Source organism: Durio zibethinus, chromosome 9 (genome assembly GCF_047325235.1).
Source record: "Durio zibethinus cultivar Kanyao isolate XHJ-2024 chromosome 9, ASM4732523v1, whole genome shotgun sequence".
Classification (NCBI taxonomy): Eukaryota; Viridiplantae; Streptophyta; class Magnoliopsida; order Malvales; family Malvaceae; genus Durio; species Durio zibethinus.
The window spans coordinates 7,205,197-7,277,285 of NC_143170.1; the positions used below are offsets into that span (position 1 = coordinate 7,205,197).

Sequence of the window (72,089 nt, forward strand, 5' to 3'; positions counted from 1 at the left end):
TTATGTACCTTAAAAAGTTTAATTTGATCAAATATAAATACTCGAATTGGAGAATAATAAATTAAACTAAGGCATGTTTGTGATTAGATTGTTTGAGATTTTGATTGAAATATCACTGATGGATTAAAGGGAAAGGGAAAGGGAAATGAGAAGAAAAAGATATGGAAAAAAGGAAAAAAAAAGAGGAAAAGACTTAAACTAAAAATCTGAAAGGGCAATTTCATTAAAAATAGAGATTTGGAAAAATAGCTTCATTTAAGGATCCCATGGATAATGTTTGGTTCAAAGGTCAAGAATATCAATAAAATGTGTTTTTGAGAAAGAATTCAAAGTTAGAATTCAAAATTGTTTGAACAGTCATTATTTTAGATATTGATATTCCATTTAAACAGTCATAATATTTTGTTTTTGTTCTTCTTTGATTTGTTCGACCAGATTTTCTTTTGATAATGAATATTCATTTTTCTTGTTCTTTACCAAGTATGCATCCCCTAAATGAATTGAAAAAATGTATCATATTTGTCATGAATTAGAATCATGATAAAAAAGTGAATGATAATGTCCATAAAAGATTTTTTCATTCCTTTGAAAGAAATTTAAGAGGATAGAAGTGAAAGAAGCTTAAAAAGATGATTTCGAAAGGGAAAATTAGGAGGTCCAGTGATGAATACAGTGATAGATTGGTCAATATAATATGAGTTATGACTAGATGAGAAAAATAACACGGATCAACTAACATAATTTGTTTTGAGATTGTTAGTATTAAAAAGCTAAAATAGAATATATGAGATGGTGGAGCCTTGAGAACTTTATTACCATAATTAAAATTTCATGGCATTGATTTAGTGACATTTACCTTACATAAATTTTGTCTACATTATTGTTTAAATAAGTACATGTACATAATTTAGTGAATATTTGAATCTTTGTTTTGACAATTGCATTTGCATCATGGTTGGGGCACACTTTTGCATCATATACTGAACATTTAACTCATGGTACATCATTTGCAATATTTTTTAAAATATGCATTTACATTTAGATTGCTTCATTTACATCATTTAAAAGGCATTTGCATTATTATCATGATATTTATCGCATACAAGATTTTGACTTTTGTAGGAGAAAATGTTTAACTTTTGAATCCTTGAATGAGAAAGATCTTTCATGATGAGATTTTTGGATCAAGAAAACATTCCATACTTTTTAAAGTTATAAAGCCTTTGTTTGAAGGAGTTTTTTTTCAAAAATAGTTAGGATTTATAAGACTCCTAGGCATAATCTTTAAAATTTTTCAAATAAGAATCTTTGAAATTTTGGATGTGAAACCCTAACATTTTTCAAATGAAAATTTTTAAAATTTTAGGTGTGAAGCCATAAAGTTTTTTGAATGAAAACTTTTAAATTTTTGGATGTAAAACACTAAAGTTTTTTTAATGTGAATATTTAAAATTTTGGATATGAATCCCTAAGTTTTTAATTTTTGGGTGGTGTGAGTCTTTAAAGTTTTCGAGTGAGAATATTTGAATTCTAGATGTAAGCTTTGAAATCTTTGAAGTGAATCCATTAATTTTTCAAATACAAAACTTTAAATTTTGGATATGAATCACTAAAAAAAAATCTTTTGAATGTGAATCTTTGAATCTAGTATATGAATTTAAAAATTTTGGAAATGGATTCCTAAAAATTACAATTATGAATCTTTTTCAATGATGAAGTTAAAATTCTTGCGAATCTAAGTTTTTATGAATATAAAATTCTTACGATTTTGAAATTCTTGTAAATCTGAAAATCTTGCAAATATGAATTCCTACAAATTTGAATTACTACGAATCTGAAATTCTTATGAATCTGAGTTCTTGTGAATCTAAGTTTTTGTGAATACAAAATTTCTACGAATCTGAATTTTTATGAAAATAAAATTCTTACAAATATGAAATTTTTGTGAATCTAAATTCTTATGAATTTGAAATTCTTGCAAATCTAAGTTCTTACGAATCTAAAATTCTTACAAATTTGAAATTCTTGTGAATCTGAATCTTGCAAACCTGAAATTCTTATGAATCTAAAATTCTTGTGAATATGAACTCTAGTGAACCTGAAAATCTTACGAATCTAAATTTTTACAAACTTAAAATTCTTGTGAAATTGAAACTTTTATGAATATGAAATTTTTGCAATTTTTAAATTCTTATGGATCTAAATTTTTTATGAACATGTAAGTTTTGCAAATTTGAATTCTTGTAAATATGGAGTTTTTGTGAATTTGGAATCTTTGTGAATATTGGAGTTTTTACGAATCTTGGAACTTTTGAGAATCTTAAATCATTTGGCAAATTTTTGAATTTTTTGCAAATCTTAGAGTCTTGTAATCTTTCAATGGAACTTCAAAAATATTTGAAATTTTGTGAACCTTTGAATTTAATGATGAACCCTTGAATTTTCAAATTGGGAATCTTTGGATTTCAAGATAAAATTTTGAATTTTCTGGACCTGAACAAAATGGATGTCTTTGGATTTTTATATAGTTCTTGTTTCACTGAAAATGTACAAAGAAAGGCAACTGTAGATATTCCATTTTGTCTAAGAATTTATCAAAATTAAAATAGACTTCAATTGTCAATTGGGCCTAAATGCAAAAATTTTGGACCCATTAATTAAAAGCCCAAACAAAAATTTTGAGTTTTGGTCTTAGTTGATTTTAACCTTGATTTTAATTTTAATTTTAATTTTAATTCTATTATTTTTAGTATAGGTCAAAATTACAAAGGTCAAAAAGTCAAAAAAGTTAACAAAACACAAAAAGGGAAACTCAAAAGAAAAAATTAACATAGGATTATTATGGAAAAGGAAACCCATAGATTCAGTCTTGGATTCGATTTTGGGAATAATCAAATCAAATCACAGAAATTAATTCACAAGCATGAAACCAAATTGCAATCAAAATACAGTTTCAGTTAAATCCTTATAAAAAGGTACACATAAATGTAATTGAGGGGGAAGCAATACAAAAAACAATAAGCCACTTTAGAAGCAAATTCCAACAATTTAATGTTCAAATTTTTTTTAGGTTTGGGATTCTTAGTTTTTGGAAATTTGGTTTAGATTTCTTGGAGTTCAAGCTTTAGGTTAGTTTTGAATTAGGTTTGATTTTTGAAAGATTTTGGTGTTTATGAGAATTTGAGTTTTGGTTTTTGGTTTGTGGTTTGAATTTTGGATTCTAGATGATTCTGGGGTTATTCTAAAATTGAGCTTGAATTTTTGGTTTTTTTGGAATTTTTTGGGTTTTTTTGGTTATAATTTGATTTTTTGAACAAAGATTTGAATTTTTTTGATGAGTTTCACAATAATCGAAAGATTTTGGCTATAGTTTTTAGGTTTGCTTTGAACCTTTCGGTACCATTTGAATTTTTCGATGTTGATTTTTGAGATTTTGGCTAAAATTTTGGGTTTGTTGTGTTTAGTGGTTGAATGTTCTCGAAAGAAGAAAGATGATCTACAAGCTAGAGAGAGAAGCACCATGATGGATTTGAGAAAAAATGAGAATTTTTTATTTTTATATGCAATCCAATATGACGTCATTTGGGACTTAAGATCTGTGTCCCAACCCGAGTAGATTCGCATGCTGACACGCTTGGTGATCTGACCCGATCGTAAGTTATTTTTTTTTATTATTTTTTTTTGATTTTTTGATTTTGTATTGTTTATTTATTTCCATTTCCTAATTTTTTTACTATGCTTATTATTATTATTGTTGTTGTTGTTGTTAATTAAATTTAAAAAGAAAGAAAAAATAGTCTATTTTTCCATGATACTTTTATGAATTTAGTTTTTTTCTTAAAAAATATTTTCAAAAGTAAATTTATGAGTCTTACCACATTATTAGAAAATTTTCATGGATTTAAATTTTTTAAATTGTGAATTCTACTAAATTATTAGAGAATTTCATGACCAAATTTTTTGTGAAAAAGATAATTTTTTTCAGTCCTACCAACATATTGGAAGATAATCTTTGACAAAAAATCTTATCAAGATATTGAAAAATATTTTTGAAAATAACTTATTTTATAAAAATTAGATTTTGAATCTCTGATGATGGAATTACTAAAAGTGTTTTAAATAATAATCTTTATGTAACTTTTTAGGTGAGAAAATCTTTTCTAAATTTTGCTAACATATTGAAGAGTTTAGATAAGAACTTTTTATACCAAGCTTCTAAATCTCATTATCACAAATAAAAATTTTTACAAAAATTAAATGAATCCGATGATGGGACATTTTAGAGTGGGATACTAGTCTCTGTGAATACTCCTAAGGTGAAGAAATTATCTTAAATTATGACCAAATTATTGGAGTAATTTTAAAATCAATTTCCAATATTTAAATTATTTGGTAAAATTATAAAAATGTTTTAAGGCTTGGATAACTTGAAATGAAACTGGTATTATCCTTAAAATGGGTATTATAAAGTTGTTATAATATAGTTTTGTAGACTAGAATCTATCACTTAAAAATACCTTAGTCAAACTTTAGAATTCTCTTTAAAATAAGACAGATTCAGTTAAGTGACCGATTGCACTTAAATAAAAAAGATTAGTGATTACTCTTAAAATTTATATCTAGCGATGATCCACGGATCTATATGTTATGACACATCTTTTACATTGTCTAACAAATCCCTAATGAAGCACGAGCTCTCACCCTACTTGAGATAATTATGTTATGCAAGTGCATGTCTTATCTTAAAACAAGCTCATTTGATGTAGAGCCAACCTTGAATTTTAGCCTACTAAGTTTGTTTACCTAAGAGCCCCAGCCATTAAACAAAATTATCTCCATCAGCCCAATGCACCAAAATAAAACATGCTCAATAAGAATATGCCCATCAGCCCAAGTCAACAATTAATGCAACAACCAAATCCAATCTCTATAAGGTCGATTTTAAAAAAGTGCACAACACATTGGAAGGAATAAATGACCAAGGCTCTATCCGCACCATTAAGCATGGGATATCCCTTGGATGCTCTTTTTGTTGCTAGAATTTTAGCTCTAAAAGAGAATTTGAGTTCTTGATAATTCTTAGCATTATAATTGTCTTTGTTTTGATTGTGCTTGTCACAATGATTTTTCATCTGGAGACTCGATCGCTAGACGTACAGATCAATGAGTCGCCACCAATCTTTTTTATTGAGGTGTGATTGACCACCGATCCTATTTTTGGTTTATGAATTTGAGGTTCGGTTCAGGAGGATGGTTATGTGTGGAGAAGGTTATAGCACTCTCACAACGTCTGTTCGAAGATGATACTAATTAGTTTTATATGATCTTAGAATGATCCTATATGATCATTTCTTTTCTCTTATTTTCTTATTATCAAAATTTTTTTAAGTTATTTTTGACACTTTCGGTATAACTTAAAAATTTTTTTACCTCAAGAGTATTCAAAGAAATCACTTATTTCTTTGAAAACACTTTGTGGTTGGATTTATTTTAATATATCTTTTAAGTAAATCATAATCTTCTTATACTAACACTTTTGGCATGTTTAAAAAATATTAGAGCAAAATCATCACTTATAATTCCTTCTTAATTTTATTATCGACAAAAATTTTAATTTACTTAGTATATTTATTAATTGTTTATTTTATTATTGAAGTAAAATTCCCAAAATATTCTAGACACTTTCAGACTATTTTGAGAAAATCTTTTGTGAATAAATTTTGATAAAGTCATCACTGTAACTTTTATTCTTTTAAAATTTTATTTATTTTGACAATTTAAATTTTATTATTATTCTTGAAAAGGTTTTCAAAAATCTTACCAACACTTTTGGAAAAATTTTTAAAAATATTTGTTAAAGAATCACCATATGTGATCTTATGAATATTGTTATTATTATTTTTTTATTTTTTTATTTATCTGATGTGAATATTATATTATTATTATTATTACTATGAAAAATTCTAAAATATTTTCAACATTTTTGGAATATTTTAGAGATTTTTTGTGTGTGAAAAATCATCACTTGTGATTTTATATTTTTATTAATAATACTTTTTTTTTATGCTTAAAGAATTCTAAAATCTTTTTAACGTTTTTAGAATATTTTAGAAAATTCTTTTGTTCAAATATTTTTAGTAAAATCATCACTTGTGATTTTATTTCTATTTATTATATTTTATTTATTTTTCATTTTTATTTTTTTATTTTTGTATTCTTGTTCATTAAAATTTTAATTTTCATTATGTTATTGTATTATTTAAAAAATATTAAAAAAATTAAGATTTTAAATTTTTTCTAAATTTATTTTGAGCCATTTTTTTTTAAATCTTATACTTTTTATCATTTATTTTATTTTTCTAACAAAAGTTTATAAAAAATAAAATAAAAATAACAAAAAAAATCATAAATCAAATAATAGAAATATATAAAAAATTTGAGCGAAAAAAAAAAGATAAAAAGTTATGACAAAAATACAAAAAATGCCTTTGGTCAACACTTGGTCAAAGAATGGTTTAACGGTTCAATTGATCGGTTCAGCAGCTCCTTGGCAGTTCGACGGTCCAAATTTGGTTCAACTGGACTGATTAAAGGCTAAGGGGTGTCGGCTCATCGGGTTGAGTGCATAAATCTTAGGTCGGATCAGGGCTGACCACGAATCTATTTGGGTTCAAAATGACGTTATTTTGGTCTTTATTGAAATAACGTCGTTTTGGCTTTTAACAGTTTATATAAAAGCCTAAAATTTTTTTCACTTTATTTTTCCCCCCTCTTTAAAAAAAAAAAAACCTAAAATCCTCTCACCAAAAAAAAAAACCTTAGGCCAGTCAGTTTCAAAAATCGATCATTGCTTCGTCGTGTTGGCTGTCTTGCCACTCGCTGGTCATCGGTGGTCGAAAAAAATTAAATTCACTAAAAGCCTTCCCCTCAACCCACTAAACTCAAATATAGCCTCTGTTTTGCGAGAAATGACCTTAAACGGCGTAGATTAAAGCCTAAAGTTTTAGTCAAAAATTTTTTTGGTATTTTTTGACACTGAGATCCTCGTTATCAGGGGTTGCGATTTTTGTGTTTGATTTTTATTTTTTTTTTTTACAGAGCTTTTTTTTAATATGGTAGAACCTCTTTTTTTTTTAATCAGATTTTTCTTTGACTTTCAACAAGGTTTCTTTTTTTTTTTGTAGGGTTCTTTTTCGATGGCTTCTTCTTGCTTTCTTACAAGAAATAAGCTATATTCATAAACCTTTATGGGATTCAAATCTCAGATTTTTTGAGATTCAAATCCTAGATTTTCAATCGATCTGTGAACTTTTCGTAGCCAAAATCCACACTGCCAAGTTAAACAAAGGTTTTAAACGATTGCCGACAGCTGGTGGTCGCTGAGATTTTAGATTTTTGATGAGGGTGCATTTAATGTAGTAAGATTTGTTAAATGGATAAAAAAAAGAAGAATATAAAAAGAAAAAAGAAAGGAAAAATATAATAATAATAATAATAATAATTAATACTGGATAAAATGGATACAATAGCTGCCCCTCTTTATCTATTTTTAAGAATCAAGAATAAGGCAAAGACAAACAGACAACCATTTTGATCAAAAAAAAGAAACATTAGGCATAATAAAATAAAATAAAATAAAAAGCTCATTTAAGTAAAGGTTCAACGACGTTTTTAAAAAATTAAAAGGCTTCTCTAAGTAGAAGCTTGAAAACTTTTGAAAATTTAAAAAGGCTCATTTAAGTATAAGCTTAATGACTTTTAAAATTTTATCTTGGAAAGCTCTTCTAAGCAGAGAGTTAACAACTTAAAAATTTAAAAACTCCATATTGGAAAACCTCCTCTAAGTAAAGGCTTAATGACTTTAAAAATTAATCTTAAAAAAGCTCATTTTATCAAAAACTCAACAACTTTAAAATTCATCTTGAAAAAGCTTCTCTAAGCAGAGGCTCTATAACTTTAAACTTTATCTTAGAAAAGCTTCTCTAAGTAAAGGCTCAACAACTTTAAAAATTTCATCTTGGAAAAGCTCCTATAAGCAAAGGCTTTACAATTTTAAACTTCATCTAGGAAAAGCTTCTTTAAGTAGAGGCTCTACAACTTAAAACTTCATCTTGGAAAAGCTCTTCTAAGAAGAGGCTTAACAATTTTAAACTTCATCTTGGAAAAACTCCTCTAAGCAAAAACTCTACAACTTAAAACTTCATCTTAAAAAAGCCATTCTAAGCAAAGGCTTAACAACTTTAAAATTTAAAAATTTCATCTCAAAAAAGCTCTTTTACATAGATGCTTAATGACTTTAAAAATTTCATCTTGAAAAAGCAACTCTAAATAGAAGCTCTATAACTTTAAACTTCATATTAAAAAAGCTCCTTTAAGTAGAAGCTCTATAACTATAAACTTTAAAAATTTTATTTCAGAAAAGCTCCTCTAAACATAAGCTCAACGACTTTAAAAACTTAAAAATTCTATCTTGGAAAAGCTCCTCTAAGAATAAGCTCAATGACTTTAAAAATTTCATCTTAAAAAAGTTCCTCTAAATAGAGGCTCTACAACTTTAAACTTCATTTTTTTTTTGAAATTGAGTTCTCATCTTTGAACAAGTAAATTTCTCTTTTTTAAAATTTCTTATTTAATTATTATCTTTACCTGAAAATTAAAATCTTATTTTTTATTGGCGAATGAAAAGTCCTTATCCTTATTATAACTTTTTATGGATGTATGTATTGAGTGCTCTAAATGCAATGCATGTAATGCAATCAAAATAATTAGTTTCCAATTATGCTAAAAGGCTCTTGAAATCCTTCACCTTTTTACTTCTTTTATCAGAATTCTCAACAATTGCCATAGGATCAATTTGTTCTTAGTGTCTAACCATTGTATTCTTTCTCAACAATATTTTTCTTTTTTAGAAGTCGTAACATCAATGTCTTGTCACATTTTTCTCATCATTTTCATTTGCCTTTATTGTCTTTTAAAAAGTAATGTTGAGATATTCCATATTATTGTTTTTATCATTTTAATTTCTAGATAAACAAAATGTAATCACACATTTTTTCTATTTATTTGTAAGGTGAACAAAGATAACGAATTGAGATAAAAGAATGGATAGGCATTATTCCTAAAGGAAAGAAAACATATTTCATTGAACTGATAATAAGTGCATGGCAATAAAAGTGTTTGGGTAGGAACCAAGGTACCCAAGTAACGATTACAAGATAATCATGAACAAAACATTCTCAGTTTCTTTCTCTAAAACTCATCCAGATGACTTTTTTAATACTTCAAAGCTTGTGAAACTACATTTGCCCCTGTGTTGTGAGGTTCTTTCATGATGCTACATTTTCTTTATATCCAACCTACTTTTTTAGGTTTTCAACTTAGATATTTCTCACATTTATTTCTTTTTATTTCTTTTTTTAAGCAAAGTACTTTTTTTACAACATCTGAGTTGATTGGATTAGGTAAATCATTTTCATCCATCTCTACCAAAATCAATGCCCTACCAAAAAAAGCTTTCTTCACCACATACGGACCTTCCCAATTTGGTGTCTATTTTTTTAATTATCATGTTGATTTGGAAAGATCTTTTGCAACACTAAGTTCCCTTTTTGAAAGTAATAAGGATGAATTTTCTTATCATATGCTCTCATTATCTTTTTTTAATATAATTAACCATGACAAAGTATTGTAAGCTTTTTCTTTTTAATGCGGTTTAACTACTTGTAGCAATTTCAAACCCTTTTTACTTCTTCTAGCTCAACTTCTATTAGAATTTTCAATGAAAGGATTTTCACTTCAATTGGTAGCATAGCTTTCATCTCATAAATCAAAGAGAATGAAGTAACTCTAGTAGATGTTCAAACTGATGTTCTATAAGCATGTAAGGCAAAAGGTAACTTTTCAAGTCAATTTTTATAAGTATCAGTCATTTTCTCCAAGATCCTTTTGATATTCTTGTTTGTGGCTTTTACTGCCCCATTTATCTTCAGATGATACGGTGTTAAATTACAATAATAGATCTTGAACTAAGTGTACACTTCATTCATCATTTTGTTGTTTAAGTTTTTAGCATTATTAAAAGTAATCGTCTCTAAAAGCTTGTATCTACATATTATCTTATTTTTTATGAACTTATATACCACAGATCGGGTCACACTAGAATACAATGCCACTTCATGAAATAATCGATCATCACAAAGATAAATCGATGTTCTATTTGAAGCTTTTGAAGTAATAGGACCGATAACATCCATGCCCTACATAAAAAATGGCCATGGATGAGCCAAAACATAGAAAGCTGATGGAGGAACATGAATCTTGTCAACATAAATCTGACACTTATGACATCTCTTAACATAATCAATACAATTACCCTCTATTGTCAACCAATAATAGCCAGCTCTCATGATTTGTCTAGAAATCATATAACCATTTGTATGTGCCCCACATACTATGTCATGTACTTCTTCAATAATCTTTTTTAATTCAATTGTACTCACATATCTTAAGAGCACTTGATCTCAATATTTTTTATAGAGGACATCTCTATCAAGGAAGAAACTCATAGCCAACCTTCTGATATCCCTTTTATCATTTTCTGTTGCATGTTTTGGGTATTACTAATTTTTGATGTACTACATAATATCATGATACCATGTCTTCCCATCAATTTCTTTTTCGACACCTAAGCAATACGTTAGTACATCTTTCACATCCAGCTTGATGGGTTAGATCTCGGTATTTATATTTATTTTATCATTGTAGCTAGAATAACCAATGCATCAACAATTTGGTTCTTCTCTCTAGGCAGATGCTTAAATTAAATTTCTTTAAATTGTTTGACCAACTCAAAGATGTATTTATGATACCAAATCAACTTAAAATCTCTTATTTCCCATTCATCTCGTAACTGATAAATGACTAAGGCTGAATCTCCAAACACATCAACATTTTGATCTTTCTTTCAATTGCTACTTACAAACTCATAACATAAGCCTCATATTCAGTCACATTAATTGTGTGATTAAAATTCAATCTGGCCATGATAAGATAATGGTGTCTATCGAAAGATATCAAAATTATCTCAATACCATGACCCAAAACGTTAGTAGCTCCATCAAAATATATCCTTAAAGACTTACCAATAGGTTTATTCTTTTCAATGACTATCACATCTTCATAAAAAAAATCAAGTTTCATTGGCTCATAATTTTTGACTATATAATCGATAAGAAACTCAGCTATTGCACTCCCTTTAATAGTTTTTTTAGTCACATAAACAATATCATATTCTAAAAGTATAACTTGCCATCACACTATTCTTCTTGCCAATGAAGGTTTCTTGAAGATATATTTAATAAGATTTAACTTTGCTATAAGCCAAGTAATATGATAAAGCATGTATTATCTGAGCTTTCGAGCTGTCCAGGCCAATGCACAATATATCTTCTCTAATGGTGAATACTTGAACTCATAATCATTGAACTTCTTGTTCAAGTAGTAAACTGCTCGTTCTCTCTTGTTAGTTTCATCTTTTTGCCACAGTACACATCTCATTAAATTTTTATATACTATTAAGTACAAAATTAAAAGCTTTTCAAGGACTGGTGGCACCAACACAAATGAATTTGACAAGTATTCTTTGATCTTATCAAAAGCTTCTTGGCATTCATCATTTCATTTTTCTGGATCATATTTACTAAGAAGCTTGAAAATGAGATCGCACTTGTAAGTGAGTTGAGAGATAAAATAAGAAATATAATTCAATCTTTTCATAAAGTCTTGTACATCTTTCAGAGTATGAAAAAGAGATAAGTTTTAAATAGCACATATTTTGTCTGGATCTATTTTTATTCCCTTTTCACTAACCATAAAACCTAATAGTTTTTCTGATTTAGCATCGAATGTGCATTTAGCAGGGTTTAACTTAAGTAGGAATTTTGTTAACCTATCAAACAACTTTCTGAAGTTAACTACATGATCTTCTTTTTTATGAGATTTTATGATCATATCATCCATATAAACTTCTATCTTTTTATATATTATATCATGAAAGAGAGTTACCATCACTCTTTGATAAGTAGCATTAGTATTTTTTAACCCAAAAGGTATGACTTTGTAATAAAATGTCCCTCATATGAACACAAATGTTGCTTTCTCCATATCATTTATAGCCATTTTAATATGATTATAGCCTGAGAAGCTATCCATAAAAGAAAATATGAAATGCCTAGCAGTATTATCCACTAGGGTACCAATAAAGGGTAGAGAAAAATTATCTTTAGGAGTCGTCCTATTCAGATCTTGATAATTGACACACATTCTCATATTTTCATTTTTCTTAGTCACATATATTATATTGGCTACCCATTCAGGATATTTTATCACCTTTAAAATTTTATTATTAAATTACTTTTTTACTTTCTCTTTAATTTTCAATAGCATCTATGGCTTCATGTGCCTTAGCTTTTGCTATACTAGCTTGCAATCCAATTTCAAAGGTAATTTATGTTTTACAATATCAGTACTGAACACTTGTATATCTTGGTAAGACCATGCGAACACGTTTACGTATTCTTAAAGTAGTTTTTCTAACCTTTGCTTATCAGCTGGTGAAAGAGACATACCAATTTTAATCTCTCTTTTATTTTCATTATCTCTCAAATTTACTATTTCGATAATTTTTTTGTATGGCTCAATTGGCTTATCTTCGTGTTCTATTAATTTCAATAAATTAAGAGGTAATGTGTAATTATCTAAATTTTTTTCATTATTAAGTTTGTTAACATGAATTAGGTTTTCAAAATCAAATCCAAGATTATTATTATGATTATCTTCATGTTCATTATTTGAGACCTTGCAAGTGGGTGAGAAGAAGAGAATATTGGCACATAATAGTGGAATGGTAAGAAAATGATAAAGAAAAAATGAAAAAAAATAAAAATGAAAACAACAAAAGAAATGCGGATACATCTTCTAAGTCTTTTATTAAAATGACAAACTTGAAACATAACATAAAAAAATCTCTTAATGCTTATGGAATAAGCAATTAAAGTTTCATAATATATTACTTTTCAAAAGTCAACAAGATAACAAGTAGCTCTATGACTTTTTAATTATTCAACTCAAAATCTAAAGGACATGGTTACATAAACAGTTTTCATCTTGGCTCTTTTTTTCTTCTTCATTCACCATATGAATGGCCAGCTCAAAAAAAGCTTCCATCAATTTTGCACTTGGGGCTTCAAGCAAATCTAGGTAAATATATTCTCTTGAATGAAATAAGTCATAAAGGTATGAAATAACCATTGGCTTTGACTATAGCTCATATATTTCAAGATTAGCCATTCTCTTTTTTTTTTCTTGTTAACCGTTTTCATTCTTTCCTTTTGTGTTGGCTTATATCCCAAGCCGATCTATCTTTTTTATCATATAATACTGGTGGCTCTATGATTCTTTGCAAGTTCTTCCGTAATCTTATTCTAGGTTGTCATTCCATTTCAGTGAGTTGCTTAATAACCATTTTAGTAGTCGTAGATAAGTGTGGTGAATATAATTTAGATCCTTCAACTACATATATTACGTTGATAATCTTGAAAAATCTATAAGAGCATTCTAGGGCTTTATCTACTACATTTACATAAGAAGTATTTACTTGTCGAGTTACTAATAAATCTTATTATCTTACCATACATGTAAGCTTTCTATCAACAATGAATTTGACTTTTTGATGCAATAAGGATGGAACGACACCTACCGTATGAATCCATAGCCTACCTAATAAGCAACTATATAGGAAAGAGATATCCATAACTTGAAATTTCACATTAAAAGTGTAAGGACCAATTTGTAATGACATTTTTATATTTTTCAGCACCTCTCTTCTGGTCCCATTGAAGGCTTAAACTACTATATGACTTAGTTTCATGTAAGATCCATCAATAGGTAGTTTTGCCAAAGTAGTTATAGGCATAACATTATTGATGAACCATTATTAATCAAAACTTTAACGATTATATGATACTTGCATTTTACATTAATGTGAAGAGCTTTAGTACTTCTTCGCCCCTCAAGAAAAATCTCTTTATCATTGAAAGAGATATAGTTCAAACTTACAAGATTATCGATAAACTGTTCTACGTATTCAATAGATACATTGTGAGAACATATGCTTAATTGGCACTTTCAATAGAATATTATGGTGCAACTTTAAGCTTAGCAATAATGATAATAGCAAAATTCTAGCTAGCATCTTGTTCAACAGTTTTACTATGTTGTACTTGCTATGTTTTATTAGCTTTAAAAATTCACAAGCTTCATTCTCAAAAATCAACTTCTGACTTTCTTTATCAAAAACTGTTATAGGATTGCTCTGACTTTTTTATTCTTCCCTGACCTTTACTTTTTTTTTAGGCTTTTTATAGTGGTTTTGGAGTGTAACATTTCTCACTCTGAGTCATACTTTTTATGCCTATTATGTTTATAATATCTAAATTGACCATGATATCACAATCATACTTTTATGGTACTGCTTTGTCATTTTAGTATGAAAAAAAGGCTAAAGATTCTAATTGTCACTACTAATAAGGAGATGGGCTTTTCTGGCCTTATGGTTGGGTTCTCATCATAATAGCTTATTACTGGTTTATGTATAAACTTATTAATGGTAGACACTTCAGCTTTCATCAAATATTCTCTTTCTTCATAAAACTCTATTTAACTCATATCCATAAACTTTTATACTTTTTAATGAAATTAGTCAAAATTGTTGATAGAATGCCCAAAAACACTTTTGTGATAGTCATAGCTATCAGTTGAGTTATTGTTCTAGAGCATTTGTGAAGCTCTATTGATTTTAATAAATAAGCTTTAACCAAAGCTTCAAACATTTTAATCATCGGAATCTTAACTTCATCTATTTTTTTCATGTAGCTTGCTTACCTAACAAGTAAAGCATTTATTGATGGTCTAGTATAATTTGGTAGTGGGTTCTCATTAACATTTGGAGTCTCTCGTTGGCTGGTATCAAAGTTTAACACCCATTCATTGATTAACCCTTACACTTGATGTTTTAAAACAATGTAGTTTTTTGTAAAATGACCCGAGTTTTCATAATAATAATCACAATGCGCATTGGGATCATATCATTTAAAAAATGAATGATTCAAAGGTTCAATAATAACAGAGGCTAGTAAATGTTTTTCAATAAGTTGAGGGGATAAATCTGTGTATGTCATATGGATAGGGTCAAAAGTAGTTTTTATTAGATATTTCTTGGTGTTTTGAGACCACTACTTGGATTAGGTCTCCATTTTGGTCTTGTAGGTATAGGAGGACAGTTGTATGAATAGGTGGGTGTCTGAAAGGATGATTAAAAATATGGTGGATAAGCTGGTTATTATAATGGTTGATACGACTGATAAGATAAGGGATGGATGTAACATTATTTATAGGAAGGTAATGGGTTTGGTAGACTAGTGTGGGGTATGGCATGAAATCTCTAAATTGTTGTCCCACATAATTCATTGCTTAGGCTTTATTTTCTTTTTTTTTTTTTATGTTGCACATCTCTTTATGCCACTTGTTTCTCTTATATCGAGCTTACCATTTTTATAATATTTTTAATAATCTCTCATAATATCACCATATCTACAAAGTTCTTGGTTGTATTGCCTATCAGTCTTTCATAGTAAAGTACTTTTAAGGTGTTCACAAATAGAAAGTTATCTCTTTTTCGATAAAAAGAGATTATACCTGTGCAGTCATATCTTTTCATTTTTTTGCATACTCTTTAAAGTTTTTTATTGTTTTTTTTTTCATGCTCTGTAGTGATAAAAAATCTAGAGCTAAATCCATGACATGCTGGTATTGTGTAAAGAATGCCACTATGAGCTCTTGCTAGGAATAAATACAAGTTTTATCTAGTGAAACATACCATCTAGTTGTAGAACTCGTAAGGTTATCCTAAAGTAAAAGCATCAATAGCTTCTCATCACTAGCATGTGTAGCCATCTTATAACAATACATGGTGACATAAGTCATTACACATTTTGTGTCATCATATTTTTCAAATTCAAGGACCATAAATTTAGATGGAATAACCACATCTGAGATCGAATAAAGCTCGACTGTGTCCGTGAAGCCATAAAAATTTATTCCCTTTACGACTCTAAGTCTTTCTTCTAATAATTTCATCTTCTGCTAGGCATTGGTATCTTTCACTTTCTTAAATATCTTTATCCCTAGCTTTTCTCTTTTTTTAAGATCATTTAAGTTAGGAACTAAGATTGGTTCAGTGGTTTTTCTACCATGATGAGATTAGCAAAATTTTGAAACTCTCTTGGAGTAAGTGTGGATGTCATTCCTTGATAAAGATAGGAATATCCTCCTGGAGTAAGGATTTACACTCTCGTTCTTTGAGAAGGTTGGATCGATCGTGGCTCAAATCCTAGAGGATATATAAGATCCTCCATGTTTGGTGATTGTTTTTGAAAGTTGAGATTTCTTTCCACCATTTTTTCTTTTTCAAGATTCTTGAGCATGCCTATTATCTTATTAATATCCTTTTTTAGTTCTTCTTGAGCCTTTTTCATCCTCTTAAATTGACTAGCCTGATCTTGTTTCATGATTCTTATTTGAGCCCTGGTGTTATATGAATGGCAACTAGGCTTAATCAAAATTTTTGGTAGACTAGCTATTCTTGATCCTCTATTACCATAATTATTGTGAATTAGGATATTTTAGTTTGATGTTTTGTTCGAATAAGTGTATGAATGAATGTATGAATGGACAAACAAAATGAACATGATATATTAAGGAGAATTTGCCACACATCAATTAATAACAAATAATTCTTATTACTAATCCAAGATTACATCCATAAAAGCTTAAAATCTACTGTTTATTGAAGAAACTTTTTTATTTGCTGATATTGACCTTATGCCTCATCAAGAAAGTTTAGTGGATTCATGCCATATGTCCTAACTGGCTTTGTTCTTATTTTCAACTCTTTGACCTTGTTTTCCATTTCTATAGCCTTATTTGAAGCTATACTGATTTGTTCGAACAAATGCTTTAAATGTTCTTATTTTGCCATATATGCATTCTTCCAATGCTCTCCCCTATCAAGGTATTCATGGCATTCCTCTTTTAGAATGGAAACCTGAGCTCTGACTTTATTAACAGCCTTTTGAAGCATCGAATTATACCTTTGAATTTTTAAAAATGTATCTTTTTTTTCTCATATTTTTACTTACAACTATTCATTCTTTTTTAAGAGTTGAGCTAGTTTATAAGTGGTAGATGAGTGTGTCTTATTTAAATCTACAAACAAAATCTTCCATCTATTTTTATCCTGACTGATTTGCTAGATTTTCTTTTCTTATTGCTCCATACTTTTCTTCATTTCTTTTTTGAGCCTTTTGTTTTTATGTTCTAATTCTTCTTTTTTCTTCCTGTAACTTTCATTTTGCAATTTTTGCTTCTAATAATAAATCTCAAGGCCTTGGAAGAATTTGACTAGATGGGTTGCTTAAACCATCTTTATCTGGAATCACAACATCTTTAGGCCTGCTTGGTGTATCAAACAAAATATTTTAGGTTGATCTTATCGGTGCGCCTACCTTATTCCATTCTTTTCACTTGTTTCCATGTCTGGACAATTTTTCTTGCAATTTTTATGGAATATAGTTCACTGTATACAAAGCCTAACTAATTAAGTTCATGCATCATTAGAACAAACTATTCATATCTGAATTACCTCAGCACCATTAATAGCGCATAATTGATCACACCCTAGAGGCTTAAAAGTGGAACCTAAGGTTTGTCCTTACAACTATGAAGTATTGAGTCATATGGCATCCAGGGAGCCTTCCACACCACTTGTTGGCTTGTCAAATTTCATAAATAAGATATCCACTATTTTTTTAGAGTTTAATTTTGACCATTTGATCTCACAAAATTCTTTTAGAAGAATGCTAAAAACGAGATGAGGTTTATGGAATTTACTTTCCTTGGTTTCAAAGTGATTTTTCATCCACGCATATAAAAGTTGTATGCATCCTATAAAATGACCCTTTCTTTCTTGTCAACAAAAATTCAAAGACCTAATAGTTTTTGCTAAAATAACTAGTACTGGATTGACACTATTCTTAACTTGCTCTAAGAAATCCACCACTATTACATCTACATATCTAAGTCCTTTTAGGAATACCCACATCCCATACAAGGCTAGAGCAAACAAAGTCATGCGTTTCTTACCATCTGTAGTTTTGACTAGGTGACTATGCAAAAAATTGTAAGGAATATATGCATTCTCGCCTTTTCCTTTAACTTGTCTCTCAACCTCTTCCACATTAATTTTCATCATCACAGCACGATAGCCTATGCTTTTGTTTCATAAATAAACTTTGTCAGGACATAAAAAGTGTAAGCGAAGCAATATGGAACACACTTCAATTGTAAGCACCATATCCACCTTATTGAATACGAAACATCTGTATAAAGGATCCCAAAATCATATCATGGCTCTAATAAGTTGTTCAACCACCTTTATCGAGAGAAATAACACTAAGTCTCCATATTTCTCTTGAAATTTTTCTCACATAATGCTATTCTATTGCTTTTAGATCAAAGCCAAACTGGAAAGGTTGTTTTGATTCAAATTAAGATAACCTTTTTTTATAAAAAGTGAATACATAATCTACTAGCAAACAATCTTTTTCTTTACTTTATGTTTCTTTTAATATGATTTTCCAGGCATCATGTTGGACTAATGCAGATTAAAATTGCTCTAAGCTTTCCATGGATGTAATCGAGATTTGTTTGTCAAAATTGGTTTGTGACAAACAACTCCCTATATGAAAATATGATGATGCATGAGACAAATAATAAGAAATTAAAACAATCATGGCATGTTCCTTACTATGTCCTTATGTGCTTAGAATAATTCTAAATTATAGGTGGTAATGGCTCTATCTTAAGGTAGGTTTTTTAGGTTTTTTATATGTTGGGTTAGGATAACAAGCTAAAAGTTCCCAAATTGCTCCTCACTGTCATTCAGTCAAACTAGTAAGGCACTCCAATCCTTATTCATGATAGGCTACCAACTAAAAAGATTCAATTTTAGTGGGAGTATTTTGCTAGCTATTACGGAGGTTAACACTTCACATGAGCATATGTACTCCACTCCCTCTTAAAAAAGATGGAACCCGAGTCTAAAGCCATGTTATAATATGCATGTGCAATGTGTGACAAAATAGATTTTCAAACACCTTTCAAACAAATAAATAAACAAATAAAGGAGAAATTAGTCAAATGAATCAATAAAATGAATGAATAAAGAAAACTAGACTATTTAACCAAGACCTAGGATCATATTAAAATTAATTTTTGGTTCGACTCTCTATATCCTCAGTAGAGTCACCAAACTATCATAACAATTTTTTGTTCGGAGACTCAATCGCTGGATGTAAAAATCAAAGAGTTACCATCAATCTTTTTTTTTTTTAAGGTGTGATTGGCCATTGGTCCTATTTTTGGTTTACAAATTTGAGGTTGGGTTTGGAAATACGGTTAAATGTGAAGAATGTTCTAGCACCCTCACAATACCCATCTAAAGACAATACCAATTAATTTTATATAATCTTAGAATGGTCTTGTCTAAATAGTCTTTTACTTTTTTTTCTTATTTTCTTATTATCGAAAATTTTCTAAGTTATTTTTGAAACTTTTGGTATAACTTAAAATTTTTTTTACCTCAAGAATATTCAAAGAAATAACTTATTTCTTTGAAAAACTCATTCGTTGGATTTTTTAAATATATTTTTAAGTAAATCATAATCTTCTTATACCAACACTTTTGTGTGGTTTAAAAAAATTAGAGAAAAATCATCACTTATAATCCCCTCTTAATTTTATTAGCAATAAAAAATTTAATTTACTTAGTAATATTTATTGATTGTTTATTTTATTATTGAAGCAAAATTTATTGCTTGAATTCCCAAAATATTTTCTACACTTTTAGACTGTTTTGAAAAAATTGTTTGTTTAAGAAATTTTGATAAAATCACCACTTGTGACTTTTATTCTTGTAAAATTTTATTTATTTCGACAATTTAAATTTTATTATTATTTTTTAAAAGGTTTTCAAAAATCTTACCAACACTTTTGGTAAAATTTTAAGAAAATATTTTTTAAAGAATCACCACTTGTGATCTTATGAATATTGTTATTATTATTTTTATTTATCTGATGTGAAATTATTATTATAATTACTAAGAAAAATTCTAAAATATTTTCAATACTTTTATACATTTTAAAGATTTTTTTGTGTGAAAAATCACCACTTATGATTTTATATTTTTATTAATAATACTTTTTTATTATTTTTTATGCCTGAAGAATTCTAAAATATTTTTAACACTTTTAGAATATTTTAGAAAATTCTTTTGTGCAAATAGTTTTAGTAAAATCACCACTTGTAATTTTATTTCTATTTTATCAGATTTTATTTATTTTTCATTATTATTTTATTATTTTCTTTATTCATGTTCATTAAAATTTTAATTTTCATTATATCATTTTATTATTTAAAAAACATTTAAAAGAAAATTAAGATTTCAAATTTTTTTAAATTTATTTTTGAGCCATTTTTTTCTTTTTTTTTCAGCTTATACTTTTTATCATTTATTTTTTTTTCTATCAAAATTTTATAAAAAAAAATAACAAAAAATATAAAATAAATAATAGAAATATATAAAAATTTTAAGCAAAAAAATAAAAAGATAAAAAGTTATGGCAAAAATATCGAAAATGCTCCTAGTCAACACTTGGCCAAATGATGGTTCAACAGTTCAATCAATTGGTTCAATTATTCCCTGGCAATTCGACGGTCCAAATCTAGTTCAACTAGAGTAGTCAAAGGTTGAAGGATGTCGGGTAAGGTATGTGAACCTTGGGTAAGGTTAGGGTTGATGCGTGGATTCTTCTAGGGTCAAAATGATGTCGTTTTGATCCTTATTGAATCAGCGTCATTTTGGCTTTTGGCAATTTATATAAAAGCCCAAAATTATTTTTCACTTCATTTCTCCTATCTCTTGAAAAAAAACCCAAAATCCTCTCACCGAAAGAAACCTTAGGCCAATCAGTTTTAAAAACTGGTTGCTGCTTTGTCGTGTCGGTCCCCTTGTCGTTTGTCAACCGTCGATGGTAAAAAAAGACAAACTCACCAAAAACCTTCCCCCCAACTTCTTAAACTCAATTCCAACCTCTGTTTCGCTAGAAACGACCTCGAATGGCTTCGATTGAGACCCAAATTTTTGGTCAAAATTTTTTTTTTTATGTTTTTTGGTGCTGAGATCCCTGTTACTAGGGGTATTGATTTTTGTGTTTGATTTTTATTTTGGTTTTTTTGACAAAGTTTTTTTTTAATCTAGCATAACCTTTTTTTTAATCGATTTTTTTTTAGTTTCAGCAAGGTTTTTTTTTTCTTTGCAGGGTTCTTTTTCGATGGCTTCTTCCTGCTTTCTTACAGGAAATAAGCTCTATTTATAAAGCTTTTTAGGATTCCAATCCTAGATTTTCAATCGATCTGTAGACTTTTGGTGGCCAAAATCCACGCTGTCAAATTAGGTAGGAGTGTTAGGCGATTGATGACGATTGCTGGTGGCTAAGATTTTGAACTTTTGAAGAGAGTACGTTTAATGTACCAAGATTTTGTCAAATAGATTAGAAAAGAAAAGAAGAAGAAACGAAGAAAAAAGAAAAGAAAAAAAATAATTATTAATACCGGACAAAATGGATACAACAATGCTTGTCTTTTAACTCTGTTTTTTCTATTTTTGGAAGGATGTTTTAAGTTCTACTATAAATGCCCCATATGTAATGAAATTGCAAGACATTACATTTTTGAATGAGATATTAAACATTGTGTTTGTTCTCTAAAGTTTTATATCTTTAAGGTGTATTTCCTTAGAGAGAGGAACTTATTTAGCTTTTTACCCTGGGGTGATGAAATTCTTTATCCCTAGAGTTTTAGGATTATCTTTTTTATTTAGTTAGGTGGTGAAATCTATAACCCCATGAAAGTGAGATTATTATTTATTCCATTTGAGTGCAAGGAGTGTGATCACACATCAAAATCACTTAATTCTCAATTTGATATCATTATGAAATTATATAAATGTTAATTGAAAATATTAATTATTAAAAATAAAAATATAGTAGTAGTAAGTAATGACTATTAACTCTTTCTTTCATTATCATTGTTTAATTTTCATTTAATACAAAGATAACACAAATATGTTAAATAAAAAATTTGAGAAATTTCATTTGTCCAAAAAGAATAAAAAATAGTATAATTCATTACTTATCAATTCTGTAGCACTTGAATAAAAATGTCCACAAGTTCAAGATCAACATAAAGTAGAAAAAAATCCAAATATGATATTCAATATGATTAAAGTAAATAATAAAAAGATGTTATCAATTATAATCTAATTAAAAGACATATTAAAAAAGAGATTTGACAATTGCATATCGATATACTTATTTTAAAATGTTTATTTATGGCAAAATAAAAAGAGAAAGCACATCAGAAATCACATCGGGATCCTCCTTTAATGTGAAATTTACTATAATTGTTTATGATTTTTTTATTAAAATGTGAGATTATTAATAAATTATAAGTAATAAAATAAAAGAGATTAAAACTTGTGTTATGCACGAAACAAGTAGATTATCATAGTTTTGTAACATATAATCTTATTTAAAAATAATATAATTAAAATTTCAGATAATAATTAAATTCATGTTAAATTGGTAATATAATTAGAACTCTACTAACAATGAGCTATAAATAGTGTAAAAATTTATTGATATAGTTGATAAAAAGAAAAAAGTTGGTATGAATAAAATCACTCTAAAGAGATCTTCAAATTGATTGATATGTAAATATACCTTGTTTTTTTGTTAGCATATTTCATTTATTTTTTGTGTAACAACTTTGCAAATTATAATAAACCGAAATATGCACCCACTTAGTGTTGGCATTTTGATGTAAATTTGTTGCCATGGAAGGATTGAAAGGAAATCTTGAAACAAATAACTATAAATTTTCCTTTAGTTTTTATTTCTTTTTTGCAAACATAAAATTTTCTCTCTCTCATTTGTTCTTCTAATTGTCCAAATTATCATTTTCTCTAAAATTTTAAAAACTTTTATCTTTTTTTTTTTCCTTTTACCTATGCAAGTACTTCTCTTGCTACTTTTTTCTCTTCTTTTTTTTTTTTTTCAATATACTTGCTAATAAACTTTGCTTATATCCATAAAAAATGAAAAAAAAAGGAATGGCTATTTCCATAAGAAAAAAGGAATATTTGCATCATGTATCAAATATACATTAAAGAAAATAAATCAAATATAAACCTTATTGATCTCTTGTAATAAATCAAATAGATTTGGTTTTGTTTATTTTCTTAATTTTTGAGATATCTTTATTTGTTTTCATTATTTTCATTTATACTCCTTATAATCCATTCTATTACTTTTTTTTTTTTTTTGCTTTCAAGAAATAAAACTTTTACAAAATGATAAGGAAAGTAAGGCAATTTTAAGAAAGATTGATAATTAATATATGTACTAAAACTCAAATAAAGGTTCAAATGATAATAATCTTAAAAATCTTCTTCATTATTTTAAACTTTTTTTTATATATATCCTTGAGGCTCATATTCATTTTGAATTTTGATCCTTTGCTTTCTTCAAAAACCATTTTATATATTTATACCTCCATATATTTTTGTCTACAGACCATTTGCCTATGTAACACGTGTTCTTTTTTAGATGAAAAAGGTATTACATAATTTTTAGGGATGTTTATGGCATTTTACAAAGAAAGGCTAAAATGAAAAAAAAAAAAAAAAAAAAAAAAAAACAACTAAAGAAAGAGGAAAGAAAAAGGTTCTGGAATGATGTGGAAAGAAGGCGATAAGATAGAACACGGGATCAATGAAAGGGGAAAGGTGGAAAGAAGATCGATAAGGAAGGTATACACAATTCTAGCTCCTTTGTTATAATAATAAAGATGGTTTAACAAGAAAAACCCTGTAGCATTTAAAATTTGTTTTAAAATGTTTTTAAAATTTTCAGTTATTTGGGTTCTTTCTGGTTTAAAAGAAGAAAACAATTTGGAATGTTTTAAAATGATATGAAAAGTTATGTAGGTTCTGTTTGGCTATTTGTATTGATTTTCCAATAGGCTATAGGATTTTTTTTTTTTTTTTAAACTATGAGTAAAAGCAAAAGTTGAGGAATTACCAAACTGATAAGTAAGGTGGTTGAAATTTTTAAGAGTTTACTAGTGGCTCTTTTATTAGAGAGCAATGCTAGAAAAAAGAAATGAAATACAATAAGGATGATGCCACTAGAGCTAAAGAGCTCACTAAGAAGTTTCTTCCAAAGGATATTACAGGGTTAAGAAATTTGCTTTAAAGGCTTAGAATTTGTATCCCCCAACTGATTTGTAGTCATTTGACTATATTTTTTTTATTTTCTAATGGAAAGGTAGAGAACTTATTTTTCAGTGATTTTTAATACAAATAATTCTCTTTCCTTTGCCTTTTTTTGGCATTTGTTTTTGTGTATTAGGCTAACTGGAAGGCTTCATAATATTGCTTTTGTCTATCAAGGTTTTATGCAAGTTTTATCTTATGGAGTTTGCATCATACTTTCATTATTGCCTTTCATTGACAATTAATCAACATCCTGATTATGGATTCTTAAAACATCTATTTCGTGATTTATTTGCTTTCAAAGTTATTGATGGATATGATCAACCTTCTGGTTTTGTTAAAGGTTAGGAACGTCGAAACAGGCAGCAGCAAAAGAGGGAAAAAGAACCTTAAAAAGGAAGGCAAGTGGCTTATATCCTGCAATTAGCATGTGTTATAATGTTATGTCTTTTACTTTGTTCAGAAAATTGTTTCAAATCATAAACCTTAACAAATGTTGCTAAAAAAGCTAATTGTGATCTAGGGTGATGTGTTTTGACATTTTTGGTTAAGATATGCCATTGAAGGAGGGAAGAAAAGCTTACTTTCAATTCTTTTGATGGGCTAAGTTTTAGGATGTTGAACTAAAAAATTATGGTGATATGACATAGGTGAATAATTTTGTCATATAATTTGCTGCAAACTAAGTTTAGGTTTTTTTTTTAGGTTATGACTTTGATTTAATGTCTTTCTGAAACTCATTTTATTATGAGGTTTGATTTGTTAATGGGATAGGTGACTTAATTGGAAGGTTGCTGCTCAATAATAATTACTTTTGTAGTATAATTAATATGTTTCTAGCTAAAAAGAATATGCGATGTTGAGTTGTAGAGGTTAATTGCATTTTTCATTGATCTTTATCTGTTAAATGTTTATTTCTTATTTGTTAATGTACCTATTTGTAAACCTTATGATATTTTATGATTTGATCTGTTAGCAACATGGGTGACTTGACTAAGAGGCTGCTATTCTTTCTTCATTAGTGTTTAGGGTGCATATGTTTGATGGTTAATAAGGGGTATAGGCTGTTAACTTTTAGAAGGTGAAGGATTAGGGGCTGAGAGTAACAAAAGAATGAAGAAAAAGAAAGATATAGGAAAGGCAACAAGAGACGGAGCTGTCCAATGAGTTTTGATAAATCATAACTCAAAGTTATTGTCATGTAAAGAATTTTTCTATACACATGAATTAAATTCTTGATTTATGCCCTTACTTTTAATGTTGGATTATGCATCCAACTTCGATCAACCTCCTTAATATTTCATAATTAGCTTTTTAACCTTCGATTATACAAATATTGTATTATGTAATAATTTTTATTTAATATCCATAATATTTGATAATTATATGTTAAAATGTTATTTAGATATCATAGAGAAGCGCAAGCTTTTGTCCTAGTAATTTATTTAATTTTACAATCCTACATTATCACCATAATTGAGAAAGAAAAATTTAACCTTAAGTAAAGATCAAAACGTGGAAGCTTGATGATTCAAAATGACTTTCTAAGACATCATAAAAATAAAATTTCATTGGTCTTAAATTCTATTTAAGGACAACCAAATAAAAAAGAAAAAAGGAAATTTCGCAGATATTGAAAAAATAAAAAAAATACCCAAACAATTTTATCATGTTCAATTTATTGATTAATTATGATAATCAAATTGTTATAAAATATGCAAGTAATAATATAGAAAAGAGCTTGTATATACAAAAATAAAAATTATTAAGAGGCATATAACATATGGAATGGGCACAGGTAATAGGTTAACCAAGAAATCAAGCTTAATATAATGATTAACTAGAATAATCAAGAAGGAAATATAATCCATATATTAAAAGAAAACAAGAAATAAAAAACGTGTAACACTACATGCATGGGGTTATAACACTTTCAAAAATATCGCTTCGTTGTTCAGTGAATTTGTATCAATGAATGGGAAAAAGAATTCAAAAATTTCAGTAGAGGTGATATGTTAATAATGACAAACCAACTGGAGAAAATTGATGAATGTATATTTGTCGAGTGTGGAGACAAGTTTTTTTCAGTTCTTATTACTGACGTTGGATCTGACTTGATATCGTTGTTTCACTGCTGATGTAATCCTTACAAGGATGCAGGAATGGTCTCAAAACCTATAGCTGGATCTAGTGATGGAAGAAGCAACGAAGACAAAGAATAATGGGAAACCGAAAAGCTGGAGCTCAAGGAATTTGAAAAAGACGGCGTGGAAAACATCAAGAGAATAGAAGAACAGGGGGGTTCAGAGTCCAATGTGAATTGCATGGCTTTGGAAAACAATGATAGTAACGGCGCTGGTAGTGCCAACATGTTGAATGACTAAGAAGAAATGATTGTAGGAAACAGTCTGGTAGATGAGAGCATAAACAAACAGGGGCAGCGGGCGAAGATGAACACTGAAAGTGCGCCGTAGGATGAAGAAGATGTGGGTGGTGCATATGAAGACAGAAGCAGTTTAAAAAATAGGGTGAGGAGACAATTAAGATGGGGCCCAAAGAAGTCACAAATGGGCTAATGAGAGCTGAGAATTCCATGGGACAAAAGGGGGAATGAGCGACAAACAAAGGCAGTGCTGGAGGACCTAGAAGACAGCATTCTCGATGCTTTGTCAAAGAAGAGTAAAAGGAAACAAAGAAGGCAGAAGCTGAAGAAGGACAAGGCTAAGCTGAAAGGGGAAGAAAAGTACGCAAACAAATCTCTCTCTGATGGGGATTTCATGAATCTATTCGCTGTAATTTTGAATAATGCCGAGGAAATGAGGAAAACGGGTAAATTAGTGGGATTTTCAACTGATTGTGATGATAGTATAGTAGTGGCAAGATTAAGAGAGCTGAAAGATTCCAATTGACGGGTAATTCGGTGGGTTGAAGTAAAGTGGGACGTTTTAAGCACTGATTCATGAGGATCATCAGTTGGAATATTAGGGGGATGGGTAAATGCCGCAAAAAAGAGAATATTAAAGAAGGTAATAGCTCAAAATCGTGTGGAACTATTGCTCATACAAAAAAAAAAATGGAGGAAATAACAGAATTTTAGGTATCGAGTATCTGGGAAAAAGGGGATTTTTACTAGATTTATGCCCCCTCATGCCGGCAATCAGGTGGCTTTGTAATGGTATAGGACTCAGATTATTTCAAAGCAGAACAGTATGTAATCTCCAGGAGGTTGTTAGTGGTCAAAGGGAAGTGGAAACTCTGCAATTTTGAGTGTGTAATATGCAATGTCTATTCTCCGTGCAAGACTGAAGCAAAGAAAGAATTATGGGATGAACTGTTGGCTCTGAAAAATAATATGGGTGGGGAATGGGGCGTGGCGGGAGATTTCAATACTGTGAGAGTAGCTGTAGAGAGGAAAGGGTGCGCATCAGAAGGAACTGGTATGATGGATTTCAACAATTTCGTCAATTTGGGAGAATATGAAGACTTACCTCTTAATGGAAAGCAATTTATATGGTTTGGCCTAGATAATAAGAGAAGTAGACTAGATACGTTTCTAGTGTCTAGCAAATGGCTACATGTATTCAAGCATATCAGTTGAAGAGCCCTTAAAAGATCAGTCTTTGACCATTGTCCGATTCTTCTAACAAATGACACGGTGGAGTGCAGTCCAAAACCATTCAAGGTATTTGACTGCTAGTTTAAGAACAAGGAACTTCTGAAGGATATCGGTGTCAAGTGGGTGTAATTTTTGGCAGCTGAGAAGGGTGGGATGAGTATAAGAGAAAGACTCAAACAAGTTAAACTTTATTTTGAAAAATAGTAAAGAGGTGTACGGAGATGTTGATGAAAAAATAGCTTTGTTTGAGGACAAATTGGAGGCTATCAATCTTGTAAGCTGCCAAAGAGACTTAACAGAGGCAGAATTGGAAGCTAAAAGGAGGAACATAAAAGAACTTCAGGAAGCCTTAAAACTGAAGGAAGCAATGTGGAAATAAAAATCAAGAGTACTGCGGTTGATAGAAGGGGATTATAACATCAAAATTTTCCATAGTATGCAAATATAAGAATTAGAAGAAATGCCATCATTAGGCTGTGCGAAAATGATGAGTGGATAACGGAACCAAAGTTGGTGAAGTCATTGGTCCTAAAGCATTTCAAGAAACAGTTCTCTGCAGACGGGTGGAATTGGAGTTCGGTGATCAACCTGGATTTTAACAAGTTATCAGAAAGAGGAACGAATTGCCTGGAGGAGCTATTCTCCGTGGAGGAAGTTAAAGCAGTTGTATGGAGTGGCGAGGGGTCAAAAGCACCTGGCCCAGCTGGGTTCAATCTAAACTTCTTCAGGAAAAATTGGAATGTCATAAAGATAGACTTCCTTGACGGGCTTCCATGAAAAAGGAAAGCTAGCAAAAGGGGTAAATTATTTGTTTATCACTTTAATTCCTAAGGTTGAATGTCCCAAGGGTTTAAAAGATTATAGACCTATTAGCTTGATTAATTCTTTGTATAAAATCTTGGCAAAGATACTGACAAACCGGTTGAAGATGGTCATTGGGAAAATGGTGACTGACACACTGTTCGCGTTTGTTGCTAGAAGACAAACCCTTGATGGGGTGCTATAAGCAAACGAGGTGATCGACTCACTAAAAAGAAAAGGCACGGGGAGAGGTGTAATTTTCAAATTAGACTTTGAAAAGGCATACAATTGTGTTAAATGGGAGTTCCTTAATTACGTAACGGATAGAATGGGTTCTGGGTTGAAATGGCGAGGTTGGATCATCTCATGCTTATCAACATCCCCAGTCTCAATACTGGTGAATGGTTCGCTAACAATGGAGTTCCAGATGCGACGTGGGTTGAGGTAGGAAGATCCACTATCCCCTTTCTTGTTTATTCTCGTGACTGGAGCTCCTCACTTGGTTCTTCTTAAATCTCAACAATTACAGTTAATCAGAGGAGTGTCGTGTGTTGCTTGTGATATAACACTGACGCATCTCCAATTTGCTAATGAGCATGGCGTTACGAATAAATTTAAAGAAAGCGTGTATCTACTCACTATGCACAGTAGATACAACAGTGGAAGTTCTGGCTTGCATTTGTGGTTGTAAGATGGGCTCTCTGCCATTCACATTTTTAGTTGTCCTGATAGGTGTTAATCCCAGGAGGATTACGGTTTAGACCCCAATCATAAACATGATGCAGTCCAGGCTTGCGATGTGGAAAAGAAAATATTTGTCTTTTGGAGGAAGAGTGACTTTGATCAACTCAGTTCTATCAAGCTTACCAATTTATTACATGTCAGTGTTTAAAGCCCTAACAGGAGTACTCAAGAAAATCAACCGAATCAGAATGATGTTTTTGTGGGGAGGAGACGAAAATCAGAGGAAAATGCCAAAAGTAAAATGAGATATTGTCTGCAAGTCAAAGAAAATGGGAGATCTAGGAATCAGCAACTTAAAAGCAAAAACCATGGCCTTACTAGCAAAATGGTGGTGGAGGTATGCCACGGAAAAAGATTCGTTATAGAGAAGAGTCGTAGAAGCAAAGTATGGGCCAAACATACAACAACGGTTACCGAAAAACAAAGAACATGTCGTTTGTTTGGATGGACAAAATAAGTCTGGCAGAAGATCAAATGGCCCAGAGATTCATTGGTCCTGGAAGTTGTACATGGTGTATAAGTAATGGGAAAGAAGTGCTATTTTGGTTTGATAAGTGGTGTGGAAACAAACCTTTCTGTGAAGCATATCCGCGGCTATTCCTGCTTGCAAATGACAAACATGCAAAGGTGGCAGATTATCGGTGTTTGAAAGAGAAAGGTCTTGGCTGATGAACTTGCAAATAAATCTGGAAGGCATCCGACACTATCAATTCAAAAGTGGCAGAATTGTATGGGAATTAGACAAGGTAGGGCGGTTCTCTGGTTAGTTATTCTGGGAAGAATACCAACAAAGTCGTTTCTGAAAAATCAAGGTATGCCTCTCTCCCCTTTTCAATGCCTCTGCCCAAGGTGTAACCAGGTGATTGAAGAAACTAGTCATGTGCTGTTATCATGCAACTGTATATAAATGTTCTGGTGTGAGTTCTTTGATTGGTGGAACATTAATTGGTGCCACGTTGTTGCTATAGACCAATTCCTGTGACAATGCTTTAAGTATCCGATACAGGGCATATTGAAGACTTAGTGGGAAGCATCTTGTGCTGCAGCGGTATGGTCAGTATGGAGGATGAGAAATGAGGTAGTGTTTGAGAGCAAGAAACTAAATGTGGGCTAATTGATGTTTCTAGTAAAAGTTAGATTGATGTTCTGGATAAAAGCTCTGAATGAGGAGGTTATTATAGCTGAATCCTCCTGGTGGATTAATCCCTATGTATGCACGCCATCAAAGGCGAAAAGATCGAATAGGCTTATACGACATTGGTACCCACTAGTGAAAGGAGTCCTGAAATTCAATGTGGACGGATCAATTAGAGAGAAACCAGGCAAAGCGGGTTGTGGAGGAGTGTTGAGGGACTCAAATTCAAAAATCCTGAGAATTTTTTCTTCTCCTCTAGGAATTCTCGACTCAAATGGGGCTGAATTAATGGTGATTAAAACTGCCCTGTAACTTTTCGCAAATTTTAAAAGGCTCACAAACAATAAATTAGTGATTGAATGGGATTCAATGGTTACAGTTAACTGGTGCTACAGGAAAGAGTCATGTCCATGGGAGTTGTGGTCTATCATGAACGAAATAGAGGAGCTCATGGGGATCTGTGATGTATCAGTCCAGAAGATATCCAAAGAGGCAAACGATTTAGTCGACGCTTTGACAAAAGCAGAAGTTGACCCGGTTCAAAACTATGCTGTATAGTGGTAAGGATTTAGAAGCAATATAATCCATCTGCGCTAAAATTCTGGAAAATGTATTCTGATTTCTGCTTACTCTGTATTAGGAAGCCTATACATTAAGGTGTCTAAAAGGGCCTTCTGCAGCCCTTCTCTGTACTAATGTTGAACCATCAATAAAGTTTCGCTTTGCAAAAAATAAAAAATAAAAATTGTGTAACACAAAAAATGAAAATAATAAATTAAAGTTGATAGTCATGCACATCTTTTGAGCTTACGAAATATACAAAGCTGGTATATAATAATCTATGCAGCATTGTATGAATTGAATTAAGGTGAAAAAAAAAAAAAAAAACGAAAAGAAAAACCAAACTAGAAGAATAAAAGAGATAATTCCTTTAACAACCGTAATGGGAACTTTGATAAATGTTTGATGTCTTTTTTATAGGCAACACCTTCAAAGGCAAATGCAAATTTGAGAGGAAAAATGACTTTTTGAAAAGTAATATATCTTTGAATGAAAATTTGCAAATTAAAAACAAGTGATGTAGCACATATTTATAGGTTTAGAAGTGAAGTATAATTCTTGGATGACAATTAAGATATATAGATAATTTTAACTATTAGAATTTTAAAATTATTTAAATTTTAAATGTGTACATATTTAAAAGGGGTGAGTTGAGAGATAAATTTTATTTGATTTAAATAAGATAAAGCATATAAGGGTTAAAAACTTGGATGAAGTTAATATTTGTAATTTGAAACATTGAAAAATTGATTGGATAATAATTTTGAAATAATGAAAATTGATAGGATAGGATTATTTGGTAAATAATGTAAATTTAAGAATTATTTATAAGATCTTATGTGTCAAAACTATATATTATTTACGTAAACGTCTATGTAGCATATCTTATCAAGTATCCATATATTATGTAATATAATATATAGGTAATGTTTGATATATAAGATTATGATGAGATAAGATAAAATAAGATAAGATAATATTATGAATATGATTAAATTAAACAATATCATTTTATTTTAAGTTTGATGTGTGCAAATAGTATGATAAAATAATTTATTTATTTATCAAAATTATCATTTTTCAAAGTTTATACATTTAATTATTAATAAAATTTTTAAGGGTATAATTGGACATACAAGTTTAATCCCATGGATAAAAAATAATTTTCCCCACATGAGGATGATTGAATAATCTTATACCAAAAGGATACTAATCCTCTTTGCAACCCCTATCCCTCTCTTTGTATACAAACATGAATCATATGTATCAAACATGATCATAATATGATATGATTTTTAGGATTGTTCTTGGTAAAAAAAAAATTTTACACTATGTTCAAACTCAATTCATTTAAATGTTAGGATGTTAGAGATTAATTTAAGATCAGTTTAAATTAAACATATTCATTCATAAACATTAGACAAACTTGTTTACAAAGTATAATAATAGATGAGACCAACATTAACAAAGACCTATGTTTTAGAAAAGAAAATGAAAACATAAAAAAATTTTTAGTTATCCATAAATGAAAAGGAAATAAAGAAGAAAATTGGGGACAAAGCCAAATCATTTTTTATTTTACGTGGTTGTTGAAAAATGTGAGGCAAAGAAATTTTGGAAGGAAAATAAGGAGAAAAATATTAAAGAAAAGAAAATGAAATTTCTCGTTCGTTTCAATATATAGCAAAAGAAAATTAAGAAAAGAAAATATTGACTTATATACCATCTTAGCTAAGATAGAGAAAATTCTTAGAATGTGTTGTTTAGCATTTAGGATAAATATATGAAATAAGATTTGGGAACCCAATTTCTTTTTTTTTTTTTAATTAAGGTTGATTCAATGACTAAATTTAGTAGTTCGAGTTTCATTCTTTTTGCTATTAAAAAGATCCTTCCATTTTCCTACATTTTTCTATAATAGTCAAATTAAAAAAAGATTGTGATTGAGATGTGATCTAATTAATTGGTAATATGCTTGTTTTAACAAGAGGTTGCTCATTTAGATTCTCTAATAACTTATAGCTAATAAGAAATTAAATAAAGAGTTTTCAGTTCATTGTTGTGCAGGGATTTAAGTGAATCCTAATTTATCTTATAAGTGGTCAAATAAAAAAAATTGTAATTTATCGTTTCATCTATAGAAAAAAATATTTTTTGAGATAAGAAATTAATATCATTTATAAATATATTTTAAAAAATTTTATTTGAAAAATAAAAAAAATTTATGATTATTATTAATTTTATAATACGATCAAGAATATCTCACACCTTTGCCTAGATCAAATCTCCTTTATTAGAGATCTTAAACATGTATTTGGTATATTCAAAATTTTATTTTCCAAGTACTTCATAGGAAAAAATAAATCCTGTTGACATAAAAATAGACATCTTCTCTTTATCAATTACACTAATTCTTCTTATTATTATTATTATTATTGTTATCATATGTTCTCCTTATTTTGCACCAAAACCAAATATGGTGGCTTAAACACAGTTTGCATATGCCACTTGTTGAATTTATGCCTCTTGACAAGTCACTTTTACTCCATGGTCACTAAGCTTGTTTCGTGTTATTCACCTCCATTTAAACACACACAATCCTACATAAACCCGGAAGAAGCTTGATTGCAGAAGGTGAGGCTGGCAACAGTGTCTAACTGTTGTTGCAACAAATTGTTGAAATCAGATTGGCTTCGAATTGTTGAGCTTAGGGATGTTTGGCTGGAGACTTAATAACAACAATCTCGGCCTGGGTCTTAGTTAGCTGGCTCTCTGCAACGTGTAACTGTTGCTGCAGCTGAAATATAAGCCCAACGCAGCCATAGACAGGGTCTTCAACCCGACATTGTGCCTCGAAGTACAAAGAATCTGCTGCTTCAGCTCGCAAATGGGTTGGGAGTTGCTGGATGATCAGAGGAAAATAAGTTGAACCAGACTTGTCATTGTCAAGAGTATAATTGGTTCAAAAACTATAGTTCTATGCAGAATCCTAATGTCTGTCAGATAGCTTAGCCATTGTTGTTGCACTTAAAAATGCTCCAGTATGAAAAAAGTGCATTCGAAAAGTGTTGTGAAAAATTGTTATGAGAAATTATGGATTAAGGTTTCTAAATGTTTGACATTATTGTGAAAATTTACTTTAAGAAATTAAAATGTTTTAAAAAATGTTGTTGGAAAAAAATAAATAATTGATGGGATATTTAATCATTTTTATTTAAATCATAAATTTTAATTCGTAACTGCACCTCCTAATTAGATTTTGTGATTAACTCATTTTATTTTAGCTGTCAAACAGTAATTTTAAACCAAACCATAATATGTTTAGCATAGCATTTATATTCAAAACGTACGATTTGGAACCCAATTGTAATGCTTAACGAGGCCATAATAGCCTTTGATCAGTGCCACTCGACGAAAAATCTAAAACGAAATCAGAAAATATATGTATCAAGAGTTCATAATTATATGCGTGGTAAGAGAAATATACCTTTAGTAGTTTTGCAACATTGCTGGCACCATAGATTTTGTGAATAGAACAAATCTTTGGGGATTAATAGATGGAAAATAAGGAGAGAAAATGCAATCGGGAGGGCATCTTCTTCTCAAATATCTGCAAGCCGCACAACGGCCAGAATTCATGGCTCAAAAATCTATTCAAACCCAAAGAAAGATTCTCTCAATCTCTCTTTTTCTTAGAAAATAAGTCTACTGGAGATTAGAGTTAATATATAAAAGAATTTAGAAAGGTGAGAAAATTGCACAAGCAATGGAGAAAAATTTTCTTCCAACGGCTAACTTTTTCAAATTTTGGGATTTGGAAGGGAAAGTTGCTAATTTGTAGGGGATTGCCATATTTGAACAGCTTGGACCACGCATATGGAGTACTATTACAGAACCAAGATAAAGCAACTGCAATCCCACGTCCAAGTTTCTTATTAACCAAAGGAAACTTTATATATATATATATATATGTCATGCATAATTATATATCTAATTTAGATCCCAATTGTTGGAGCTTCTAATTCTTGATTGGATTCAGATCCTTGCAGCTAGCGATGGTGTCATTCAAAATAAGGGCCGAAGCTGAACAAAGAATCTATGAAATCATCTCCCCAGTTCTGCAATAAGAGTCAAAATCAAACAAAAGGAAAGCTATTTCAATAAAGTTGTTGATGAAGAGATAATTTGATTTAATTTTAAGCCATAATTCATTTGTACTATGTCAAAGAATGAAATCTTGACAGATGATGACATTCCTGATTGTCTGATGAATCATCTCCAGAAGCAGGAGCATTGTTCACTTGGAATACGCTGCTGAGCTCAGAGCCAGTCAATTGTTCTGCTACGCCTTGTTGCTAAATACAAAACAACTCATGGATATAACTTACATATAACTAACGAAAACAATTTTCTGTTTCATAGTGATAGTGTGAAATTGAACTTGCCTGGTTAGTGTTTTGATTAAAATTAGTTGGATAAGATTCATCAGAAGGATATGCACCGCCAACAACGCTGGTCTCCATCAACTCTTCGTTACCACTTTGAACCTGGGCAGACCAACGAATGTGAGAAAATGAGTAGGATAGAAGAATGGGGGAAAAGGTGGAGGAGGATCCTTTATTTGGGAATCTGGAGAATAGTGGACATGCCTGTCCAAGAGCTTGCTCGCTGCAAGGAGCGGTTTCTTCCACAGACAACGAGCCAGAGAAGTCAGAGTTCAGAAGTTCGTCCAGTGAGGAGTAGATTTCCTGAAATATTGAGCTGCTGGAAAATTCAGGATTCTGAACGCCTTCCCCACCAGCTTGTTGCTATACCAATCAAAACCAGTTGTTTGACAAGAAGATTTTCATCAAGTACCAAACAGAATGAAAGAGTAGAACCAATTTGCGCGACCAAAATACATAAAGGGAACATTGATAGAATAAAAATGTAGTACCTGACAATGGAATTTATAGTCGTTCGACTCAACTATGATGTTGCTGAGATAACCCTGATCACCAATTTGTTGAGAAAGAGTGATGTTGTCAAAAGAAGCATCCTTCATAAGATGATCAGAAGTATAATCACTTGCCCCCCCATTGCCAAGACCAGGCAACCTCGAAGTGTTTTCTTGTTGGCTTGCCGCAGTAGATGCTGGTGAAACTTGGTTTATGCTAACTAATCCTGCGGAAGAGGACCCTCCTTGAGCCATATGACGAGAAGTTTGATTCCCCATGCCTGCAATCTCATTGCAATTTCCATTCGTTGAGCCATAACCACCATTAAGATGGGTTTGACTCATTCCAATAAGCTGTCCATCAGTAGTTAATGTAATTCCTGCATAGCTATTATTATTGGTGCAACTAGAATTCAGAGTTGGATAAGTGCCAACGGTTCCTATGTTTCCAGTGGCCAGAGTAGAACTCGAAGAATGAAGGCCGAATGGGCCAAATCTGAATTGTGATGAGGAACCGGCATTGTAAAAATCTGGCTTTGATTGAATATGCTGTTGGTACGTGTGCATTGAGTTTGCACCATTCGTAAGGCCATTTGAAGCATTGAATAGGCCACCAGACAAACCACCATTTAGTGACAAATTCGATCCATTTGGAAAACCCAGGCCATTACCATGATACAGAGGATTCGTGTTGCCAGAGACCAGTCGCTTGTTAGCTGGATTGCCCAATAAACGGGATTGTCCATATCCATGTTGCTGCTGAGCAGAGTTGCTGCTTGAAGCATTCTGTCTAGGAAAGTGTATGGATCCAAGGCTAGCAGCATTACGAGCAGTAACACTCCCTCCATAGCCTGGTTGGAATAATCCCCTCATTTGATGCAGTTCTGCCAATCGTGAATATTGTTGTGCAGTTTTCAGCCACAATGGATTGCCAGATGCGAAGCTTGACTTAAGGACCTTCTCGACTAAGGGCTTTGATGGAAAAAAACTCCTCTTTGCTACACGCTTTAAGAAGATCCGGTACTTCTGCAAATTTTACATGAGCGCATGGAGGCATTAGGGATTACAAACCATTGAGAAAAATAATTAAGGGGGAAGTAAGCAGAGATAATTAGCCAAAAGCAAACCTGTAAATGACTAGCCACATTTTCTCTGGTTAAGCCTTGCGCGTTCATATGCTCAAGAATCTTCTTGGGGACAGCTTCTGCTTGAGTCAAACATAGAAATAAAACCACCAAAATTATCATCAGTTAGTAGCAATTCAAGGTAGCTAGGCATTTCAAAATCATAATAATACAATAATAGAGTAACGAGGTTATAAACAAATTAGAATATGAGCAAGATATATATATATATATATATCTATATATATATATATATTATTCCCATACTTTCCAGGCCAATATGTCTTAAGGCTTCCAAAAACTGGTTGTGAAGTGAATTTGTCCAAACCACCTTGGCCTTTTTGGGGGCAGACGCAGTTTTTCCTTCTTGATCATCCTTGCCCTTCCTTGATGACTTTATTTTGGATTTCATTTGAGCTTTAATCCTTTCATCATTCACCGACGACCCAGATACGATTTCACCATTAGATAATTTTCCAGCTGAGGACGAATCTCCTTCAATGCTTCCAGTTTCTTCAATAACAACGGATTTACCTTTCTTAGCTGCAATTGCATATTGCCATACATTTTTGAGATCATCAGGGTTTACTGGTTTAACTATAAAAAACACAGCTCCTCCTGCTAAGCTTTTTAACATGACACTTTCTTTGTCATCTGAGGACATTACTGCATAAAAAGGAAGGATAAATAATCCTTAAGTTTGTTACATATTTACACATAAATAGGCAATTTAAATTGATGAAATGAATTTAAAAGAAGAAGAAAAAGAAGAAGAAGAGGAAACTGCATATATATAGTGACTATCTAGCTAGATTCCTTGTTTACACAAAATCATGAGATGAAGTTAATTTCTTCGATTGTGGGCCTATGAACTAAACCTTTTATTTAACAAATAAATCATACTTTTCTAACTTTATTCTTTAATAAATTATGATAATATTGAGGTTAAAACTTCCTCTATGATTCATACAAATATGTTCAATTAAAGAACTTCGGCATGATAAAAATCTACTTAAATTATATTGTAAAGAGATTAAATTTTTATCATTTGCATAGAGAAAATGGCATAGTACTTACTAATGACGGGCACTTTGAACTCTCGGTTGATTTGCCTTTGAAGCTCAATCCCATTCATTTCAGGCATATGGAGATCAGTGAGCACTAGGTCAACACCTGGATTGGCCCGAAGATTGGACAAAGCATCCACTGGGGTTTTAACAGTTGCAACTGAAATTAATATACATACAGACAGAAGAAAAAGATTATGAGTTTACAATTTCTTTCATTAGGATGTTTTAAATCAAATGAAGGAAAAGAGAATTAGTTTAGTTCAAGGCATCAGCAAGTAAGATATAATTATGATCAAATTCTACTTTCAAAAAGATATATAAGCAAATTAACAAAAACTTAATTGATTGCATGTACATTCATCCTATTATATAATAATAACTGGTATATACCGTCCACGATTTTGATTAATTAAAACAAACATAAACAAAATAGAAAAAGATTAATTTGCATTTCTAAACTTTGAAGGCACACTTAACTATACTTAGTGTACTTGCTTCGTTAATCACTTTGGGTTGAGATGAGAAATAAATTGTAACAGGTTTAATTCATTTGTTTTTCTTTCAAAGAAATAGAGATTTAAATCTGAAATCTCTTCTGTTTGAGGAAGATCATTCTAATTAATTATTAAGTTAATTATGTTAAGGCAAAACCATAAAAAAAAAAAAAAGAGAGCGAGAGAGAGAGATAAAGAATTCTATAACTGAGTGATCTAAAGAAAAGAGATTAAGAGAGGGTAAAAAGGTAGAAAAAAATTTTATTTGCAGAGGTAGGTAAAACGCAAAAGCGATAAGAAACGCATGCATGAGCATGGGAAAGACACAAATCATAAGCATACCTCAAGTATTTACTTGCATTGGAAAAAAAATTTTCTTTCGTAGTTTTATGATAGTAGTGATTTGCTGTTTTTTGGAAAATAAAATTACAGTTTATCCAAAAAAATTTCTTCTGTACATTTATTGGAATGTGATTAAAAATAAAATTTAAAAAATCTATTATATGCAACTATTTTTTTACTCATTACAATCACTTTAAGTGTAATTGAAATATGGGTGCATTTATTTTTTTTCTTATTGTAAAAAGCAAAAAACATGGTTGCATTTAAAATTTTCCTTAAAAAATATGAAGGGGAATCAAATCTCATGAGAGTTTATTTTTACCAAATGAATAACCTTTTCTTTTGAAAAAAAAAAAAAGGGACAGACCTTTTCCTTCTCTAAACATTTCTTCTTCTTTTTTTTTTTTTTCTCTTTTTTAACTTCTGCCAACAATGATTAACAAAACGATCCATCGAATTGAAGATACATGAAAAGAAAGATAACAATTATGAGATCAATTGAAAAAGGAAACCTCTAGGGAAAGGACTGAAATGGAAAATTCATCATCCATAGAAAAAGGAAAAAAAAAAATTATCCACTATCATGATATACACCTAAACCCTTGATAAAACATCGAGAGAGAGAGATCTGCAAAAGGATTTAGAGAAAGGTTTATTATACAAAAATTGCATCTTAAAAAAATAATATTGAAACAGTTGCTTGCCTGTGTACAAAAATGGAAAAAAAATGGTCAAAATTTTAGCATATTATGAAAATAAAATATATATATATATATATATATTCTTGAATCATATCTCTCCCCTACTTGTAAAAATGATATAAAATGGAATAACTCTCTTGGATTGAGAGAAAGAGTACTACGAAATACACAAATGCAATATATATGATTTATATAATCAAAATGATGAGATCTAATTTCAGGAAATGAAAAAGGAATACAAAAAGAGAATCCTTTTTAATTATGTTTCTAAAATGTTAGAAAAATGACGAAAAGAAAGTCATTGTTAGGAAAAAAAAAAAAAGAAAATTGAACCAATATTATTAGTAGAACACTGAAACAGATGTTTACAACCAATGCATATAAAGGAAAAAGAAAAGGTGCTGAAATCCAAAGGTAGTAAAAGTAGATGGAAATGAAAATAGGTTTTAGAAAAACTAGAATTGGCCTTGCATATATTTTATCAATATAAGAACAAAATACAAGAGATGATCAGTTTAACAAGAGAGAAAAAGAAAACTCTAAGACCTAAATACACAAGTGAAGAGAAAAGATGTCCCAGTAATTATAGATACCTTTATAACGCCACTCTTTTAACATAGCAGAGATGATTGCTAGAGAAGTGGAATCATCATCCACCACCAAGATTGTTATTTTCAAATGGGAACCCATATAATTTACTTACATAAACTCAATTTGATTTTGAAACAACAATGAACAAATATTTATAATGTGAGCAACCAATAAAGTGAGCACTCTGTGGATGCAAATTAGATGTTACAAATGGCAGGCAATTGGTTTTTATAAACAGAGACTGGGTTACCTATACCCCAAACAAAAAATTTCAATTTTTTGTTTTGCTTTTTATATTGATTTTCAGTTTCTTTCATTTTTAATTAATTTTCAACTCAAAAGTAAGATGCAGCTGAAATTCTAAGGCAACATGATGTTTGAAATCAACCATGAATTCAACATAATTAATGACAAAAATCTAGTGCAGAATCTAGATTAAATGCAATTTACCAAAAATAAGAAGTTCTTACTATGAATTCTTTTGTTAAGAAGATTTCCCCATCTCTATGTTCACACCCTTTTTCTAGATTCAACATATTTTCCATTTTAGGATTTTTTTTATCCTCATCTGAATGTCTCTCTTATTTTAAATTGATTTGTTCAAGATATATATTTAGTTGATTTAAATTTTACTTTAAGGATTTAAGAAAAATCAACTCTAGTATAATAAATTTTATTGCATATAAAGGTGTCAATTTTACTCATATCGAATATGAAATTCGACTTTTTATTTGAATGAAGATGATAATAGGCATTATATTATGGACATTGCAATGGGGATAAATATAATTTTAAATTTTTATTGAGTACGAAAATAAAGATAGATAATATAACACTCACCTCGCATCCATACTCTATATATATACATTTATATATATTTAGTAAATAGATTTTTTGTTAAATAATATAAATTATTATTTTAGATTAATTATAATTAATATATTTTTATTGAAAAATATATATTAATATATATTTATAAAAAGTTACCTAAATATACAAGATAAAAAAAAAGCTAAAAAAATAAAGTTTTATTATTTTTTTTAAGTTATGGGTATGGGGATTATCCATACTCATTAAATATGTGTGGGATTGGGATATATTTGAAATACCTATTGGGTATGAGTATGGGGATAGGTATAATATAAAAATTTAAGAATGGAGATAGGAAATACTCTACTCTCCCCATACCCTACCCATTGACATCCCTAATTGTATATAAGTTCATCTAACTAAGTTTAAGCTTTCATGAACTGTTTGATAATAAATTTTATTCAATCTCAATCCCTTGCAAAATCCACCATTTGGTAACCTATAGGAGTGCATATATAAGAGACTTACATACTAATATTATACCAAGGTTGAAGAAGTTGAGTGTAGACACCTAGTTTTGTCCAAGATAATTTGACCATGTTTAATTTTTATTTTTCCTTCAAACATACTAATAAGGATCAATTCAAACATCTTAATATGATTAGACCTATTTTGGCTTAATTTTAAATTAAAATTTTGTAGATCATTTTACTTAGGATGAAGTTTAATCCATTTCAATTTTTAGTTATTTGGGCTTAAAAGCTTGATAAAAGTCCAAGTCAATTTTTAAGGCCCAAAGTCCAATTGTAAGCTGAAATTCAATCTTAAAAACTTAATTTCATTAGAATTTTAATTAATTAAAAATGATACAAAAATCAAATTTATATATAAAAAAAAAAGGGTTAGCTACCATGGTAGCAGCTTTCCTTCACTTTTCCTTCTCCCCAAATCACTTTCTCTTCTTCCAATTTGCTTCATCGTTTTCAGCTTTCCATTTTTTCCCTCTATTTTACCCATCCACTTGCAACATAAACTCATTAAAAACATTATCCCAAAAATTCAATAGGCAATACCTTTCCAAAATCAACAACCATCATTGCATTCTTCAATTACACTCCAAAATTTTCAACCAAGCAAAGCCAATTCTTTTGGATTTGAAATGGACTTGAAAACTCTCCGAGAGAATAAAATGCAGAAGAACCCACAATCAAAAGGGGAAAAAGGATTCTTAGGTCCAAAAATTGCTAGCACCCACAACCTACAAGGATCAACATTCTACTATCAAAAATCCTTTCTCTTGACACTTTCAGCCACTATCCATCATTTTCTTCTTCTTTCCTCACCATAGCAAATAGTGTCATTCTCATAATCAAAACCAAAGTATTCCATCACAACCACTAATAATCAACAATACACATAAAAAAAAAACGCAAAGAGCTTAAAACAAAGTCACCATTCCACACAAAAACCCTTCTCCCGTCACTTACTACCATCACCTCTTCTACCTAACATGTTCATAACAGTAAAAAACTCCCTCTTATAATAGCCATTGTCACTTAAGAACTTACCATTAGACATTAATCGGCCCACCCATCATCCATAGCAAAATCACCTAAAAATATTTTTTTGATTGAAAAAGTACCAAAAAGTGATAAACAACACAATTAACCTAAAAATGCAACATTTTTTTCCTTCAAGGGAAATCACACAAACAATGAAGCAAATTAAATAAAAAAATCAAAAGGGTAAAACAAAAGGGGTTTTCAAGTATATGGGCAAGTTAGTGTTTAAAAAAATCTATGAAACAGGGGTTTAGCTTGTAAAAGAAAAGAAAATAGGGTAGGTTAGTTGATGGCAATTTGCTGGGTGGTGGAAAAAAATTTTCGATTAGAGGAAGGGAAGGAAATGTAGGGAAAATGAGGAGGGAAGAAAAAAGAAAAAAAAGAAAAAAATGGAAAATAGAGGGTTGTTCGACAATAAGTGGTGACTAAAAGGGGGTTGTCCCTTAGTTAGAAAAAGAAAAGGTAAATGTAGCTGGAAAGAAGAACAAAAGGAATAAAAAGAATAAAAAAAAAAAAAGAAGGAAGAAAAGATGAGTGGATTAAACGGGGGAGTTTTGAAGGAAAAAAAGAGAAAATTGCTAACCCAACTAACCCAAACTCTTTTGAGCTTTAGCCATTACCTGTCTTAAAGGATTGGACCGACAAACTTGGGCTTTTTTTATGTTGGTGTTTTTGGTTTAATTCTAAAGACTTCATTTGAGTATATATCTCTTCTCCTATTTTTCTTTTTTGTGTTATTATATTTTATCATTCTCATACTTGTTAATATGTTTTTACAACTTATAAAAATAAGATTAATAAATAAAATATGCATTCTTGAAATTTAATTTGTTTGTGGATAATCAAGGTTGTTGATAAAATAAGATGAAAATTGAATAAAAAAATGAAATGCAAAAACTTTATGATTGAAACATGATTTTTAAAAGATGGTTTTAGATATAAAAATAGAATAATATTTTCATGTGAAAATATGATTTTAATACTTTACCTAGATATTAGAGGATATTTAAATAATTATTTTTTGCAAAAGAATATTATCTTTGTTTAAAAAAGTTAATTAAAAATTATTATATGAATTTCTAAAGTGAAAAATCAAAATTTTTTTAATTCCACCTAGATATCGAAGAGTTAAAAAATATATATTTCTAGTACCAAAAATGTCATTTTCATCCTAAATAAAATTTATTTAGAAAAGAAATATAATTACATGCATCATTTAATTTATGTTCATATTGTCATATATGCATTTTATATACTAATAATAAATGTGAAATAATAAAATAACAATAACAATTACAAAATAATTCTTTTAGAAAAAAAATGATTTTTGAGTCTTTACCTAGATATTAGAGGAAATTCAAATTATTATTTTTGTTAAAAGGATATCATTTTCATTTTACTAAAAATTAATTATAAGGATTTCTCAAGTAAATGATTAATTTTCTTAAATTTCACATGGATATTAGGGAATTAAAGAAACTTTTTCAACAAAATAAATAAATAAAATTTCTTTTATCACTAAATCCTTTTTTTAACAAAGATAGAAAAATTAAAGTTTTATAAGATGAATTAAATTGGTTATTTGCATATTTTAATTTGTATTTGCATCATTCATTTGCTTCATGTTACATTACTTGCATTTTAATATTGTCAAAAGAAATATAAAGTAATAAACGATGATTTTGAAAATTCATTTTAGAAATAAAAACTAGTATTTTTAAAAAAAAAAAAATTTTAGGACCTTAGTTAGATGTTTGAGAGCTTCTCAATAATTATTCTTTATAAAGGAATATTACGTCAAATTTTAAAGGTTATTATGAGAAACCCAAGTGAAAAAATAATTTTTGAAATTTCATTTAAATATTGAGGAATTTAGAAAAAATTTTTGAAATTAAGAATTTTCATTTTATTCCCAAATAAAATGTTTTAAAAAAGACTTTGCAAAAATAAATAAAATGATGAGAATTATTTTAAATATTAAAATTATGACCATTTTATCAATATTAAAGATAACACATAATCAATTGGTATTGTTTTTAAAATAGGGATTGTGGGGTGCTAATCTTTTGTCATGGGTAACTATACTTCTAAACTCAGCTTTGTTTTTTAAGGATAAAAAATTTATCTTTTAAAAAGGTTTTAATTAACTTTAAGATTTTATTAAAAAAATAAACTTTTTATATGATCAATCACACTTAGCAAAAAAAATTGGTAACGACTGCCTATTTTGATTTCAATTTAAAATTTTGTTAACGATTCCTAAAACCATCATAACAGCTTGATGACTCTAGTGGTGAGATTTTTTCTTTTTTAAATCAAACCAAAAAGAATTATGTATTATCCTAAGTTTTGATTTAGTGGATTTAATTGATATTTAATATTAATCTCGTTGTTTCAAAAATTCAAGAAAAATGAAAAATAAGGAAAATTTTCAAAAATTCAAGAAAAACAAAAAAAAAAATAAGGAAAATTTTGCAAAAAGAAAAATTTGTTTGCATTCATATTTATTGATGTCATTCCTTACTTGTGTTAATTGTGGCATTTTTTATCCAATAAATTATGGGAAATTTAAGATAAGGATATTTTGGTAAAGAAGTATCAAAGGTTTGTTTGTTCCTTTGCTAACACAATCACATGTGCACTACATGCATGAACTTTATACCCAGACTCTTACCATTTTAAGAAGGATTAAAGTACTTACACTCTTGTAAGGTGAATACCTTTGTAATGGTTAGTGAAGCACTCCCACTAAAGTTGAACCATTTCTGTTTGTAGCTCGTAATGTGTGAGAATCGATGTGCCTTATTAGTCTATAAAAGATGATGATGTGATGAACAATTTAGGAACCTTTAATAAATCCCACCTAGCATATAGTGAATTTTAGGGAACCAACATAAGATAAAACATATCAAACCTTTTTTTCATATAATGTATCCAAAGATAGGACACATGAAGGAACAATCATTACTTTTCACTCGATTTTTAATAAATTCATGAACCATAAAATAGGTGAAATTTAATGGTATCTAGAACACCTGTAATAAGATGACACTTTGCCTTAAAGATACCACGATACTCAATGAAAGTCTAAGTATATATGTTTTTACAATTAAAAAAAGAAATTTCTTTAATGAGTAAAAGAGTAAATGTTTTCAAAACAATAAAACTAGTTTCTTTTTCTGTTTTAAAATTTTATTCATTACAAATCTATTTTTACTAATTTTTTTTATTTTTATTTTTTTCCTTTTTGCATGCATCATCAAAAGTATAGAACAGTTACATTAAAGTGTATTTTTATTTTAGATAGTGTCCAGCAAAAAGAACTACCATTTTGACCATGGAATCTTGAAATTCACATTTAGTATCTACCATTAATAAGATATAATGGGAAGTAAAGGATCAATATGAGAATGGGCAACAAAAAGATGAGGATTATTTAGTAACAGGGTATATGTTGAATCTCCTTGAAATAATCCATTTAAATGTATGCCAGAATTATTAGACTGAGTTGGGAAACATTTGGAATCAGTGGGGGGCAGAAAGGAATAATGCTTTTACTGAAAAGTGTAGAGATGTCTCATTACTTATTCTTGTAAAGGCAAATGAAAGGTTGATCAAGGCAATAATACAAATTTAGAACCTATCATACTATTGCTTCACCTTTAACAATGATAATATGACATCCACCATCAAGGAATACTCCACTTTGCTTCATATAGAGTTACCAAGGCCAGATACGATATACTGGAAAAAATAAAAAAAATTAAGTTATTGAAAGAAGCTTTTTAAAATAATGAGCGTGGATGTCAAGATAATCGATAAGAAGAAAAGAAACAGTGATGCTATCCTATGGGCCTTCTTACGTGATTCCATACTTGAGACCCTTAGTGAAGATTGGGTCATTGACATTTTTGCCTTGGCAGTTTATGATTTGGTGATCTTTTTGAGGGTTTGAGGGTATTAACGCATGTTAAGTTACTAATGGTGGACTTTTTTGCACAGTTGGACAAACATGTCAATTCCACACCAACTATCTTAATAGAGACAATTAGATCATTGAATTATTGTCGTGAAAAAGGAAAAAGGTTCTTTTTAAGATGTGTGCAACTCTTATACATCTGATTCTAAAGCCACTTTTAAGGTGAAGATAAAACTCCTTTCTAACTATACAAGAAATCCCCAGTTCCTATCACAAAGTTCTACAAGAAAGAATGATTAAAAGACTTTACTAAAGAGCAATGGATTGTATTTTTTTGAAATCTTAAAAGGGAAGATGTGAAGTGGAAAGCACATTTAACACCACATATATCTATACTATATTGCTGTGGTGATAAACCATAAGTTCCATTCTTAGGACTTTGGGAAGTTATAAGTTATACACTACTCACGGTTAGGAGATAATGTAGGCTTAGACAGTTTGTTCCAATGACTCATGGGTTAGACCAGTCGAAGTTCAATTATGGAGAAGCTAACTACGTGGGTAGATTATGCAATATCACCAAAGCACAAGGGCAAATTGATCGATCAAAGTAAGGAAGTGTATTGATAATATAACCTTAGGATATTTGGCATAAAGAGTAAAATAGGTTAACAATATAGTATTCCTTCCAGATAATGGTTTTGCTCAACTAGTTGATCCATGGTGAAAGCACCACCATCAGAGATTAAACTCGCTAGGCTGGAGTTTGAAGCAGAAAAGGAGAGGATATGGAAGGAAAATCTAAAACTCTAAGAACAATTGGGATAGCTTAAGTATGAAGCCATTGTACAAGAAAGTCAATTGGAAAAACTCGCAAAGGATAGAGATGTGATTCGTGGTGACCTTAAAGACTTGCAAAAGGAAAATAAAAGGTTAACGGGTTAGTTGAAAAACAAAAGAATTAGACTTGATGGCAAGCAGCAAAATGAAACTAATGAATTTTGGGAGAGGATATAGTTTTGGAAGCCTAAAGCTACAAAAATTGAATAAAAGGCTACTCGCTTGCCTAAAAACAACAAAATTGGGAAAATCTGTTTTTGAGCAATATAGTAAGGTTGTTAGAAAACCTAAAAGAAAATTAGAAATTGAAGGCAGATTTGCAGAAAAAAAAAAGAGAAAATGTCAAATAATGCAAGGAGATAAAGCTACGCTTGTAGACACCCACATTTTGAATTGGTTTTCAGTAAGTTTCAGATAAAAAATAAAATAATAAATAAAAATCGAGTTTCATTCCTAATAAAATTGCAAAATGAGAAATTTTTAAAATTTTGAAAACAGGATCAAGAAAGGGATTTGTTTTTTAAAACGGGGATAAACAAATTAGAGGATAAAGAGGGATTTTGATTTTCAAGCCCTCGTGCCTAACCTTATAAAAACCCTTAACAATCACAAAAAGAGGACATACATAAAGAGGGAGAAGCAATAGCAATTGACAGTAAAAATCATAGAGAAAATAGAGGAAAAACGATTACAAGAAGCAATCAATTGCAACCACCAGTGCTACCACTAACTCCACCAAGCTAATTTTGCCACCATCTTCCATAACCGAGCCTAATTCCCTACAAAACCACCACAATAGACAGAAGCAATACACTCCAATTTCTAGCCTAATTCCTAGAAAACCCATTCTCAACCACAATTGAACAAGAATAATTACGAAGGAAAAAATAAAAGCTGTGCACAATCACCTAAACACCACAATCAGCCAAATTTATTAGAAACCAATAGTCAAGCACAAAAACAACACAAAACCAAGGAGTCGAGCCATAAGAAAACACCAAGAAGTGCAAAACCCAAAGGGTGGCAGAAGTTAATTTTCCTTGGAGTTTCTGGATTTAAACAGAAAGTTTATTTAGGGAACTTTTGGTTGATAGAGGAGAGGTGAATATTTTGGTGAAATACATAGGAATGGAAGGTAGTACTGTTTATCACATACATCAATGGAGGCAACTGAGATCGTCGATAGCTTGAAAGCTGCTACTTGATTTGTTTTGGTTCGTATTCAGAAGGGAGACGTCGTCTGGAATAAAAAGGGAAGATAAACAACAAGAGAAAAGTAAGCAGCAACAGAAGGTAACGGTGGTTATGACCCAAGTAGGTAAAGGCAACGACAAAGAATGGCAGTGACTGGCGACGACGAAGGACAACGACAATTAGTTCCTGGGTTTTGATAGCCGTATCTACTTGAAGAAGGAAAAGGATTTTTTTTGGCACTAGAAAACAGACAAACGGATAATTTTATTTTAAAAATGGCTTTTATAGCCGTAATGAAATGCTGCATTTGGAATTAAAAGAGAGCTAAGCTGTGCCTACCTGTGTGTGTGCCAGGCTCACAACTGGTTCCAGACTCAATCCAAGTAGCAGTCAAAGCTAAGCCCACTCGGAAAGTAACTTAAGCCTGATTCCACTTGTGATCAAAACAACCCAAAAAAAAGTCAGCCCAAACTGATTGTTGACTTAGATCTTAACCCAAATTCTGGTATTGCATTTTTATATATTTTTAGTTTTAATATTTATTTATTTATTTGTTCACTTAGTATGTTTTGTTAAATTTAGGTTAAGGATATGTTTTATGATTTAGAAACAATAGTTAAAAATTAAAAAATAATAATTTGAAAAAAAAAAAGCATTTTAAGGAAAAGTTAAAAGTATCAATTTTTCTTAAAAATAAAATTTTTAAAAAAAGTTTTAAGAAAGAGTTAAAAGTATCAATTTTTTTAAAATAAAAATTTTTTAAAAAGCATTTTAAGAAAAAGTTGAAAGTATCAATTTTTCTTAAAATTAAAATTTTCAAAAACATTTTAAGGAAGAGTTAAAAGTATCAATTTTCTTTAAAAATAAAAATTTCAAAAGATATTTTTAAGAAAAAGTTGAGAGTATCAATTTTCCTTAGAAATAAAATTTTCAAAAAATGTTGTTTGAAAAAAAGTTAAAAGTATCAATTTTTCTTGCATAAAGGTATTAAATTTTTTTTTAAATAAAATAAGAAAAGAAATCTCAGTAGAAGTTGAAGTATTAAACTTTTTCTTTTCTTCAAATTTTTCAATGTTAAATAATTTGATGACAAAGCCCTTGCAAGAGAAATAATAATTTTCTTGTATACTCTTGAAGTGAGATAATTTTTTTAATTTTTTGTCAAAAGTATTGGAGTCAATTAAGAAAAAATTTTAATAATTAATTACTTGGTAATATTGTTAAAGCTTAATGGATAACATGAAATTAAGTTGGTACCATCTTATGATAGGCGCTATGGGAGTTCTATAACATTCCTCACATGTAATCTTACTCCAGAACCTGGTTCTGGTTTCGTAAAAATTGAATATACCTTTTAAAGGGTATTTGAGTCAAACTTAAAATTTTTCTTTAAAACGGGACAAATTCAATTAGATGGTCAATCGTACCTAAATAAAAAAAGATTGATGACGACTCTTAAGTCAATATCTAGCAATAAGTCCACAGATCTAGATGTTATGACAGTTTGGTGACTACATTGGGGATATGTCGAGAGTCAAGCCAACAAATAAATTTGTGTTATCCAAAAGCCTAATAAAATTATTTTTAAAAAGAAATTTTTGTTTATTTATTTGTTATGTCATTCATATGCATGTGCATAACATAAGCTTAGGAGTAAAGTACCTATACTTTCGTGAGGTTTTAATGCCTCTGCAGTGGCTAGCGAAATACTCCCATTCAAATTGAATCCTTTTCACTTATAGCCAATGATGGGTGAAGATCGGAGTGCCTCACTAGTTTGTGATAGACAAGGATGTGAGGAACAATTTGAGAACCTTTAAACTATCAACCTTAAACCATATATAGTGAGTATAAGGAACCGAACTTGTAGTTAGAGCCTTACCTTCTCCTTTTATAGAAAAAAAAAACCAACAATTAAGTTACAATTTTGCAATGATTGATTTTTCTTGTGTGGAAATTAACTTTTGTACATGTGCATGAAATCATGTAAAAGTGCATGTTAGTTGAATTTTTTTTCCTTTCATTTATTTATTTTTTGTTTAAAGCAAAATAATAGTAAGCTACATATATTTTTTTTATGCATTCATTTCATATGTGTTAACTTGAAATCTTGGTGGTTGCATATTAAGATTATAGTCTTTCTTTCATGACATAAGCATGTAGTAATGCAATCATCTTAATTTGTGGTAATCAAAGGTTCAATGATAGTTTAACTGTCAAAGACTTTGTCCAACCTATCGATCATCCATACAATATTCAATCGCGAGCAAAACAAATGGAACAGGAGCAAAATAGCCATATGGATAAAATTGAGAAAGCTCGGGAAGAGATAAAATGAGAGTTAGCAAAGATGATGGAGATGCTAAAGAGATTAGATAAAGGCAAGATAGTAGAAGAAACTCCCAATTCAAATGAGAAATAAAATATTATGGATTCTTTACACCCTTTCAGGTTTGGCCAAAATCAAGGCCAATCTCCTCAAAATACGAAAGCCCCACGGATGCCATTTTTTAAGGCATATCCTGGAGTGCCATTTCATAGCTACACTAATCGTACTTCTGGGGTAAAGGCGTATGATCCAATTGAGGTTCTTGATTTTGATGATTTTTTTAAAAAAAAGAGAGATTGACGATGAAGACTTTTAAGGTGATGAAAGATTCAAGCACATAATAAATGAACCTTTTAAAAGAGAGAGTGCGAGCCATCGAAGGAATAGATTATTTTGGCTCTATAGATGTAGTTAAACTATACTTAGTTCTAGATATGGTCATCCTACCAAAATTTAAAGTCTTTGAATTTAAAAAATATGATGGGATAAAATGTCTGGTAACTCATGTTACCATGTACTATCGTAAAATGACGGCCCATGCTCATGATGAAAAATTACTTATGCGTGTGTTTCAAGATAGTCTTACTGGCTCAATCGCGAGGTGGTATGTCTAGTTAGACTGAGCCTATATCCGTTCTTAGAATGATTTGGCAAAGGCATTCATCGCCCAATACTAACACATTATAGACTTAACTCCAGAACATCTATCTCTACAAATATGAAAAAAAAAAACCTTTTAAAAGCTTCAAAGAGTATGCACAAAGGTGGAGAGATATAGCTGCTCAACTTTAACCACTTTTTACTAAAAAAAAGATTATTTTATTTGTGATTACTCTGAAGCCTCCATATTATGAGAAAATGATTGGGAATGCCACTAAAAATTTTATCAATATGGTGATCTCTAGGAAAATGATAGAGAATGCCATTAAGAGTGGCAAGCTTGAAGAAGGAGAGACCTCTAGTACAAAGAAGGGTGGGATGCCTAAAAAAAATAAAGTGAAGCTCAAGCTGTGAGTTTTAAAAAACAGCAGTTCAAAAGTTATACTCCATACCCACAACTAGTATATCCTGCCTATTATCCAGCCATTAATCATGTTGCACTAGTTTCTTACCATCCTGTTTCATAATAAGCTTATCAACCAAGTTTTCAAACACCCACATATAGGCCCAGTCCTATTCTTACACCAGCTTCAATGCCTAATAACTAAGCAGGTGATTTGAGGATATCTCAAAACAACCAAGAAAGGGCCCATTTTGATCATATCCTTATGATTTACACTAAGTTATTCTCAGAACTTATTAAAAATAACTTAGTATCTCCAGTTATTCTAGAACCATTAAAACCACCCTATCCCCAATGGTATGATGATAATGCCACATGTGATTAGCATAAAGAGAATGTGGGTCAGCCTATAGAAACTTGCCTAGCTTTTAAGTACAAGGTGTAAAGTTTGATCCAAAAAAGCTTGGTGAGCTTCAATGAATTAAAAAAATCAGACATCAGTAAAAACCCTTTAGCTAATCAGATAAAGACATAATTTTGAGAAGACAATGATGTTAATGCTGGTTGAAAATTGCTTAAATTTCTTTTAGAGTAATGCTAAAATTTTTTTTATGTAATAAGATTTCATTTTTTATCATTTTAGTAAAAGGCAAGTTGATGCATTTCATTATATTTTCTCTTTCATCCAAATCATTATGTTTTTCTTACTTTCCATATCCATTTTATCCTCATTCTCAAATTCCAAATAATGAATGTTTAGACAATGATAAACAATAATTCTTGGATTTAATTTTGAAAACTCATTCATTTTGATATGTGGAGACTATTTAAGTAAAAAAGCAATCTATGAGTAGATATCATTCATGAAAAAATGCACATGTCTTGGAGGCATCTAATCAATTTGTCTTTGTTCAAATATGGTCTTAAAAGAAAGCATTCACATTTGATATGGAAAATGGTCATATTTCTTTTACCATTCATAAAAATGAAATCATCCATTACTACCCCTTTTGGGCCAGTTATGATTTTTTTCTAAAAAAACCCTAACTAAGGATCACCCTCTACACTAGGGACAAATTTTGAAAAAAAAAAAACCTATTTGAAAAAGAGGAAAAAAAATAAAAGATCACAAAAGATCTTGAAAATATGGAGTGAAAAGAAATAAGAACCCCTAATACAAAAATAATAATAATAATAATAATGAATGCCACAAATGATTTTAGGCAAAATAGTAAGAATCTTTTTGTGAAGAACAAGATGATGAAAAAAGATAAAGTAGTGAAATGAGTGGAATAGGGCATAATGCCAAGTTGCATCACATGATAGGAAATGATCATTTGGTTTGAACCATTTAAACATATGTTTTGGGCCTACTTTATCCATTTTTTTCATGACCCCTCATCATAGCCCACATTACAATCTTTAAAAGTCCATTTTGATCAGATGTGAATGCTTGAATTAAATGATCATATGTTAGACTAAGGCATGCTTGTGATGGAATAAGGTAATCGTGCTATGTTCTTGTGTTTTAGAGATTGATGTGTAGGAGATACTAATAATGGATAAAGTAAAAAAATAGAAAAAAGTAAAAAAGATAAAAAAATAAAAAAATAAAAAAATGTGAAAGATGAAAGATGAAAGATGAAAAAAGAAAAATGAGAGAAAAGGAAAACTCAAATTAAAAATCTAAAAAGGTAATTAGGGTAGAAAAACATCTGAGCTAAAAACTAGAAGGACAATTAAATATATAAAAGATCAATATCATCTGAAAATCCTCTGAAATTGGGGCAAAGTTTGATTTTAAAAGTCAATGGAATGAGTTTTTGAAAAAAAAAATCTTGGATTAATGTTAAAATTATTTGAATATTCATTGTTTGGACATTATTATACCATTCAAATACTTATTCTAGTTACATGCTTTGAATTTGTTCCTTTGCCTATTTGGCTTTATACCAAGCTTGTTTTTATATTGATTACCTTTTCTCTCAAATCACCTCGTCCTATTTTATTTTTGTATCCTTAGAATAAATCAAGAAAATATATAATTGCATTATATTTGTTATGAATTAAAATGATAATGAATGAATGATGATGTCCATAAAAGATTCATGCATTCTTTTGAAAAGAAATCCAGGATGACGGGGGCAAAAAAAATGAAAAAGTTGAAAGAAGGCTGAAAAGTTGATTTGAAAAAGCATATGTGGTACCCAAGTGGTGAATATGGTGATGGATCAACCAATATAATATGTGAGTTATGACCAAATGCTGGAAATAACATGGATAAGTTAAACAAAATTGGTGAATTAATTTTGAAAATGTTACTAGTGGAAGTTAAAAAGAAAATGTGAGATGGTAGAGTCTTGAGAACCTTATTACCATAATCAATTAGAATTTCATGGTATTGATTTTAGTAACATTTGCATTACATTGTTGTTGAATAATGAATATACATAATTCGATAAATATTCAAATATTTGTTTTGATGATTGCATCTGCATCATGGTTTAGTCATGCATTTGCATCTTGTAGTAAACATTCGAATCATGATTTAGAGTATGGCATCTACATTATTATGAGAATCTGGGTTGTTGTATTTGCATCATCGAGAAAGTAGTTGCATCATTATCATACAAAATTTTGACTTTGGTAAGGGAATTTTGAACTTTTAAAACCTCAAATAAGAAAAATTTTTCATGATGAGATTTTTTTTTTTAGGAAAAAATTCCAAAATTTAAAGTTGTGAAACCTTTTGAAGGAACATTTTCAATGTTGAGGATGATTTGAAAGACCTCCAAGCATAATCTTTAATAATTTTCAAATGGGAATCTTGAAAATGTTTTGGTGTGAATTCCTAAAGTTTTTGAATGATAACCTTTTAAATATTGGATGTGAAACGCTAAAGTTTTAAAATGAGAATTTTTGAAATTTTGGTTGTGAATCCCTAAAAATTTTTCAAATGTGAATCTTTGAATTTTGTGAATCTTTAATTCTTGTGAATCTAAAAATCTTACGAATTTTCAATTCTTGTGAATCTAAATTTTCATGATTCTCCATTCCTGCAAATCTGAAAATCTTACGAACTTTCAATTTTTGCGAATCTAAATTTATGCGAATCTTTATTCTTGTGAATTTGAAAATCTTACGAATCTTCAATTTTTGTGAATCTCCAATTCTTATGAATATGAAGATTTTGTGAATCTCCAATTCTTGCAAATATGAAGATTTTACAAATCTTTAATTTTTGCGAATATGAAATTCTTACAAATCTTTGAACCTTGCAAATATTTGAATTGTGAACCTTTGAATTTCAAATTCTTTTTTTAACTCAATTTACGAATATTTGAGTTTCAACTTGTATTGTGAATCTTTTATTTTGAAAGTTTAAAATACTTTAAATCGTGAACCTTTGAAGTTTTAAAATTTTGTAATTGTTGTGAAGTCAGACTTCAATTCAATCTAGGTGAATTTATACTTTGGCTTAGTCCAAGTTATGCATTTCAGTCTTCGATTCAATCCAGGTCATTTTGTTTTTGGATTTTAGCCTATGCCAGATCCTTGTTTGATTCAGTCCAAGTTATTCATTTCAAACTTCGGTTCCATCCAAGTCATTTTGTTTTTAGATTTTAGCCTATGCCAGATCCTTCTTCAATCAGTTTAAGTTATTCTTTTTAGACTTCAGTTCAATCCAGATTATTTTGATTTTGGCCTATGCCAGATTTTTCTTCGATTTAATCTAAGTTATTTATTTCGAACTTTAGTTTCATGCAAGTCATTTTGTTTTGGTTTCGACTTATGTCAAATCTTTTTTCTGTTTAGTCCAAGTTATTCATTTCAAACTTCAATTAAATCCAAGTCATTTTAATTTCAGCCTATGCCAAATCCATATTCGAGTCAGCCCAAGTTATTTCGATTCCATTCAGGTCATTTTGTTTTGGACTTTAGATTGTGCTAGATCTTTTTTCAGTTCAACTCAAGTCATTTATTTTAGACTTTGATTCCATTCAAGTCATTTTATTTTGGATTTCAACCTATGTCAGATCTATCTTTGGGTCATTCCATTTCAGACTCGATTCAATCTGCACCCAAAGTGTTTTCTATCTTGAATAAGGTCATGATAAGTGTCTATGTCTTTGTATAATTTTTATTTCACAAAAAATATGCAAAGAGAGGCAACTGTAGACACCCACATTTTAAAGTGGTTCTTGTTAAGCTTTAGATAAAAAAATAAATAAAATAAATAAAAATAGAGTTTCATTCTTAATAAAATTACAAGATGAAAAATTTTTTAAATTTTGAAAATGAGATTAAGAAAGGGATTTGTTTTTTAAAACGGGGATAAATAGATTAGAGGATTTGATTTTTAAGCCCTTGTTCCCAGTCCTATAAAAACCCCCAACAATCACAAGAAGAGGACACACATAGAAAGGGAAAAGTAACAGCAATTGACATTAAAAATCATAGAGAAAATAGATGAGGAAAAATGATTACAGAAAGTAATCAATTGCAACCACCAGTGCCACCACCAATTTCCACCAAGCCAATTTTGCCACCATCTTCCATAACTGAGCCTAATTCCCTACAAAACCACCATAATACACAAAAGCAATACACTCCATTTTCTAGCCTAACTCCTAGAAAACCCATTCCCAACCACAATTGAACAAGAATAATTACAAAGAAAAAAACAAAAGCTGTGAATAATCACCTAAACACCACAATCACCTAATTTTATCATAAACTAATAGTTAAGCACAAAAATAGCATAAAACTAAAGAGTTGAGCCATAAGAAAACAACAAGAAATGCAAAACCCAGAGGGTGGCAAAAGTTAATTTTCTTTAGGGTTTTTAGATTTAAACAAAAGTTTTATTTTACGACCTTTCAGTTGGTAGAGAAGAGGCGAATATTCTGGTGAAACACACAAGGGTAAAAGGCAGTAATGCTTATGACCTACGTCGATGAAGGCAACTAAGATCGTCGACGGCTTGAAAGTTGCTACTTGATTTTTCTTGGGTTCATATTTAGAAGGGAGATGCCATCTAGAATAAAAAAGAAAGATAAATAATAGAAAAAAAGTGAGCAGCGACGGAGGTAGCGATGGTCATGACCCAAGTAGGTAGAGGCATTGACAAAGAACAGCAACTGCTGACAATGACAAGGGACAGCGACAATCAGTTCTTGGGTTTTGATAGTCGTATCTATTTAAAGAAGGAATATGAGTTTTTTTTTTGCACTAGAAAGAGGACAAATGGATAATTTTATTTTGAATATGGCTTTTACAATCACAATAAAATGCTGCATTTGGAATTAAAAGGGAGTTGAGCTATGCCTACCTGTGTGTGTGCCAAACTCACAACCAATTCCAAACCCAGACCAAGTATCAGTCAAAGCTAAGCCCACTTAAAAAGCAACTCAAGTCTGATTCCACTTGTGATCAAAACAAGCCCAAAAAAAGTTAGCCCAAACTGATTGTTGACTTAGATCATAACCCAAATTCTGGTATTGCATTTTTTTTTTTTTAGTTTTAACATTTATTTGTTTATTCTTTCACTTACCGTGTTTTGTCAAATTTAGGTTAAGGACATGTTTTATGATTTAGAAACAATAGTTAATAATTTAAAAATAATAATTTAAAAAAAATTTAAAAAGCATTTTAAGGAAAAGTTAAAAGTATCAATTTTCTTTAAAAATAAAAATTTTAAAAAACATTTTAAGGAAAAGTTGAAAGTATCAATTTTTTTTAAAAATAAAAATTTCAAAAAACATTTTAAGTGTTGAAAGTATTAATATTTCTTGAAAATAAAAATTTCCAAAGATATTTTTGAGAAAAAGTTGATAGTATCAATTTTCTTTGAAAATAAAATTTTTAAAAAATATTTTTTGAGAAAAAGTTGAAAGTATCAATTTTTCTTGAATAAAGGCATTAATCTTTTTAAAAAAATATAAAATAAGAAAAGAAGTCTCAGTAGATGTTGAAGTATCAACCTTTTTCTTTTTTTAAAATTTTTTAATGTTAAATAATCCGAGAATGGAGCCTCTACAAGAGAAACAATAATTTTTTTGTATACTCTTGAGGTGAGAGAATTTTTTAAATTTTCTGTTAAAAGCATCTAGAGTCAATTAAGAATAAATTCTAATAATTAATTACTTGATATGATTCTTAATGGTTAATGGATAACAGGAAATTAAGTTGTTATTATCTTTTGATGGGCATTGTGAGGGTGCTATAACCTTTCTCACACGTAATGTTACTTTCGAACTTAGTTCTAATTTCGTAAAAATTGAATCTACATTTTAAAAGGTACCTGAGTCAAACTTAGAATTTTTTTTAAAAACATGATAGATTCAATTAGGTGGCCAATCACACCTAAATAAAAAAAAAATTGGTGGTGACTCTTAAGTCAATGTTTAGCGATAGGTCCATGGATCTAGATGTTATGACAATGCTTTGCCAGGTAGTTAAGGGATTGGAACAGCAATTATAAAAACATAAGAATCATATCACTACAGTGCGAAATAAATAGCAAGAAAGAGAAGCAAATTAGGGGTATAATGTAATTTGGATATGGATGTCCACATGAAGTGCAAGGTGGAAAGTTCATGAAGACAAATGTATATTGATCACTTGACTACTTAAATCCATAAAGTAATAAGAAAAGCAAGAGAAATTGTTAAGAAAGTCAAAGCTTTGCAATAAGAAACTACCCCAACCGGTTAGGCAACATTTGATGAACTTTTTGAATAAGGCCAATGAGCAATATAAACAAATTAAATGTTTTCATGGATTTAGTTCAAGAATGTTGGATGTTATGTAATCTGGAGTACCTTAGAACCAATGAAAGATTTTTTTGTTTGAAATGTTTAAAAGTGAATATTCCTCAATACATGCATTCATAATATATAAATTTTTCATTTTTAAATCGACCTACAAAAGGGATGATAATTGTAGATATACTCTCACCGATCCTTTAAAGTAAAAAAGGATTCCATAAAAATCCTACCTAGATATAAAAGGATCTTAAAGAATTTTTTTTTTTTAGTTAATAATAGCTACTCAATATTATATACATTTTCTAGTGCATTTGTGTCACGTAACCATATTGTACATGTAATTCATTCTTAAACTAGTATAAGAAAAAAAATGATGGCTGTAGATATACTTTCATCAAATCTTAGAGGTAAAAAAAGATCTCTTTAAGAATCCTACCTAGATATTGAAGGATTTTAAAGAATCTTTTTTATGGCAAACAACACTAAATTCATGCCATACGTTTCTAACTTATAGTCATTAATAAAAGATTCAAGGATAGCTCGACCTAAGAATCTAAATTAGTCTATCTCTCATATGTACAATACATGAGCTTAAGCTAGAAGTGTAAAGAATGAATAGTTGACTAGAATTGAAAAGGTCGAAAAAGCTTAGAAGGAGATTAAAGATAAAGTGGTTGAAATATAAGAGAGTATAGACAAATAAATGTGGAACTAAAGTAACTACTATCAAGTTTGTTGAAAGGTAAAGAAGTCGCTAATACATCTATATTAAGGGTAAAGGTTAATGTCGAAGAATCATTATACCCACCAAGATTCACTCTACCCTATGCACAAGTTTTCCATGGCATATACTAATAACCAACAAAGGGCCAACCTTATACCTATAGGGGTCCCTCTGGCAATCAACCACCAGTTCATAGGTATGTCGACCTAAGATCTAGTCTTGTTGATCTTATCCTAGTATCAAACTTAGATGATCTTAGGGAATAGAAGAAGTTGAGGTGCATGCCAGAACCAACTGAGAACACAAAGAGGTAGAACTAGTATGACCTGCTTAAAGAAAGGGTTAGGTCAATAGAAAGAAATGATATCTATAAGAGCATTGATGCTAACAAGCTTAGCCTAATACCAGATTTGGTCATCCCAATCAAAATTCAAAATCCCTAACTTTGAAAAATATGATGGAACTAAATGTCTTTCTACCCATATTATAATATTTTGCTGTAAAATGACGATACACACCTACAATGATAATTTTTTGATTCATTACTTCTAAGGTAGTCTAATCGGATAGGTAGCCAGATGGTAAACATAACTGGATCACAATCGAATACATTCATAGAAAGATCTTGTATGGGCCTTTATTGCTCAGTATAAACACGTGATTGATATGGCCTTTGATAGATTCTCTAAAACATAGCAAAGTAACCCAACAAAGTTTTTAAGGAATATGCTCATCGGTAGAGGGACATAATAGCTCATATTCAACCACCATTGACAAAAAAAAATAAATAGTGTTTATTATCAGTACAATTAAGGCACTTTATTATAACAAGTGGGTGAAAAATGCCACTAAAAATTTCATCGATATGATAATTTCTAGAGAAATATTTAAGAATGCCATAAAGAATAATAAGATCAAAAGGCATGCATTTGCTACTAAGAAGGTGACTAGCCTAAAAAAAAAAAAAAAGAGAAACATGTGCAATCACTTACGAAAATCTACCACAAAGACCATTTGTCTCATATCAACCATCCAACTTATCCACCTTACTATCCATTCACAAATCAGGTGTCTAAAGGACCATAACTTTACTAATCACTTTAACAACCATCATATCAACCAAATTTTTACCCTTGAATACTTAGTTACATTCTCGCCCCAATAACCTAACCATTTGTTCAACAAAATAATCAAGTGAGCAATCGAAGAAGTTCACATAATAATTAGGAAAAGACTCTTTTTGATCTAATCCTGATGTTTTATGCATACCTATACTCACAACTTGTGAAATCTCACCTTATTGCCCTTGTTCACCTAAAACCCTTGAAACCGCCATATCCCAAATGGTATAATGCCAATGCCTGGTGAGATTATCATTATGGCAATGTGGGTTATTCCATTGATAATTGCATCGGCTTGAAATATAAAATACAAAGTCTAATAAAGGCCAAGCTATTAAATTTTGATACCCCAAGCTAAGTGTGAATAGAAACTCTCTACTAAACCACACCAGAGGGACGATCAACATTATGGGTAATGAAAAAAATGTAAGGATCAAAAGATGCGTAGACAAAGTGACGACCCCTTTTAAATGGGTATATAACTGTCTAATTGAAACAAACATGATTCAATCGATATCCTTGGTAGCCAATGGTAGCCATAAAAACCTTGACTAGATGTGTAAGCATTATAGAGGAATAGTTGAACATTCAATCTATATATATGAAGCCTTTTGGCAAATATTACAAGGTCTAATGAATTCAAGGATACCATAAATATGGTAGCAAGTAAGCCCTCTTATAGGTCTTTTATCTTTAAGTTTATGACTATATTTTATGATGAAAAGCTAAAACCTATAACTAAAGAACCTATCTCTTCCTTTAAGGTAGCAATGACGATTTATTTACCTAGCTCGTTTTCTTACCAAAGCAATAAAGTAGTTTCATGAAAGTATGACTATAATGTTATGGTCTAAAGACCCAATGCCAATACCAGCTCAAACAATAGGAATATAAAAAATACTACAAATATAATAGGCATATGAAAAATGACTAAGAGTAGTCGATGCTACATTCTTGAAATGTTGAAAAGAGCCAAAAAGGTTAGGTAAAAAGGCATAAAAAGATCTAGAGAAAAATGAAAGAACTCAACATATACAAATCCAAAAGTACAAATTAAAAAGTTAGTATCAAAGAAAAAAACTTGTGAGTTTTTTAAGATCATCAAACACGGCGAGCACAACATAGTCAATTAGTTGAAGATGTCTGCTAAGATCTCATTGTTATTTCTGCTATTAAGTCGGAATGCTTTATTAAAGGTGTTAAATTAGGCTTATGCTAAGCACAACATCTTCGTTAAGAATGTAAACCATATTGTCAGAAACATAATAACCTCAAACTTCATAACTTTCAATGACGATGAAATACCACATGATGGACAAATTAATGTTAAAGATTTTCACATCATTATCAAATAGAATACCCACACCATGGCTAAAGTACTTATTGATAACGAGTCGTCAATCAACATCATGCCTATGATAACTTTAACAAGATTACCTATAGACCCATCTTACATGAAAAATAGCCATATAGTAGTAAAAGTTTTTGATGGATCTCAAAAGTAAGTATTAGGGGATATTAAGATCATGTTGTAGATAGACTTGTGCACTTTTGAAATAAAATTCTAAATGATTGATATATCTCCATCATATAGCCACTTATTATAGAAATAATGGATTCACATAGCAGGCACTATGCCATTATCTCTGCATTAAAAGGTGAAATTAATTGGTGATAAAAAAATAAGTTTGTTTAGCTAAATAAGAAGATTTGTTAGTAACCAAGAACTTGGCTATTCCTTATGTTAAAGCTACTAAAAAGGCACTTGAATACTCATTTAAAGCCTTCAAATTTGTTAATGCCACTTATGTGGCTAAAAGATTTAAGCTACCAGTCCCATGTTTGTAAAAAACCATAAGGATGGCAATCAAACAAACAATTGAAAAAAGGTGGCAACCTAGAGTCGGTCCGAGTAAAACTTTACAATGAATGAAAAAGGTGCTTGATGTTATCAAAAATAAAGAAAGATTTAGTTTAGGTTATAAACCAACCATCGCTAATAAGAAGAGGATGATGTTAGAAAAAAGATAAAGAAAAATGGCTCACCTTAAAAAGTAAGAATCGAATGGATGTAAAAAGGTATTATCTTACCTCTAAGACACATTTCATTTAGGTGGGTTTGTACATCTTTGGTCATCAAAGGTGGAAATGGGAAAACCAAAAGAAAATTTAAAGGTGGCCTTCTCCAAGATGTAAATTGGACAAATAAAGAAAAACAAAGATATAGAAGTGGAAGAAAATGCATTCATGTACTTTTTTGCTACAAATTTTATAGATCAAAGAAAAATGTAGTCTATTTTATTTTCATTATCCTTGAACCTTGTTAATGTAATAAACTAAAACCTTTAATTCCTCTATCTAAAGGTATACAAGAAGTCTATACAAGCGTATCTTTCATTATCATTAATAAAATGACAAATGCAATACATTTTTCACTTCACATTATGTCCATTTTCATATGCTTCAACATTTCTTAGTGTACATTTTTTTTTTGTTTTTATTGATATCCACATACATCTTTGTAATCTTACCTATTTGTAGGTTTTTAAATAAAAAACATTATGGATGATTATGATAATAATTCTAGATTTGATTTAAAAAATAACTATTCATATTAACAAGCTTGTTAATGATAAAGATTTTTAGAAGATTATGCCTTACCTCCTGATTTGTTAAAATTGATGAAATAAGAAAAGAGGTTGATAAAGCCCCATTAAGAGACCACAAACACGATCAATTTAAAAGATGAGAAAAATAAAAAAAAGTCAGAGTCAGTACTTTATTTTTACTTGCTAAAAGGTAAAAGTTAAAAGATTTACTTAGAGAGTATATAGACGTGTTTACATGGTCGTATCAAGATATGTGAAGACTCAACACAGACATCTTAAAACATAAACAGCCTTTAAAGTTAGAGTACAAGCCAGTACAACAAAAGTTGAGGCACATGAAACTAAAAATGCTATTGAAAATCAATAAAGAGGTAAAAAAGTATTTTGACGTTGGTTTTTTAAAAGTAGCTATATACCTTAAATGGGTAACCAATATAGTCTCAATCTAAAAAAAAATAAAAAAAGTAAAGATGTGGATATACTAACTAGACTTGAATAGAGCTAGCCTAAAAGAAAATTTTTTGTTGTTTTATATCAATACCCTTGTAGATAACACTGTCAAATACTCTATATTTTTTTTCATGGATGGCTTTTTCAGTTATAACCAAATCAAAATAGCTCAAAGTGATATAGAGAAGATTACATTCATGACAATGTGGGGTATGTTTTGCTACAATGTTATGTCATTTAGACCAAAAAATACTAGTGCTACATATCAAAGATAGAGGTGTAAAATTGACAATATGATAACAAAGTCTTGTGAAGGAGAGGACCATGTTGCTAACCTTAGAAAGCTTTTTGAAAGGTTACAAAAGTTCAACTTAAGCTAAATCCAACTAAGTGTACATTTAAGGTCAAATCGAGAAAGTTATTAGGATTTATAGTCAGCGAAAAAAGAATTAAAGTCTACCTAGACAAGATTCATGCCATTAAAAACTTGTCTCTTCCATGTACATAAAAAGAAATAAGATGTTTTTAAATAAGGTTGAATTATATCTCTTACTTTATTTCTTAACTCACCTCAAAATATGATCCCATTTTAAGGCTATGTCAAAAAAGCAACCCTAGTGAATAGAATGAAGAGCAAAGAATGCCTTCAAAAGAATTAAGGAATAATTATCAAGTCCACCAATGTTGGTACAACCTATTGTCAGAAAACCCTTGATTTTGTATTTAACAACTCACGAGAATTATGGGACGTGTATTAGGGTAAAGGGATGAAACTAAAAAAAAAAAGAGCGAGCCATTTACTATCTATGTAAAAAGATCATTGAATATGAAACCAAGTATTTTCAGTTAGAGAAAATGTATTAAGCGTTGGTTTGGATTGCTCATAGGCTCAAGCAATATATTCTTTACCACACGACCTGGCTCATGTCAAAATTGAATCCCTCAAGTACATCTTCGAGAAACCATTTTTGTCAGGGAAAATAGTAAGATGACAGGTTATGCTCTTTAAATATGATATTATATACGTAGCACAAAGGGCCATTTAAAAGAGTGTGATAGCTGACTTTCTTATCGATCGCATTATTGACAACTATGAGCCCATGAAGTTTAAATTTTTATATGAAAACTTAGTAGTAATCCTATAAGATGAAGACAAAGAATCTACAAATGAATCATGAAAAATGTTTTTTTATAAGGCATCCAACACTATAAGGTATGGTATTAGGGCAATACTAATAACCCTAAATAGAAATTACTATCCCAGCATTACAAAACTGGATTTTAATTACATCGATAATGTGGTGGATATGAAGCCTATGTCATAGACCTGCAAATGGCCATTAAAAAAATTAAAATACTAAAAGTGTTTGGGGATGCAACTTTTGTAATTTACTAACTATAGGGAGAATAGGAAACTATGGATCAGAAATCGATCCTATACCAAAGGTATATAGCTGATTTAATTAAACAAGTTGAGAAGGTCCAATCACAGCATATCTTTAGAAAAGAAAACCAAACCGTCGATGCCATGGCTACATTAGCTATAATGTTTAAGTTGAACACAAGTATGGGAGTTCAACCTTTTAGAATGCAAATACAATAATTACCGGCATACTGTACGAATGTGGAAGAAGAAGTCGATGAATAGCTTTAGTACTATGATATCATATAATACATTAAGTATAAAAAAATCCAAAGCATTCATCTTAAAATGATAAAAGAATCATTAGGAGATTAATGATAGAGTTCTTTCTTAATTGAAAAATTTTATATCAAAAAAGTCAGAATCAAATTCTTCTAAAATGTGTAGACACTATTGAAGCTAAAAAAATTCTTTAAGAAGTGCATGAGAAAATCTGTAGGACGCATGTAAATAGGCATATGATGAGCAAACTAGTCACAAGGGCAGGTTATTATTAGTCAACATTGGAAAGTGACTGTATTAACTATACTAAAAAATGCCATAAGTATCAAATTTATGCAGATAAAATTTATACCCTTTCAATTACATTACATGTCCTAGCGTTTCCATGGCAATTTTCAATGTGAGAAATGGATGTACTTGGGCTTATTATCCCAAAGGCTTCGAATGGGCATCACTTCATCTTTGTAATGATTGATTATTATACAAAATGGGTTAAAACGACCTTTTATGCCAATGTCGTAAGGGTAGGGGTTTATATGTTCATAAAAAAAATAATATGTCAGTATGAGCTCTCGAAAAGGATTATCTTTGATAATGTAGTAAATTGAACAACAAAATGATGAAAGAAATATGTATATAGTTCAAGATAAAGTACCATAATTTAGTACTGTGTCACTTCAAAATGAATGACATAGTGGAATAACCAACAAAAATATTAAGAATATATTAGAGAAAAGACTGACATTTATAAAAATTGGCATGTGAAATTACTTTTTGCCTTTTACACTTATAGAATATCAATTTGCACCTCTATTAGAGGTATCCCATTTTCATTAATATAGAGGATGGAAGCCTTGTTACCTATGAAGGTAAAATTCTTTTGCTGAGAGTTTTAGTGGAAGTAAAAATAGAAAAAGCAAAATAGGTCCTCAATCATTTTGAATAATTAAACCTTATTAAAGAAAAAAGGCTTTCAATAATCTATCATGTTCAGATGTACCAAAAGATGATGATGTGAGCACATGACAAAAAGATGTAACCCAAACACTTTCATAAGGGTAAGTTGGTTTTAAACAAAATCCTACCAAGTCAACATTATAATAAGAGAAAATAAACACCTAATTGGGAATGCCCATCTGTGGTGCAAAAAGCCTTATCGAGTGAAGCCCTAATTCTAGTAGAAATAGATGGAAATGAATTAAAGAATCTAGTGAACTTAAACGTTGTGAGAAAATGTTTCACTTGAAACTAAGGAAAAGAAAAGAAATGAGAAAAAATTAAAAAAATTAAAAAAAAAAGATTAAAAAAATAGAAAAACTTAGATTAAAAGTTCGAAAAGGGTAGTTTGAGTCAAAATAAGGCATTTGAGCTAAAAATATGAAAAGATAATCAAGGTGTAAATAGAAGGAAAAACGGATACACTGGAGTTGAAAACCTAAAAATGCAACTTAGATGCAAAAAGGATCAGCATCGAGAGTGATCTGAATCAAAAGACAGGTCTATATCAGTTTCAAATTATAGGGGGCAAGAATTAGTTCAATGAACTCAAAAAGATCAGTGTCGCTGATGAAATGAGTTTTGAGAAATGATCCAGATGGATTTGATCTGAATTATCCAAATGTTCATTATATAGGAAACTGATAATTGATTTCATGTTCATTATATCCAAATGTTCATTTTTAATTACTTTCCCTCTTTGTACTCTAAAAGCTTATGCCCTCTTTTGATACTTTTGAAAGAAAAATTTTAATTTACTCTTCTTTTGGCAATAATGGATATCCCTTTTACCTATCTTTTGTGAATTTGCATTTGCCATGAAATTAAGATAATGATCAACAATGTTTATAATAAACCCTTATAATACTTTGAAAAGATCTGAGGATAATAAAAAATAAAAGGGAAAAAAATGAAAAAAAAAGAACAAAAAATTAACCAAATGAGGCATCGTTATTTAAAGTTTTCAGGTAGATAAAAAGCATCCCTTAAGAAAATAGATATTTATTGAATCATGATTTGTAAAGTTAATTCAGCAATTACCTAAAATTGGAAAAAAATGAGATAAAAGAAAAGGAAAATGAGAAAGAAGAACAGTAAGTGAGGAAAAAAATGTTTTTAAAGGGAAAGTTCAAAAATCATGCCCAAAATTTGAAAGACAAAATTGGTAATGAGAACCTAGTTGATATAATTTTGAATACAATGCTTGGTATGAACCAAAAGGTTGTATGACATGTATGATGTTCTCTATATTCATCACATCCATTGCATCCATGTTTACAAGAAATGAAAAATCAAACTTGGTCATGGGAGACTAAGTATACTAAACAAAGGAGATTGTTTTTAAACAGAATCCTAATATGATGGGTCAAGTTACAGTTAAATAAGACCTTTGGATTTTCAAACATAATATGTAAAAGACTTTTTTAATATTAGACTTTTAAAGCTGTTGAGATTTTGTTTAAATGAGCCTCTTTCCAAGATTAGATTTCTAAAGTTGTCAAACCTATATTTAAAGAAGTTTTTTTCAAGTTGAGAATTTTAAAGTTGTATAGCCTTTATTTGAACGAGTAATTCCCAAGATGAGATTTTTAAAATTGTCAAACTTTTGTTTAAAGGAGCCTTTTGCAATATAATATTTTTAAAGTTGTCAAGACTTTTATTTAAATGAGCCTTTTTCAATATGAGATTTTTAAAGTTATCAAGTCTTTGTTTAAATGAGTTTTTTTTTTCCAAAATGAGATATTTAAAGTTGTCAAGTCTTTGCTTAAATAAGCTTTTTCAAAATAAAGTTTTTAAAGTTATAAAGACTTTGGTGAGAGGAGTTTTTATTTTGATTTATTTTTAAAGTTATAAAGCCTCTGGTGGGAGGAGTTTTCATTTCAATTTATTTATAAAGCCTTTGGTGAAAGGAGTTTTCATTTATTTCAAGTTGTAAAGCCTCTGGTAAGAGGAGTTTTCATTTTAATTTATTTTCAAAGCTGTGGAACCTTTGATGAGAAAAGTATTTTTTAAATTTATTTTAAAAAACTTATGGAGCCTCTAGTAAAAGGAGATTTCGAATCAATTTTTAAGTTTATCACATTAGTTATTAAAATTTTCAAAAAAAAAATCCAAAAACAAACAAAAAAAACTTTTGTAAAGATCATTGAGTTGTTGATCTCGAACAAAATTGTTGTCTTAAGTGTTTACCTTATTCCTTATTCAAAATAATGCATAAATAAAAGTAACTATAGACATCTAATTTTATCCAGGACAATTTGATTATGTTCAATTATTATTTTAGATTCGAACATACCAATTTGGATCGATTCAAACATCATAATTTGACTAGGCTTATTTTGGCTTCATTTTAAATTAAATATATATGGATCATTTGCTTGGGTTGAAGCCTAATCGAATTCAATTTTTGATGATTTGGGCTTGAAGGCCCAATAAAAGTCCAAGTTAATTTTTAAGGCCTAGAATCTAATTGTAGGCTCAAATTCAATCTTAAAAGCCCAATTTCATTAGAGTTTTAACTAATTAAAAATGATATAAAAACCAAAATTTTCAAAAAATAAAAAAGGTTAGCTGCCATGGTAGCAGCCTTCCCTCACTTTTTCTTTTCCCCAAATCACTTTTCGTTCCCTCAATTTGCCTCACCATTTTCAACTCTCTATTTTTTACCTCCATTTTACCTTTTCAACTTGCAACATAAACTCATAAAAAACATTATACCTAAAAATTCAATAGGCAACACCTTCCCAAAATCAACAACCATTGTTACATTCTGCAACTATATTTCAAAATCTTTAATCGAGCAAAGCCAATTTTTTAGAGTCGAAACAAAATTGAAAATTCTACAAGAGAATAAAAAGTATAGGGAACCCAAAAGTAAAAGGAGGAAAAAGGATTCCTAGATCTAAAAATTGCCAATATCCATAACCTCCAAGGATCACCATTCTACCACTAAAAATTTTTTCCCTTGACATTTTCAACCATCATCCATCACCATTTTTTTTTCTCACCATAGCCAGTAATGCCATTCTCATGATCAAAACCCAAACATTTCATCACCATCACCGTTACCAACAATCAACAATACACACACAAAAAAAAAAACATAAAGATCTAAAAACAAAATTACCATTCTATTCTAAAATCCCTCTTCCATAAGTTACTACCACCACCTCTTTCACCCAACACCTTCACCACAATTAAAAACTCCCTCTTATAAAAGCCCCAATCACCTAAGCCATCACCACTAACATCAATCGATCGATCCCATCATCTATAGTAAAACCACCTAAAAATAATTATTTTTGATTGAAAAATACTAAAAAGAAAAAAAACAATACAATCAACCCAAAAATCCAACATCATGCCCCTTCAAGGGAACCATGCAAACAATCAAGCAAATCAAATAAAAAAAATCAAAAGTGTAAAAACAAAATTAGGTTTTTAGTATGGAAACAAGTTAGTGTTTAAAAGTGTATTTGAATAAAGGGTTTAGACTTGTAAGAGAGGGAAATAAATAAGGTTGGTGGACAACAGTTTATTGGGTGGTGGAAAAGGAGTTTTCAATTAGAGAAGAAGAACGAAAGGAAAGAAAAAAGAAAGAAAGAAGAAAGGAAAGAAAAAAAAGAAAAAAGAAAGTTGTCTGACGGCTAGTGGTGTATGAAGGGAGGCTATCTTTCGGCTGAAGAAGGAAGAGGTAGGTGCATCTAAAAGGAAGAAGAATAAGAAGAAAAAAGAATGAATGAATGAATAAAAGAAAGGTGGATTAAATAGAGGAGTTTTGAAAAAAAAAATAAAAGGGTGAAAGCTGCCGACCCAACCAACCTAGACCTTATACGGACTCTTTTGGGCCTGACCCACAACTTGTCCTGGGGGATTGGACTGGCAGACTTAGTCTTTTTTTTTTGTGTTGGTGTTTTGGGTTCAATTCTAAAAGGTTCATTTGGGTGTATATCTCTTGTCCTTTTTTTTGTCATTATATTTAATTATTCTAATGCTTATTAATATGTTCTTACAATTTGCAAAAATAATATTAATAAATAAAATATGCATTCTGAAAATTTAATTTGTTTGTGGATGTTAAATTGTGACTAAAATAAGAAGAAAATTGAATAAAAAAAAAAGAAATGTAGAAACTTTGTAATTTAAACATGATTTTTAAAAAGAGGGTTTTAGATATAAAAATAGAATAGTATTTTCATGTGAAAATATTACTTTAAGATCCTACCTAGATATTAAAAGGAATTTAATTAATTATTTTTTATAAAGGAATATTATCTTAGTTTTAAAAAATTAATTAAAAATTATTATATGAATTTCTCATGTGAAAAATCAAAAAAAATTTTAATTCCACCTAAATATTGGAGAGTTAAAAAATATATATTTCTAATACCAAAAATATCATTTTCATCCTAAATAAAATCTATTTAGAGAAGAAACACAATTACATGCATCATTTAATTTATGCTCATATTGTCATGTATGCATTTTATGCACTAATAATAAATGTGAAATAACAAAATAATAATAACAATTACAAAAACTTTCTTTTAGAAAAAAAATTTAGAGACTCTACTTAGATATTTAAGAGAATTTAAATAATTATTTTTATTAAAGGATATCATTTCCATTTTATTAAAAATTAATTATAAGAATTTTTCAAGTAAAGGATTCATTTTCTTAAATTTCAAGTTGATGTTGGAGAATTAAAAAAACTTCTCCAACAAAAATAAAATAAAATCTCTTTTATCATTAAATATTTTTTTAATAAAGGGAGATAAAATTAAAGTTTTATAAGATGAATTAGATTGGTCATATGCATTTTTTTTATTTGTATTTGCATCATTCATTTGTTTCATGTTACATTACTTGCATTTTATTATTGTCAAAAGAAATATAAACTAATAAATGGTGATTTTGAAAATTTTTTTTAGAAATAAAAGCTAATATTTCTAAATAAAATAATTTTTTAGACCCTACCTATATATTTGAGGGTTTCTCAATAATTATTCTTTATAAATGAATATTATGCCGGATTTTAAGGGTTATTATGAAAATTTCAAGTGAAGAAATATTTTTCGAAATTTCATTTAGATATTGAAAAATTTTAAAAAAAATTTCAAAACTAAAAATTCTCATTTTATTTCCAAATAAAATTTTTAAAAAGGACTTTGCAAAAATATATAAAATTAAAGGAATTAGTTTAAATATTAAAATTAAAACTATTTTTATCAATGCTAAAAATAACACATGATTAATTAATACTGTTTTTAAAATGAACATTGTAAGTGTGCTAATTTTTTTCACATGTAACCATATTTTTTAATCTTATTTTATTTTTTATAAATAAAAATGTATCTTTTTAATAGATTTTAATTAGCTTTAAGATTTTATTAAAAAAATAATTTTTTTTAAATAATGAATCACACTTAATAAAAAAGATCGATAATGACTCTTTATTTTGATTTCGATTTTAAAATTTCGTCTAATGGTTTT

General features: G+C 29.7%; 1 protein-coding gene, 1 long non-coding RNA gene and 1 pseudogene across 2 annotated transcripts; 1 reads left to right on the plus strand and 2 right to left on the minus strand.

Moving 5' to 3' along the window:
- The first annotated feature begins 23,891 nt into the window (after positions 1-23,891).
- LOC149516768 (uncharacterized) lies at positions 23,892-26,807 on the plus strand. The gene is made up of 3 exons (XR_016345130.1): positions 23,892-24,044; positions 24,853-24,910; positions 26,670-26,807. It is a non-coding gene; the product is annotated as an uncharacterized LOC149516768 (long non-coding RNA).
- A 7,008-nt stretch (positions 26,808-33,815) lies between these two features.
- LOC111316565 (LOB domain-containing protein 24-like) lies at positions 33,816-35,062 on the minus strand (annotated as a pseudogene).
- Positions 35,063-36,183: 1,121 nt separating this feature from the next.
- On the minus strand, positions 36,184-40,723 carry LOC111302965 (uncharacterized). The gene is made up of 5 exons (XM_022898907.2): positions 40,627-40,723; positions 38,504-38,653; positions 37,694-38,092; positions 37,430-37,506; positions 36,184-37,328 (listed from the first exon to the last, which is right to left on the minus strand). Exons 1-5 carry the CDS (start codon positions 40,721-40,723, stop codon positions 36,216-36,218), a joined length of 1,836 nt encoding a protein of 611 aa, XP_022754642.2. The 3' UTR covers positions 36,184-36,215.
- Between the last annotated feature and the right edge of the window lie 31,366 nt (positions 40,724-72,089).

What these genes read in the sequence shown, in the direction of transcription:
- LOC111302965 (XM_022898907.2), bottom strand. Translation starts at nt 40,723, where the DNA reads ATGGGTTCCCATTTGAAAATAACAATCTTGGTGGTGGATGATGATTCC. An exon ending in AAGACATATTGGCCTGGAAA is followed by an intron (nt 37,507 to 37,693) that starts GTATGGGAATAA and finishes TGACTCAAGCAG; the next exon opens with AAGCTGTCCCCAAGAAGATT. An exon ending in ATGTGGCTAGTCATTTACAG is followed by an intron (nt 37,329 to 37,429) that starts GTTTGCTTTTGG and finishes TAAAATTTGCAG; the next exon opens with AAGTACCGGATCTTCTTAAA.